Below are 72,089 nucleotides of genomic sequence, written 5' to 3'. Positions count from 1 at the left end.
TGTACTTAACAAATAACAGTTTCACTTGCTTAGTTTTAATTCAAATAAATTGACATATGATTGCATTCTAAGTTTGGTGTTGCTATGCAACAAAATTTGGTTCCAATTCTTACAAGATACTTGCATTAATTCCAAGTGAAAGTGTCACACTAAGTTTGGTGTGCCACTTATCTTTTATGCAATGTATTGTGCACACCTTCTTATATATGCAATCAATATGTCTCTGTCTCTTGTGCCTTGATTATTATCTTTAATTTTGCTTGCTTAGAACACATGTACTACTAACTTTTCATTGTGTGAGACATTCATGATCCATCTTAGCCCCATAGCCATTGTTCTAATTGTTGCTTGAGTATGAGCAAGCATTCTGAGTTTGGCAAGGGAAAGAGGAAGAATAGAGGAAAAAGGACAACAATAATGAAGATGAACTACAAGGTTGTAGAGTTCCTTTTCTTCTCATTTGTTTACAACACTTAAATTGCATGATTGTCTTCATCTTTTCTAATTACATGTGTGTATGAATAAAGCATAGCTTGAATCTTGATTTGTAACATGTTGCTGTGGCATTATGACTACCAACTTGAGTTTTGTAAAGCTTAAAGCAGTAAAGTATCATGATCATAAACAAACAAGGCATTAAAGAAGATTTTAGCATGTGCATAAAAGTTTTGGAAAGCTAGTATGATTAATTGTTGCTCAATTGTATTGGATTTTATTTAATTGAAGTCTTCATCTAGGACATTTTGTGAAATCTTTTGAAAATCATGAAAACCTTGAAAAAGCAAATACAATTAAAGCAAAAAAAAAGAAAAAGGGAAAGAATGAGAAAGCTGAAGGCTTTGAGTACCAAGGGAAATTTATTTGCTAAGTACTTGTGGTGTTTATGTATCAAGCCAAATGCTTGAAAACAAAACACTTAGAAGTCAAGGTTAGGCTCAAGTGCAAATGCACTCCCTCAAAGCTCAAGGCTCTGAGCATCAATGATTAGAGAGTCAAGAAAAGAAACAAATGAGCTTAATGAAGTCCTCTAATTAAATGCTTGTGGTGCTTATGTATCAAGTGGTAATACTTGAAAACAAAGCATTTAGAAGTCGTAGCTTTGTTATCAACTCATGGGGCAAAGCACCCAAAAGGAGAAGCTAATAAGAAAATCAAAAGCTTGTTTCAAGGAAGAAGTATAAGAGAAAGATTTCATAAATTGAGCTAGATAGAAGCATCAATCATTTACATCTCTTTTGTGATTGTAGCATGCTTAGAAAACTAGCTAACCATGAACATTGAGTTGCTATTCTTCTTACCTTGGATTGTCAATCTTTAATGCATGATTCTTTTCTTGTTTGGGGACAAGCAAGGTTTAAGTTTGGTGTTGTGATGACATGTCACCACGTCATATTTTTCTATGCTTTTTCATACAAGAAATAGATGATTTGTGCTTAAATATTGAATGCTTTTGTGCTTAAATGGTATATTTTCTTGATCTTTTAATTTTATAAATCTTGTAGGAAATAAGAAGAAAAAGAAGCAAAGAAGCACAAAATAAGCTAAAAAGGAGAAAAAAAGAGCTTTGGGGAACACTTTGAAGTTGGAGCACACTTTGGAGCCTTAGGCCACGCTTTTAAAAGCGTGGCCCATGACCAAATTAAAGGAGAATAGGCAATCAGCATGCAATGCTCCGCTCTTGCCAAGAGCTGAGCATTACCCTGACGCAAAGATGAGCTTAGAAGCAAAATTTTGGCTAAGTTAAAATCTGGGCGCTCACAGCATGACCATGCCTCCTTCAAAGGGCTATAACTTGAGCTACAGATGTCCGATTGATGTGCTTCTAGTTGCGTTGGAAAGCTGACATTCAGAGTTTTCCAATGATGTATGGCAATCTATATTTTGCATGAAATTGAGGTACGAACGAAATGCATCTTTAAGGGCTAAAAACAAGCAAAAATAGACCAAAGTGCAACCACCAAGATTCGAAGAGGGAGCCTCACTCCAAGGCAAAGAGGCGCTTCTAATAGTGCTCACTTGGAGAGCACAGCGCTCTCTTGGAGAGCATGGTCGTGCTCTCTTCATAAAAATTCAAGGAAAATCTTTTCTCCAAATGCTTTCACAAGGGTTTGAACTTGGGACCTCTCCTTGGAAGCTCCAATGCTCAGCTCACTTGGAGAGCTGAGCGCTACTCATGACCATGCTTGACACGGACCAAGGAAGAAGCGCGCAACATTTGACACGGCCAGGGAGTTGAGCGCACAAGACATGCACACAAGGCCCCAATGCTCAGCTCACCACTTGAGCTGAGCATTCCCCTGGTGCCTCTCCCAATCTTGGACGCAACAAGGGACCTCCAACATAAGCTCTAATGCTCTGCTCACTACTTGAGTTGAGCATCCTCCTGGGAGCAATTTTCACATGGGCCAAAAATTCAATAAAAATCTAATTTAATTCAATTCTTTACCAATTGAACCAAGGCCATCCAGATCCACTTCTCCTCAAATCCAAAGCAAGCTAAGCCCATTATCATCACTCAAAGACACAAGAATTAGTTAGCTTAGGAATTTATTTTAATTGTAATTTGTTTAGAATTTCAATTTCATTTTCACTTTGTAAAGCGTATATAAAGGCATCAATTCCATCTCATTAGGGGAGCTCCATTAGAAAGAATAGGGAGGCTAGCTCCACTAGGGAGTAGTAGGATTAGAAAACTCTCTCTTTAATTTTCATTTCTATTTTAAATCTTGGATTGAGAGTGGAAGGAATTCTGTTTTCATTCTCTATCTGCAACTTCTCTTTACTTCTTCGGCAATTTTTCTTTTAATTCTCTGCAACTTTTCTCTTGTTGGATCAAGGAAGGACTTGAGATCTAGACTTGTTTTCTAGTCTCCTCCACCCCTGAGATCTTCAACATCCTTTTAATTGCTGCAATTTAGCATCAGTCATTTTTTGTTTTTAATCTTTCAAGAATTTTTACTTTCTGTTTGATTCCTCTTCAATTTCCTCTCCTGCATTCTACAATTTCATATTTCTGTTCACATTTAGCTTGGTTTAATTTCCTGCACATTTACACTTTCTTGCAATTTAAATTTCCAGTTGCTTGATATATTGCTTTCTTTAATTTCCAGCACCCACTCCCCTTTACATTTAATGTAATTTACATTTTTTGTCATTTAAGTTTTTTTGCAATTTACTTTCTTGTTCTTTAAGCTACTTGAAATTTTACTTTCTGCACTTTATAATTCCTGCAAATTTACATTCTGTTGGCTTCAATTGTCACTCAAATCACTAAATGTTAGCTTGACTAAACTAATCACCCACTAAATTTGCTTGATCCATCAATCCCTGTGGGATCGACCTCACTCTAAGTGAGTTTTACTACTTGATGCGACCCGGTACACTTGCCGGTTAGTTTTGTGTGTTGGGAAATTCGTTTTTCCACAAAAACACCATCAGACGCTCTCCACGGAGGAAAAAGAGGCGAAAAGATTAAAAAGGGAGGCACAGTACTACACTATTATAAACAACATCCTGTACAAAAGAGGGATCTTAATACCACTACTTAAATGCGTGCCGACCAACAACACAAAGGAAGTGTTAGAAGAAATACACGGCGGCATGTGTGGCAATCATCTCGGAGCACGAGCTCTTGCCAAAAAAGTACTTCGAGCGGAATTTTATTGGCCAACCCTACAAAAGGAAGCTATAGAATTTGTAAAGACATGTCCACCATGTCAAAAACATGCCAACTTCCACATTGCCCCGCCAGAAGAGCTCATCAGTGTAACCTCGCCCTGGCCATTTGCAAAATGGGGACTTGATCTTCTCGGACCCTTTCCCCAGGGATCAGGACAAGTAAAATTCCTCATAGTCGGAGTAGACTATTTTACAAAATGGATTGAGGCAGAGCCCCTAGCCAGCGCCACCACTCAAAGAAGTCAGAAATTCCTATACAGGAACATTGTCACGAGGTTCGGGGCTCCATACTCGATAACCACAGATAATGGCACTCAATTCACAGACGCAGGCTTCAGGAAACTAGTAGCCGACTTGAATATAAAGCACCAGTTCACCTCCGTCGAACACCCTCAAGCCAATGGACAGGCCGAAGCTGCCAACAAAGTCATATTGGCAGGGCTAAAATGGAGACTACAAGATGCAAAGGGAGCTTGGGCCGAAGAACTTCCGCAAGTCCTATGGGCATATCGAACGACGCCACACTCTACAACAAATGAATCACCCTTTCGACTAGCATACGGAGTGGAGGCAATGATCCCAGTAGAAATCGAGGAAGGGTCACCCAGAGTAGTCCACTACAATGAAAAGGCCAACTCTCAACTTCAGAAGGAAGAACTCGACCTACTACCTGAAATTCAGGAAAGAGCTCGGATTAGGGAAGAAGCACTAAAACGTCGAATGGCTTCCAGATATAATCAAAAGGTAATGCCAAGAAGTTTCACGGAGAACGATCTCATCCTAATCCGAAATGATATTGGAACAACTCGACCAGGAGAAGGAAAGTTGGCAGCAAACTGGAAAGGACCCTATCGAGTTGTAAAAGTACTCGGAAAGGGCTACTACAGACTGTCCGAACTCGATGGACGAGAGCTCCCCAGATCATGGCACGCCTGCAACCTAAGAAGGTACTACAGCTAGAAAAGTAAAAGATCTCACCATTGGATGCACTCTTTTTCCTGAAAAGGTTTTTTAATGAGGCACCAAGTTGAGACTCAAACACTATTCGACATAAAGGGATGAAAAATTCCCACATGTATATATTTGCACTTTCCTTTGAATAAATATATATTAGATATTCTACAAGATTTCAAGACGCATTAATCTGAAGTATTCATCGTCCGATTATAAAGCAACAGATCGGCAGAAAGTGAAAAAAAATAATTTCACTGCACGATCACGATAAAGATAACCGTCTGATAAAGGGGAAAACGCGATTCACCCAAAGGACGATCTAGAGATGACAACCACTTTCTACAAATCGGCAAAGATGAACACAGAATAATGTAAGAAGTTATCGAAAGTGATCTAAAAAAGAACCTGACGAGGTCTTACGGATTGCTAAAATAATAACTTAAAAACTGGCCGACATTAAGAAGTCGGACCAAGGCAACCCAAGTTATAAGTAAACCCTGGAAAGAGGTCTGGCCAACCCTATTAAAGAGGATTACTTTAACTTAGAAGGGCCCGACATAACAAAGTCAGCCCAAAACTAAAAAGTTATACAAGTAGTCCATGAAAGAGACCTGACACAGGTCCAAAAAAGAGGACTACAAAAATAACTTAAAGGGGACCGACATAACGAAGTCGGACCCCTACTACTAAAAAGTTATTTGCAAAAATAACTTAAAGGGGACCGACATAACGAAGTTGGACCCCTACTACTAAAAAGTTATTTGCAAAAATAACTTAAAAGAGACCGATATAACGAAGTCGGACTCCTACTACTAAAAAGTTATTTACAAAAATAACTTAAAGGAGACCGACATAACGAAGTCGGACTCCTACTACTAAGAAGTTATAAAAGTAATCCCTGAAAGAGACCTGACGAAGGTCCAAAAAAGAGGACTACAAAAATAACTTAATGGAGACCGACATGACGAAGTCGGACTCCTCCTACTAAAAAGCTATAAAAGCAAATTCTGAAAGAGATCGGACAAAGATCCAAGAAAGAGGATTACAAAACAACTTGGAGGACCAACTTGAAGAAATCGGTTATAAATCGTCAGAAATACGAGCAACAGGGTTCCAACATCCTCAGAAAACAAAAAGATACCAAGTTAAGTGCAAAAGCATGATATAATCTACAAAGTTATAAAGCTTCAGAGGCCACCAAAATCCACCTCAAAAGCTGGAAAGTTACTTTTGTTGGTCAAAACAAAAAGTTGCTAGGCAAGAAACGAGAAAGTACCAGCAGTTAACAAAACATAAAGAGTTTAAAAAAGCCCACAAGCCGGGCCAACTACGTAAGTATCCAGAATAAATGGGCTAAGGGTCAGAAGACTTTCTAGCAGCATCAGTCTGAGGAGACGGAGGACGAGTCTGGAGAAGAACAGCATCTACAGTACCATCATCCCGATTTAAGATCTGACAGTCAGGATCGGAAGCGGGAGGGCCGACCTCGGCAGGAACAGCAGGAATTGACACCTTGGCAGAGGACACAGGGGGAGGTTCAACATCATCATCATACTCGTCATCAGGGACAATCTTGCCATCCCTGACGACGTTATCTAGGCTAAAGAGGGTCAGTCGGCCTCGGGAGCAATAACCCAAACTTGTTCCCTCAGGTTCTCATAGGCAGCAGTTACACTACCAACGAGATGACCTTGGAGTTCAGAGTAATTAGCTCGGGCATTCTCCAACTCCTCCCTCAGGCTTAACACCTCCTGGTAAGATGTCACATAACTATCCTTATGTCTCATAGCCGTGTCCTCGGCCAGCCTCACAGAAGCCGACATAGAGATGGAACTCGCCTTCTCATTCTCCAAATCTTTTTCCAACTTGGCCACCTTCACTTCAAGCTCCTCCTTCAAACCTTTCATCCAATCAAACTCCTGTTTGGCCTCCTCCATAAAAGCTTTAGTGGCGTGGAGAGGAAGACTTTGAGCAGTTCGATATAGGGCCGCTCCCATGTGGGCCATCTTGATACTACTCCGAGTTATATAATCAAAATGATGAAGAAGCGACACGTCGTCCATGGGGAGGACACCATAAGGGTCGATTTGTTGATCTACAAACTCGACCGCATCAAAGTTAGGAGCATCAAGGTTGAAAGGCTCAATTGTTTTTTGCTTCTTACTAGGAGGAGCACCAGAAGCTGCAGCAGAAGATTGTGGAGGATCGACCAGACGAACCTGAGGAATAGGAATTGCTTTCCTCGGTCCGGGAGAACTTAGCACAGGAGGCATCACTGGAACCTGAGAAGATTCCTCTCCGACCGCCTTGGCCGAGATGTTTAGAGCAGTAGTTGCCTTCTTTGCCTTCTTGTAGGCCTTCATAGAATCATTATTTTTCGACATCTCTGAAAATACAGAATCAACCACAAAAGACAAGTTACAACATAGGAGGAGAAAAGCTCAGAAGCAAGTATAAAAACAAGCCAGATAGTACCCAAAGCAGTTCAAACCAAAGATGGATCACTCAAGAATCTCTTCGTATTCAGATGGGGAGGTTTCCCCCACAGATCTTCAAGAACAACCACAAAGGCCCGCTCAACCTCACTAAGCATCTCCCATGTATAACGTGACACTCTCACATTCTTTTGCCACTCTAGAGGAAAAGCGGGCTCATCATTTTCATCAAGAAAAAAGGGGCGGACCCCCTCAACAGCACGAACTCGGAAGAAATAGTTCTTAAAATCTTTAAACGACTCATCATACATGGCAAAAACTTTATGCCCCTGGTCCGATCTGAAAGAGACCCAGGAAGCTTTCTTTTTGGAGGAACCTCCGAGCTTGGCCGAGATGAAAAGATAAAGGAAAAGAGTTTCAGAAGGTGTTATGCCTAACTCTTGGCAAAGCAGTTGAAATATTTTGATAAAACCCCAGGAATTCGGGTGAAGCTGGGACGGAGCAATGTTACATGACAACAACAGGTCGGTTTCAAAAGCAGTAAAAGGAAAAGTAACGTTTAATTGGCTAAAGAAGTATTTATAAGCATAGAAGAAGGGACGCTCCCCCTCGATGGAAGTCGGAAAACAAACTCTCTCATCAGAATCAGGGGCAACAAGCTCATAATCCCCCTCACGAGCACTGTTACCACAAATCCTATGGCGCTTCCTCAGCTCTGTGCAAAATTCAGCATCCACAACAGAAACACACAACAAGACAAGGGAGTCCAGCCAATCGGACATCCCCTCGGGAACTCTGGAAGACATATCTACAATGTTATTGCGAGAAGACATGAGGCCAACTAATCTTACAAGTAAGAAAAGAAGATGGGATTACTAAAAATATCTCGGACAAGGGAGAAAACAACTCAATATGATACAGGCGAACACACAGAAAAGGAAAACCCCAAGACGAGAAACCAAAGTCCTGGGGCATCCTTTGGAGGCAATAATAAAGCAAGGTTTCTAGTAAAAATCTACTTCTCACACCCCAGCATCTCTCAAAATAAGAAAAGAAGGCTTCAAACAGCAAGCATTTTCCATCAGAATAAAACACAAAAGTCTTCAAAAACATTGCTTTACAGAAACCATCCCCAAACATCAAGTACACCAAGAAGAAACCATCAAAAATGCAAACTTTTTGGAATCAGGCAAAGTAACCGTCAAATAAAGCAAGAAACAGATACGGATTCTTCTGGATAAACGGTATCAGAACAGAAAGATCCAAACTTTTCTCTAAAGGAGGATCAAAATAAAAACCTCATCACAAAAACAAAAGCAAAGCACGAAACGGGACTAACCTGGAGGCGAAGGAAGCTTCGAGAAGAAAAATGGAGGTGCAGAAACGAAAGCTGCCCAGAAAACCGCCGAGCGACGCCGCAACGCAAGAAAAGCAGAAATATGGGCGAAAGGCAGAGAGCGAGAGAACAAAGGAAGAAATTGCGGAGAAGTTACGAAAAGAGTGAAGGAGAGAAACCGTTTCTGGGTTTTCAAAAATCAAAATAAAGAGCCAAAGGGAAATGGGGCAATTAATGTTAAAATTAATGAAAACATTAAACCCTCGCATGTTCCCAAAGCGCCGATATAAAAGCGCGCGCTTTTAGAGGAAAAACGTTCTACATTCAAAAAGCTCTACAAAAGAAAGGAATCGACAAAAGTGCTTGAGTTCGGCTTCGCTATAAGGAGTTCGAAATCAAAAAACTCGACCTCAAAGCAGAAGACCGAGCTCAAGCAGGGGCACTGTTCATACCCTGGGTCGAGCTGTCTGACCCGGGATGTTTAGCGACATGGCGACCGACCTCTTCAGGTCCGACTAATCTGATCTCTTCTTAAAGAGATCGGCCAAATCAACAGGAAAGCCCAATAAAGGGCCCGGATAGAGGAACACGACCCAAATCCAAAGGCAATCCAAGCCTATAGAGATAAAGGTGGTTCCCTCGAAGATAAGCTGACTTCACTCAAAATAAGATAAGATAAGACCTGATAACTAACTTATCTTATCAGAAAGGTCAGCCCACACCACTATAAATACACTGGAGCACCCAGGTATAACATATACTCTGATTCTACTAAAAACCTGCTTAATACCCGTGCTAACTTAAGCATCAAAGGCTCTTACAGGTACCCCCACCCTCCGGTGACGAAGGAATAAGTAGTGCAGCCAGCCAACTAGTCGGACACCATCGCTCCGGCCGCCCCCGCCGGCCGGACACGTCGGCACCGACCAGTACAGAAGATCTCGACCGAGATCGACCTCCAGTTTCAGGTAACCCTCGGAACAGGTACCACCATCCTCCGGTGACGAAGGATCAGCACCACCACCAAGTCCAACAAGTCGACACGGCAGCTCTGGCCACCATCATCAAGTCGGGCACATCAGCTCTGACCAGTACAGAAGATCTCGTCCGAGATCGACCTACAGTTTCAGGTAACCCTTGGAACAGTCCCTATACTTTTTTCTTTTTAATTGAGTCCTTGCACCAATTTTTTTTAATTGGGTCCCTACACTTTTTTTCTTTTTATTTGGGTCCTTGCACCAATTTTTTGAGTTGGGTCCCTATAAAGTTAAGCCAATTTCTGTCAAGAGGGACCTAATTGAAAAAAAATTTTGTGTAAGGACCCAATTAAAAGGAAAAAAAGTATAGGGACCTAATTGAAAATTTCGCGAAACTATAAAGACCAGCAGAGTAATTAAACCTATTGTATTACCAAGAAAGAGATATCAAGAGAATAGCTTTGGGCACAGGGACATCTTTCAAAATTGATCTAGCTACAAAGGAAGCAGAAATAGGAAAGTTTGTACGAGCGTGTGTTCAGATCGACTTGGGTCTCCTGATGGTCTATGAAATCATCATTGATGGAGCCAAATTCACTGTTGAGTATGAAAACTTGGATCTTATTTATGAAAAATGCAATTGCTTGGCCATGTTAAAGAGGATTGTACCAAGGATCGTGGTGTAAAAGAGGATGTGGAGCCGACTATGAAGGCGCCGCTGCAACCTATATGATTGGCAGAGGGTAGAGAAAGTGAACTGGATCAAAACCGGAATCAAGGCATGTTTGAATTTGGTAAGAAAAATAACGGTAAGACAAATAATCAGGAATTGGAGGTATTGGAAGAGATTACGTTGCATGAAAATCCTCTTAAACCAAAGGAATTGGTTGAGGAGGGAGAGTGGGTTCAAGTTTCAAATAGAAAAGGCAAAAAGAAAGTGGACCCATCTGCTGGTGGTCTATCTTCTAAGGGAGGCAATGGGCCAAAAAGGGTGCACAAAGGCTTTCAAGTATCCAGAAGATCTATTGGGCCTGGCCCATATAGCAACAAATCAAAAAACAAGACTGGTGATATTAAACAAGGCTAGACCGAAAAGAAAAGTGGCGTTATACTTCATCAAAGGACAGAATTCTCAATTTTATTAGTTTTTTATCTTAGAAAAAGAAGAAGATCAGCGTCTTTGCAAGCTTCTCTGACAAAAGAAATAATTCTCACAAACAATACGCATGCAGCCGGACTGCCTGAAGTACCTTCTAGCTGCTGCAGCAAGGAGCAGCTTCACATGCCCATGGAATAATTTGTGGTTGGTTCCTCTTTATCTCTATTATTTATTTTATGGATTGTCTTGAATTAAATTTTCTAGTGTGGAATGTTAAAGGAGCTTCTAATAAAATGGCTCAGATTCATTGCAAAGAGTTTAATAGAAAATATAGTCTGGCTTTTTTTACTTTATTAGAAAATCATGATGTCTTTGATAGAGTTAGATCCTTTGGGTCTGGGCTTGGCTATTGTGTTATTGGTTGCTCAGAAGCTTCAGGTTAGAGTGGCGAAATTTGGGTCCTAACCATGTGATGCCAAGGAATCTTGGCTAGTTTTACTAGCCATTTTTAGTATCTTTTAGATTAGTTTCATACATTTCCTTAGACAATAAGCAAGTATTTGGTTGAAAATACATTCATACCTTGATTCAAGCAAGTATTGTGAATTTTAAACAATTTTATGAGAATAATACAAGAATTGAATGATAGAATAAATGATGCATCATCTCATGATTTAGAGTAAGACTTTTACGCACTTTGTTTGATTGATTTCAGGTAACAAGAAGCACAGAAGAGCCACATTAGTGGCACTAACGTGGCCATTAACATAGAGGAAGGGGCAGCTTGCAACATTAGTTGTGAAGTTAGCACCACTAACATGGACACTAACGTGGAACAAGGGAAAGATGCAACGTTAGTGGTGAAGTTAGCACCACTAACGTGAGGAACGGCCAAAGAAGCCCACGTTAGTGGCCACGTTAGTGCCACTAACGTGGGCATTAACGTGGAACAAAGGGGAGGTTTGCAACATTAGTGGTGAAGTTAGCACCACTAATGTGTTCGAGCCAAGGATTGCCCACGTTAATGGCCACGTTAGTGCCACTAACGTGGGCCATTAACGTGGAGAAAAGGGTGTTAACAACGTTAGTGGTGAAGTTAGCACCACTAACGTGCTCGAGTGTTAAGAAAGGCTACGTTAGTGGCCACGTTAGTGCCATTAACGGTGGGGTTAACATGACTCAAGAGGGTTGGAGGACGTTAGTGACCAAGTTAGTGTCACTAACGTCTTCGAACCAGGAATTCGCACTTAACGTTAACCACACTAATGGCCTGACTAACGTGAAAGCCACCCAATTCAAACTCTTCCAGCAAGCTGAGCAAAGGCCACTGAGATCGTAACTGCTTCAACTGAGCTCAAAGGCCCACATCTAGAGAGTTGCAGAGTTAACTGAAGATCAGAGAAGTAGTATATATAGGGGTAGTTTTGAATTAGAAAAGGGGATTAGGATCTGGGGATCCAGGATTGTAAACACTCTGTATTTTACTTTTCTCTGTAATCCAGTCTTTACTTTCAATGCACTTTACATTTCATATTTCCATTCCCAGAGCTATGAACAACTAAACCCACCTTCATTGGGTTAGGGAGCTTTGTTGTAATTCAATGGATCATTAATAGTTCTTATTCTTCTTCTTCTTTCCTTTCTTTTTGATTTACTTGAAAGCTTTCGATCTTCATCCAATTGAGTAACTGTCTCGGAAGAGAAGTTGCTCATACTTGGATTTCCTCTGAACCTTGGAAGAGGAATGAGGAAATCATACTAGAAATGCTTTCTCATGTTGGACCGGATTGGAGGTTGGATGGATATAGTAACATATAATCCTACTAATACTTTGATTTAGAAAAACATGTGGTATAATTTGTGATCGTACTTCATCTCTTCCCATGAGCAATTAGATCAAGGAATTGTACAATTGTTCAAGCTTAGAGAGATTGAATTTCCAAGGAATTGGGATTCAATCACCTAAGATTGCCAAGAGATCAATGAGTTACATGTATTGAGGAAGAGATGAGAATGAACTTGATCCGAAGAATACAATATCTCCTGAGCCCAATGAACCTCCCATTTCTGATCTCCCCATTCTTTATATTCTGCTGTTTACATTTATGTTTATCATCCCCATTCCCATTTAAGTTACTGCAATTTACTTTCTGCACTTTACATTCTACCATTTACTTTCCGTTATTTACATTCCTTGCTATTTATGTTTCCCGCCATTTAACTTTTTGCAAATCTCAATTCAAATCTGTTTAATTCAACTAGAACATTCCTCCGATTAAAGTTGCTCAACCAATCAATCTCTGTGGGATTCGACCTCACTCTACTGTGAGTTTTTTACTTGACGATAATTCGGTATACTTGCCGAAGAAAATTTGTAGAGATACAGATTTTCATGCATCAAGTTTATGGCGCCGTTGCCGGGGATTGATTTTGCATTGATAATGATTAAATCAGAGGACAACTAGATTGAACACTTTTCTTTTCTTTTGTTGATCAGTCTTTATTTCAGTTTTTACCTTTATTTTCAGTACTTCGATTTGTTTTCCTTGGTTTATTTACATTTTTACACACTAATCCACTAACTGTTTAATCAATTGCACCACTCACTCTAACAATAATTCTCAACAAGAGTGAATGCTTCACTTGCTTTTGCTTGTTTGTTTGCTGAGTGTATGACAGGTAGAAGAGGAGAAACTTCAACCTCTTTTGATAGTGAACCTGAGAAGACCTTTCTTAGACTAAGGAGGGAAGCAAGAGGTAAAGGAATAGTTAGTGAAGAAGGGTTGGAAGAAGATCTAGACGTTACTATAGAGGAAGAAGTTCATAGCCATGTTAGAGAGGGTGCTGGTAATCATGTTGGCAGGAGAGAAGAGTGCTAGGCTCTTATATCAATCCCAATCCTGGAAATTATGGAAGCAGCAACTTGAAACCCACTATACATGCCAACAATTTTGAGCTCAAACCACAGCTAATCACTCTTGTTCAGAACAACTGTTCATTTAGAGGAAATACTCAAGAAGATCCAAACCAACATCTAACCACATTCTTGAGAATTTGTGACATAATGAAGGCTAATGGTGTTCACTCAGACACCTATAAACTGCTTTTGTTTCTTTTTTCTCTCAGGGATAAAGCATCAAAGTGGTTAGAGTCCTTTCCAAAGGAGAGTTTGACAACTTGGGAAGAGGTGATGAATAAGTTCTTGGCAAGGTTTTACCCTCCCCAAAGAGTTAACAGGTTGAGGGCTGAGGTACAAACGTTTAGACAACAAGATGGGGAAACTCTCTATGAAGCATGGGAGAGATACAAGGAGTTGATAAGAAAGTGCCCTCCAGACATGTTCAATGAATGGGTACAGTTATAGATTTTCTATAAAGGATTGTCACAAGAATCAAAGAAGGCCTTAGATCATTCTTCAGGAGGCTCTCTCAATAAGAAGAAGACAATTGAAGAGGCCGTAGACATCATAGAAACTGTGGCCAACAATGAATACTTTTATGTCTCTGATAGAAACCCAAGAAAGGGAGTGATGGAGTTGAGTCATATGGATGCATTGCTAGCTCAAAACAAGTTGATTACCAAATAATTGGCCGACCTCACCAAGCAGATGGAGAGGAACCAAGTTGCAGCAGTCAATACTCAACCACCAGCTCAAGAAGGGGTGAATGCAGAGGAAGGAGGTGATTGGGAGCAAGCCAATTATGTTGGAAACTCATCAAGACAACCCTATGATCCACACTCCAAAACCTATAATCCTGGTTGGAAGAACCACCCAAACTTTGGGTGGGAAAACCAGCAAAAGCAAAGCCAAGATCATAGACCTCACAACTCCAACCATTACAACAATTCCACTTACCAACACTCCAACCAAAGACCATCTCAAATCCCATACAACAACTCTTCCCAGCCTCCATATCAAGCACAAAATAACCATCCTCAACCTCCAAATTCCAACCTACCATCACCATCCAAGGATAGAATCTCCCAGATTGAAGCCTTGCTTGAGAATCTTTGCAAGGAGTTTCAAGACAACAGAGCATTCAAAGAGGAAAAGGGGGTCTAACATGAAGAACCAAGGAGATGCCATCAAGAAGCTTGAATCCCAAGTAGGATTTCTTTCTCAACAAATATCTAAATCCACTGACAGTTTTTCAAGTGACACTGAGAAGAACCTGAGAGGAGAAATAAAGAATGTGAGATGGGAAGAATGCAAGGCAACTACTCTAAGAAATGAGGAGACTTTGGAGGGAGAAATCAGCAAGCCAATAGAGCACAACCAAGGGGTTCTAAAGGAGAAGTTGGAAGGGATAGAACAAGGAATTGACCCTGCACAAAGGAAGGAGCCAAAGGAGGAGGAAAACTTGAAATCTTATGTACCAAAAGTACCATTCCCTCAGAGACTCAGGGGTGGTGAGAAAGAGAAGACGTATTCCAGGTTCTTGGATATATTCAAGTCCCTTCATATCAATATTCCATTCATTGAAGCCCTCCAACAAATGCCTTCATATATCAAATGCATGAAGGAGTTGCTAATAGAGAAGAGTACCTTGAAGGGTGGGCAAACAGTAGTGATAACCAAAGAAAGCAGTTCTCTCATCCAGAAGGACTTGCCTACAAAGAAGAAGGATCCAGGAAGTTTTCACATCCCTTGTGCTATAGGGGATACCATGATTGACAAAGGGTTTTATGATCTTGGAGTGAGCATAAATCTAATGCATCTGTCTCTCATGAGGAAGCTGCAAATTAATGAGTTGAAATCCACAAATGTAATCCTTCAACTGGCTGACAAAACCCAGAAACAATCACTAGGAGTAGTTGAAAATGTGCTGGTGAAAGTAGGGAAATACTTCTTCCCTACAGACTCTGTTGTTCTTGAGATGGAAGAAAGCTATCTTCATCCAATCATTCTGGGGAGACCATTCTTGGCCACAGCCAGAGCACTCATAGATGTTGAGCAAGGGGAGTTGATATTGAGAATACATAATGAACAACTTACCTTTCATATCTTCAGGCCCTCACATGAATCTGAACAAGAGAAAAAAGACTTGAAGGATGATCACAAGGAAGCATTCTTGGAGGAAACAAGTAGTGAATCACAAACAGAGCCTCTGAAGACTTCCTTGATAGAAAAACAAGAAGTTCAAGTGATATAAAAATCCAAGAAGTCCAAGGAGGAGCTGAGACCTCAAGATTCAAAAGAGATAATTAACAAAGACCTTCCTGACACAAGAATCAATGAAGCACCACTGGAAGGAAAGAAGAGAATTGGGAAGAAGGTGCTAAATGGATGGAAAAATAAGAAAATTCCTATAGAGGATTTCTCTTGAGGGGAAAGAGTGATATCAACTCATCAGCCACTAATCCCACCTCATCTTCCTATAATTCCATCTTAGCTACCTCGAGTGTACAAAGTCAACAGAATTCTTTCCTTGGAGCATGTAGAGATTTTCAAGAAGCAAGTGGAGATAGATTCACTGTGAGAGGAGAAGATCTGAAATATTACCAACTACCCTGACAAAGGCCAACCATCAAGCTAATGACGATAAAGAAGTGCTTCATGGGAGGCAACCCATGTTTTATATCCTTTTAGTTTATGTTTTGATAATAGTCAATAAAGTAGACTCATGAAATTCAATTCAAGTTTGACAAGCACTCAATTGAATACTTGTGTGCAACACATAGTGAGCAACAAGTTTGGTGTGCAAGGCACACTAAGAAGACACATGAGAATCACATCATGTACATCTTAGTAGCTTTGATCACATTTTCCTTGCACCACATGATCACAAACTAAACACTAATGTTGTACGCATAACTTACAGGAAGTCAAATTGATTCAAATTCATGAGTGACACTTAGTTAGTTAATGAAAATTCAAAAAGTAGTTAGATACATATCCATTCCCGCCATCAATTGAATTTAACTTTTGTCCTTTTGCATAGGTAAATAAAGGAGGGAAATGAAGGAAGAATTGGATGGAAATGACAAGACAATGAAGGAGGGAGGTTCGGCCACTTCATGGAAGGCTAGGCACATGTCTTTGAATGGTGTTCCTTGGAAAATGTTACCATGCAAGCATTGGAGGGATCAATGTGTCGTAACCCCTCATCCTTGAAGACTGAACCCAACCACCTCATAAAGTGGTGATCCTTGTACTCATAACTACTTCACATATACACCATCCATTCTCACCATACAAGATCAATTTCTACCCTTCATTTACCCACCATTTTGCAAATAAATAGGCCTTGCTCTATGTAACCGAAACCATTGCCTACTTCCACATTTCACTTCTTATTTCATTACAAGCTACCTACATTTTGATACCGTTAGTTACCTTCTATCTTTGAGTCTCCACTCCCTTCCCTTATAGTTAGCATCTTGATCACTCATCTCTTTCCTTCTTCAAACCATACTCACCTCACTTACCCGACTCACCACCCACCTCTATAGCCTTATATTTGGTTCCTCACCTATGGCATCATCAAGCTCCAAGAGAAGGAAGGGGAAGGAACCCATGGAGCAACATCCCTTTGATGAAAGGAAATTCAGAACCTTGCACCATGCACTACAATTTGCATGGATGGCAGACAAAGAGATAGTACATGAGCTAGCCTTTCAATTCAGGGAGAATGAATGCCCAAAAATTAGGGAGAAAATTGGAAGGAGAAGGTGGGAACTCCTTTGTGATTCAATCACAAAGGTGAGTGCAACTCTGGTCAGAGAATTCTATGCAAATACAGTTCGACAAGACAAGAATGATGACTCCTACAAGAGTTATGTAAGGGGAGTGGTGGTGGATTTTAGTCCAATGTCCATTATGAGAGTACTCAACTACGAGCTGTACCATTTGAGGAAGAAAGTTACCAATCAAGGATGAGTGGTGATCCTAACCATGATGAAATTGTAAATGATATTTGTATGATAGGGGCCGATTGGGTGAGGGACTCCAATGGAGCATCCAAGTTTATTAAGAGAGGAGACCTCATCCCAGAGGCCAAGGGATGGTTCGAAATAGTAAAGAGGTCCATTCTTGCTAGTTCGAACAACTCAGAGGTTAATATCAATAGAGCAACTTTGGTGCATTGCATCATGAAAGGAGGAGAAATCAAGGTTCATGAACTCTTAGCACAAGGTATTCAAAAAATGGCCGAGAAAAATGATTCTAAAGCTCGGCTTGGCTACCCTAGCACAATCTTTTGCTTGTGTGAGAAAGCTAAGGTGGTATTTGAGGACGATGACACTGAGTGGGTAACAGTTGGTAAACCAATTACTCCTAGAAGAATGAATTATGTTGCACCCACTCAAGCTCAACGAAGACCCCAAAGAAATAAAAGAGTAGTGCCACAAGCATCGGAAGGACAAACTTCAGGAGGACAAGTCCCAATCACCTTAGACATGATCCAAGTCCAAGAGGCCATTGATAGCTTATCAAGGCAATACCTAGAGAGCCAAGAGCAGCAGAGAAACCTCCAAATGCAATTGATGCACCAACAAGAGAACTTCCAATCCCAAATGATGGATCACCAAAGAGAGTAGCAGAAGCAATTCATGGAGCAACAAATCGAGCAAGGAAAACAATTTGGTGAATCTATCAACATGGTAGACCAAAGAAAAGCTCAACAATAAGAGGCCATCCAAAAATTAATCCACATGCAAGCTCACCAAGATGCACACATCCATGAAATGCATCGAAGGAAACAAGAGTATATGGATGCATTTGATGAGTACAGGGCATTTCAAGATGGAGTTTATCAAAGTAGAGTTGGGTATGATATAAATACTCAAGCTAGGCTTGGTTACTTGGTTGGCAGCTACCCGTGCTTAACCCAGGAATCAGAAGATATGAAGAGGTCCATGATGAATTGGCACGGGTAGAGAAAGAAAGAGTAGAGCAGAACCATGAATCAGTAAGAAAAGTACTAGAGGATTGGAAGAAGGCTAGAATGGCACGAATACAAGGAGAAACAAGCAGACAAAAAGAAGGAAGCCAAGAAGAGGAGAGGAACATGAAGGGAAAGCACACCAAAGAGTGAAAGGTAGTGGAGTTTCTTTAAAGCTTTAAATAAGGAAAATCATGTATGAAATAGAACATGCTTCTATAGTTGATTTAGGAATTTTAATTTAGTTTTGCATTTAGTTTCTTTGAGTTTATCTTTAAATTTGCTAGTTTAATTGACAAGTCATTTGCATTTGCATTTAGCTTATTTAGTTTCTTTAGTTTATCTTGTGCTTGTTAGCTTAGTGCTTAGGCCATTACACTAATGCTTATAATTGTATGCATTGTTCTTGAAGTTCAATAAAGAAATGAAAGAAAATGGTTTGAAAAACAAGAGTGAAATCCAATATTGTAGAATAAAGTCCTAGTGTTTGTGGTGGTGTTTGCTAGCTAAGTTGGTTCATCAATAAGGTACAAAGCTAAGATTCTCTTGAACTATGAGCTTGAAGTGCATTCTATGAAACTTAGATAAATAATAAGATCCAAAAAAAAGAGAAAAGGAGAATGAAAAAGAAATAAAAGAGCAAGAAATAAAGCTAGGCACCAATAGTTTGAACCTTGAGGCATGTGTCTGTGTTGTTTTTGTATAAGGATATGCTTGGATGAGTAAGTTCTGAGAAGTGCTTCATCACTTGATAACTTGGGTTTACTAACCCGGGATTGTCAACTGAAAATCCACTATCAAGAGTAACCTTGTTACAAAATATTTAGCAACCCAAAGAGGTGCTGGACACTAAGGTCTCAGGAATAAAATAACAAACAATGTGCCTGTGGTGTGTATGTGCTGAGGAGAGACTTGGGTGATTGAGTCCTTAGGAGTATTTCAACACCTAGCACCTTGAACCAACTGGTTCAGGAGTGTTGGCTGAAAGCCTATCTTAAAGAGTTGTCTCAACACAGAACACTTAGCTACAGAAAGTAATAAGCTCTAAAGAAGGAAAGAAAACAAAAACAGAGCTAAGTCAAGGATCAAGAATAAGAGTCTCATAGAAGGCAATAGAGTGAGAATTCAAGAGCATATGAAAGCCTAGAAACCAGCAAGAACATGAACCTAAATTGTCATGCATGAAACCCCATGAACCAAGGATTTGAATTCTCTGAATAAGGACTTGTATCTCTTATTTTCTCATTCATTCTTATTATGATTTTATCACTTGCTTGAGGACAAGCAAGATTTAAGTTTGGTGTTGTGAAGCCAGGACATCTTTATTTTTAGTATGTTTTAGGTTATTTTCATGCATTTCCTTAGACAATAAGCAAGTATTTGGTTGAAGATACATTCATACCTTGATTCAAGCAAGCATTGTGAATTTTAAACAATAACCAATAATAAATTATACCTCCCTGCAATTCCTTGAGGGACGACCCGAGGTTTAAATACTTCGGTTATTAATTTTATTGGGTTTGCTTTAGTGACAAACAAGTTTTTGTACGAAAGGATTATTGTTGGTTTAGAAGCTATACTTACAACATGATTACTTTTGTGAAATTCTTTACTAGCAAAAATCCGTTCGTCAAAATGGCACCGTTGCCGGGGAATTACAAATGTGTGCCTTATTATTGGTTATTGTAAATATTTGTTTTTTTTGCTTGTTTGCTAGTTTTGTTAGTTTAGGACTTAGTTGTTTATTTTTACTAGTTTTTGTTTTTTTTTTTTTTGATACTATGAACTCTCACCCCTCTGGCTACGAGTTTGGTTCGAATTATGTTGTAGGGAATGGAAGCTGTAATGGGAACATGCATCAAGGTTGGAACAATCAAAGATGGGAGGAGCCACAAGGGTTTGATCAACCCTTTCGGCAACAACCCCCTCCAATGTGCTATAGGCAACGACCGTTCTACGAGGCATCCCAAGGCAATAGTTATGGTGGACCCTTTCGTGACAACCAACCTCCACCAATTTACTATGACCAAGAGCCATTCCAAGAAGCATACCAAAATAACGGCTATGGTGAGCACTCTTTTGATTATCAACAACCACCACCATGTGCCTATGAACCTCAACATAATTTTGAACCATCATACTCACAAGCACCTTACCACCAAACACCCCCATATGACCCTAATCCTTACCCACCATACCAAGAGCCTTATGAGCCATACATAGAACCACCCCAATTCCAAAACAATTGCCCCCCTTCCTCTTCCTATGTCGAGATGCTTCAATCTCTTGCACAAGGACAAAAGACCTTGGAGAGCACACGTACTGGTCTAACTTCTGCTATACACACTCTTGTCTCCCAGCTTGGATCATCGAATACCTCCAAAAATCAACCCTCAAGATCCAGTGCACCTCCTTTTCAATCCCATAATGATCTTTCCATCCCATCACCACCCTCCATGAAAGAGCAACCACATCCATCAATTCAAGAGCAACATGATCCCAACGATGCTACTGACCCGGAACAAGAGCGAAGAGATCGTCTTAAGGATGTAATGGATCGGTTGTACGCACATATACTTCAAGAGAAGCAAGAGGCCCAAAAGGTAGAGGTAGGAGAGACCCTTGAAGATGAGGTAGTTGCCGAATTAGTGAAGGTTGAACAAGAGGGAAGAGCCATCATTGAAGACAACTCTACACTGAGTGACATCAAGGAGGAGGGTGTACAACCTCCGAGGCATATCATGGTTGAAGACTTTGTAGAGGTTGATCAAGAGATGGAGATTAAAGAAGAAGAAGCACAACCTCCCATACCATTGGTAAGTAATGAAGAAGAGATTGAATTGGAAGAAAGCTACCAAGAGGAATAGGTTGAAATTGAAGAAGCTTGCAAAGAGGTGGAAGTTATCAAGGAAGAGCTCAAGGGAATGGAGCTGGAAATCACCTTGCCAAGGTTGTTGGAGACCTCTCCCCCAAAGCCATCACCATCCATTCCTTCATTCAAGCGGGTAAATCTCTCATCTCTAAGCTTAATTAGCCCACTTGAATATGCTTTTCTTGAGACGGATGGGCAACTTAGAGCTCTTTGTGGCTATAAGAGTAAGAGGGAGATGGTTAGTGGTAAGAGTTGTCATGCAATGTTCAATACGGTTGCATACTCAAAGTTGAAGTGCAAGGATTGGTGTAGAGCTCGATTGAATGGGTCTAGGAGGCTGTTTGGATGTTTTAGTGGGAATTCCAATTGCTCACCACCCAAGTGGAAAATGATGATCAACAAGAAGACGGGTGCAAAAGCAAGGTTTGAGACCCCGGAATTTTTTCTAGTAATCAACACTCATGGGATCTTATCACTTGCTTTAACTTGCTCGAAGGCTTTATGTGCCTAGTTTGGGATCCAGAGGCTATTGGAATTGTAAACATTGGTGGGGATTCCAGGATGAGTTCAAGCACAAGCCACCATGACAGGGAACTCACCAAATGTCCAACTTAAGGACTTTAACTAAAAATACTAGGTGGGAGACAACCCACCATGGTATGATCGTTCTTTTTTTTTTCAGTCTTAGTTTTATTTTATTTTGTTTTATTCTTAGTTTTATTTTATTCTATTTTTCTCAGTGTTCACTCATAATGTCTGCATCAACATCTATATCTTGCATTCTGCATACTGCATATGAAAAAAAACAAAATTTTGGTGCACACGACACGCAAGCGTCGCTGATGCGTACGCGTCATATGTGTGTGCGTGAAAAATAAAAATTGAATAGAGAGTTGGGCAGGAGTGGTGCTGGTGGCGTGCCTTGCGCACAAGCAAGTCCACGCGTACGCGTCCCTTACGCGTACGCGTTGCTTGCGTTTTCACCAGTCCATGCGCACGCGTCCCCCACGCATACGCGTGACCCTACAAATCGGCGCAAAATAGGTATATGGCCAGAGAGTTATGATGGTGTGGGGCTGGAACTGTGCTGGGAGCACAAGCCCTATCATGCGTACGCGTCCTTGACGCGTACGCGTCGTTTTCCCACCAAGGCCATCGGCGCGTACGCGTCCCTGACGCGCGCGCGTCGTATACAATTTTGGCACATGTGCGCATCAAACAGAGAGTTGTGCGCGCGCGAGGCTGCCTTCGCGCCAATTGCACAAGCCATATCACGCGTACGCGTCGCCTGAACTTAGCTCAATCCACGCGTACACGTGATGCGCGCGTACGTGTCGCATGCGACGCAAAATTAAACCACCTCAGCGCATGATTTCAAATCACCCCCCCCATCCTAATTCTTTTCAATCCTAAATATTTCTTCCTTTTGCTTTCTTTCTTCTTCCTTATTCTTTCTTACCTTCTATTACTTTCGTCTTTCCTTTTTCATCTTCCTCACCAGGTTTCTTTTTTTCTTCTCTCTCCTTTACTCTCTTATTCTTCATTTAATTATTGCATTTAATTATTTTTCTTTCTTCTCAATTTTATCTTAGCTTAATTTCTTTTGGTTTCTTTTTCATTCTTTTTTCATGCATTTTTTAGTTTTTGTTGGTGTTGGAACTTTATTTGAGTCTTATATTATTATACTCAAGCTTGTGGATATATTAGGGAGTGATTTGACAATTAATATTAATTTTTGGGTTGCATGCATGTTTGGAGTTCTCACTTTTCCTAACATATTGTACATGCATACCAAGTGTTTGTGAAAAGTCCGTATGGCATTGTGAATTTTTAATTATTCTATTCTTCTACACTACTGCCTGCTTTTCACAAAACCCTTGCAATCTTTTATTGATTAAATATAATTGTCAACAAAAACGTGGTTGTTAGTTTGTTACATTTGATAATCAAATTGAGCTATTAGTGCTTGATCTATGCTACTAATGCCCTTGCCGGCATGCTGATAAATATCTTGCATCTAATTGCCTTAATATATCATGCTATATTTCCATTGATGTCCTAATTACATGGAGTTGCGACCATGTGTTTACGATATTCTTCTTTACCTTGGCATTGATTATCACTTGTATTTTCCTCCTCCCGGTTCTAGCTATTTGATTTCATGCCCCTTTCTTTTCTCCCTTTTCAGGATGGCCACCAGGAAGGGTACAGAGAAAGCCTCTAACAAGCCACTGGCGAGGAGAGAAACGAAAAGAGCACTGGCTGCTACCAGCCCCCCTTTGTTCCTAACTGATGGCACCGAGGACGGCGCCAAGCTTTAAGTGTGGGGAGATCGGTCAGTACTTGACTCCCAGAGGTAATTGCTTTTTCTTAACACCAATAGGTTATTTTTTTCCTTTTGTTAGATATGATAGATTTCATAATAATAAATGTTTGCATGTATGTTCTACTCGATTGAAAAATAATAAGTTTCTTTTCAAGATCCTATTTTTGAAAATTTCACTAATTCAAATTAAAATTCTATGTTAAACTTGTATGAAGATTGTAACTTGGAACATGGTTTAGAGCTAGAACACACAACCTAGGGAGATTTTGAGCCTAATTATATGGTTACATGATTTAACCATTATTTTTATTCTTGTGTGTTTTCTCTCCTCTATGATTGCAATCTATGGTTTGTTCCGTTCTATATATCCATTGTTTAATGTATTCATGCATATGTATGATTGAGGCCATCATTTGTTATTAGCTCACCATCCCAAATTACCTACCATTCTAATTACCTTTGTTCGCCACTTTGAGCCTTCTCTATCCCCTTTTGTTCTTTATGTTACCACATCACTAGCCTTAAGCAAAAAAATAATGAACTACCCCAATTGAATCTTTGGCTAGCTTAAGATAGAGATTGTGTGTCAAATTAAGTGTGAAAAACTATGGAAACTCTGGTTAATAAGAATGTGTATTGCTTAATTGATGAATATTAAGAATTTGAATGCTACTCATATGAAATTATGAAAACCAAATGCATTGATGTTGTAATGCTTTCAACATAAAAAAAATGGTAAAAATAAACAACTAAGTCCTAAACTAACAAAACTAGCAAACAAGCAAAAAAGCAAATATTTACAATAACCAATAATAAGGCACACGTTTGCAATTCCCCGGCAACGGTGCCATTTTGACAAAACGGATTTTTGCTAGTAAAGAATTTCACAAAAGTAATCATGTTGTAAGTATAGTTTCTAAACCAACAATAATCCTTTCGTACAAAAACTTGTTTGTCACTAAAGCAAACCCAATAAAATTAATAACTGAAGTATTTAAACCTCGGGTCACCCGCGTGACAGGCGGGAATACTCACCACTATACTACAACGACCATTTTGACGAACGGATTTTTGCTAGTAAAGAATTTCACAAAAGTAATCACGTTGTAAGTATAGTTTCTAAACCAACAATAATCCTTTCGTACAAAAACTTGTTTGTCACTAAAGCAAACCCAATAAAATTAATAACCGAAGTATTTAAACCTCGGGTCGTCTCTCAAGGAATTGCAGGGAGGTGTAATTTATTATTGGTTATGGAAAAGTATATTTTTGGGGTTTTTGAATATTGAACAAGGAATGTAAATGATAATAAAATAAACTAATAATTAAGTGAACTCTTGGCAAGGTATGAGAATCAGACATCCTATCCTAGTTATCCTTATCAATTGTGATGAGAATTGTTCGTTGCTCCCACTTAGTTAATCCTTACTAAATAAAGGAAAGTCAAGTGGACTAATCAATTTGATTCCTCAAGTCCTAGTCAACTCCTGAGGAAAGACTAGCTTTAGAGAGATCCAAATCAACCAGCAAATTTCAATTATCAGTCAACAAAGGAGTTTGATAACTAAAGCGTCTCCAATTACTCAACCAAAGCTAAGAATATAAAAAGCTAAATTAAAATCATAAATATGAAATACCTCAAATTGCATTATTAAAGAAATCAAATCTAACATGTAGTTCATAAACCAAATTGGAAAAATAAATAAACTAGAATGCTAAAATAAATAAACGTAGAAGAGAAACTAAATTAAAGGAACATTGAACCTGGAATTGAAAAGAAATAAACCTAAAACTAAGAGAAATCCTAAAACCTAGAGAGAGGAAAGAGCATTTCTCTCTAGAAAACTACATCTCAAACCTAAATTGTTGTGAATTGATGAATGTTTTATGAGTTTTCCTCTATGTTTCTCCCATTCTGCAGCTCTTATTCTGTGTTTTTCAGGCTTGGAACTGGGCCAAAAGGAGCCCAGAAATCGCCCCCAGCGCTTTCTGCAACTTTCTGCACGTGGCGCATGTCACGCGTACGTGTAGGTCACGCGTGCGCGTCGTTTGTCGAAATTCCTTGTCACGCGTACGCGTCAGTCACGCGTACGCGTCAGTCACGCGTACGCGTCGCTTGTCTTCTATGCTAGGCACGCGTACGCGTCGTCCACGCGTGCGCGTCACTGCAAGCTTCTCTAAACTTCATTTTCACACGTTCATTCTACTTTTGCATGTTTTCTTTCCATCCTTTGAGCCATTCCTACCCTATACAGACTGAAAATACTCAACACACGGATCACGGCATCGAATGGTAATAAAGGATAATTAAAATTGACAGTTTAAAGGCCTAGGAAACATGTTTTCAACTATATCACAAAATCAGGAAGGAATTGTAAAACCATGCAAATTATATGAATAAGTGAGTAAAGAATTGATAAAAACCACTCAATTGAGCACAAGATAAACCATAAAATAGTGGTTTATCAATCTCCCCACACTTAAATATTAGCATGTCCTCATGCTAAGCTCAAGGAGATATATAGAATGAATAGGGGAAAGTAAGACTCATGAGATGCAACCTATGAATGCGAATGCAACTATATGCTAAGATAATTCTGTCTACTTAGTTAAAAGTAAATAAGTTCCTTCAAGACAAAAATAAACCAGATTCCACTACTTCAAATCATACAATAAAAGACAAATAAACTTGTAAGAAGATAGCTCATGAAAGCAGGGAATATAGAATCAAGCATTGAACCCTCACTGGTAGTGTATATGCACTCTAATCGCTCAAGTGTATAGGGTAATCCACTCTAGTCTCCTCTATTCATGCGTTCTAAAATTTATTCTTCATCTAACCAATCAACAAATATTTAGTGCACACATGCAAACATCATGAGGTCTTTTTCAAGATTGTAATGGGGATTAGGTAAGGGTGAGGATGCATGTATGGCCAAGTGAGCTAAGAATTGAATCCTTGATTAACCTAAGTTCTCACCTAACACACACACATTCCCTATGCTTCTAAAATCATGCCTAACTACCCATAGTCTCACTTTTTGTGCTTTTCACCTACTCATATATTTAAATGTTCTTCTATTTTATCTCACATGCATTGATCTTTTTATTGAACTTAACATTGAGGTGCTTTCATTCCCCTAAATTTGGAATTTTTTTTTGTAGGAAAGGATTATTGTTGGTTTAGAAACTATACTTACAACGTGATTACTTTTGTGAAATTCTTTACTAGCAAAAATCCGTTCGTCAGGCACTAACATGGAACAAGGGAAAGATGCAACGTTAGTGGTGAAGTTAGCACCACTAACGTGAGGAATGGCCAAAGAAGCCCAAGTTAGTGACCACGTTAGTGCCGCTAACGTGGGCATTAACGTGGAACAAAGGGGAGGTTTACAACGTTAGTGGTGAAGTTTGCACCACTAACGTGTTCGAGCCAAGGATTGCCGATGTTAATGGCCATGTTAGTGCCACTAACGTAGGCCATTAACGTGGAGGAAGGGGTGTTAACAATGTTAGTGGTGAAGTTAGCACCACTAATGTGCTCGAGTGTTAGGAAAGGCTACGTTAGTGGCCACGTTAGTGCCACTAACGGTGGGATTAACGTGACTCAAGAGGGTTGGAGGACGTTAGTGACCAAGTTAATGTCAATAACGTCTTCGAACTAGGAATTTGCACTTAACGTTAACCACACTAACGGCCTGACTAACGTGAAAGCTACCCAATTCAAACTCTCCCAGCAAGCTGAGCAAAGCCCACTGAGATCGTAATTGCTTCAACTGAGCTCAAAGGCCCACATCCAGAGACTTGCAGAGTTAACTGAAGATCAGAGAAATAGTATATATAAGGGTAGTTTTGAACTAGAAAAGGGGATTAGGATCTGGGGATCCAGGATTGTAAACACTATGTATGTTACTTTTCTCTGTAATTCAGTCTTTACTTTCAATGCACCTTACATTTCATATTTCCATTCCCAGAGCTATAAATAACTAAACCCACCTTCATTGGGTTAGGGAGCTCTGTTGTAATTCAATGGATCATTAATAGTTCTTATTCTTCTTCTTCTTTCCTTTCTCTTTGATTTACTTGAAAACTTTCGATCTTCATCTAATTGAGTAATTGTCTCGGAAGAGAAGTTGCTCATACTTAGACTTCCTCTGAACCTTGGAAGATGAATGAGGAAATCATGCTAGAAATGCTTTCTCATGTTGGACCGGATTGGGGGTTGGATGGATATAGTGACATATAATCAAACCAATACTTTGATTTGGAAAAACATGTGGTATATATAATTAGTGATCGTACTTCATCTCTTTCCATGAGCAATTAGATCAAGGAATTAGGAAATTGTTCAAGGTTAGAGAGATTGAATTACCAAGAAATTGGGATTCAATCACCTAAGATTGCCAAGAGATCAATGAGTTACATGGATTGAGGAAGAGATGAGAATGAACTTGATCCAGAGAATACAATATCTCCTGAGCCCAATGAACCTCCCATTTCTAATCTTCCCATTCTTTATATTCTGTTGTTTACATTTATGTTTATCATCCCCATTTCCATTTAAGTGACTGTAATTTACTTTCTGCACTTTACATTTTGCCATTTACTTTCCGTTATTTACATTCCTTGCTATTTACGTTTCCTGCCATTTAACTTTCTGCAAATCTCAATTTAAATCTGTTTAGTTCAACTAGAATATTCCTCTGATTAAAGTTGCTCAACCAATCAATCCATGTGGGATTCGATCTCACTCTACTGTGAGTTTTTACTTGACGACAATTCGGTATACTTGCCGAAAGAAATTTCTAGAGATACAGATTTTCGTGCATTACCAAATTCTCAGTTAATCAGCGTTGTGTTCGAAGTATTCATAAGGGTTAAGTACGATTTTGGTCCCTAAAGTATAGGCTGAAAATATTTTTCGTCCCTAACCTTTTCTTCGCATACGAAATAATCTCTAAGGTTCAACGTAGTTTTAAAATCGTCCTTTGGACCAAAATACCCTTTTCTTCTTCTTTTTCTTCTTCTTTATCACAACATCTCTTATTCTTCTTCATTACAGCGGTGACAAGCGTAGAACAGGTTCTCCATAGGCTCAGGTTATCTGCGGCGCCGAGCCTGAATCCACCATCGGGACTCCACAATCGCCGTTGCCGCCATCGTCTACCTCTTCCATCTCCTCCTCCCTTTCCGCCAGCATCGCGTCAGTCCTAGACCAGCTGCCTTCTTCAGATTTCTCGTCCCCAAAGGCTGTAGTGGGTAGGTCTAAGAAATCTGCATGGAACAAGCTTTCAAATGGCGTCGTATCTGGGGCTGGTCCTGTGATGGGAGGGTCGTGGCCTGCATTGTATGAATCCACCAAGGGAACTCCCAAATTGGCTGTTGAATCATCCTCCAAGTCTGCCTTAGATGCATTGCTCTGCATATCCCAAGTTTGATTTCAATGTTGTTGTTGAAATTGAAATATTAGATTGCAATGAATGATGTTGTTGTTCTTGAATTTGAATACTGTGTTGTTATTGAATATTGTGTGTTGTTGTTAGTCCACTATTAATGGCTTCTTTGTGGTTCTTTTTCCTCCATTAATAGCTTCTCTATTTTTTTATTATTTTATATTTTTTTGTTAGGGATAATTTAGTCCAAAATTTTAAGATTTAGGTCAAAAGGATGATTTTGAAATTACGTTGAACCTTAGAGATGATTTTGTATGCAAAAAAAGGTTGGGGACAAAAAAAAATTTCGGCCTATACCTTAGGGACCAAAATTGTACTTAACTCTATTCATAATCAATGTGTTACCATTGAAATTCATTGGGGTTGCAGTAGTTGGTGTTTCAGCGCTGTTTATGGCAACCCTATTATTGGCAACAGGACAAAGCTGTGGAGCTTTCTCAAATCTTTAGCTGACAACATTTTCTATCCTTGGCTTGTTGTAGAAGATTTTAATGATATTATACTTCCAAATGAGGTCAAGGGGGGAATTTCATACCCAAAGAGCTACTCTCTTTCCAAAACAATGGATTATTGTGACTTAATGGACCTAGGTGCTATTGGGAGATCTTCTACCTGGTATAGAAGGGTGCATGGTGGCATGGATATTGCTAAAAAAAATAGATCGTGCTTTAACCAACCTAGAATGGTGTAATTTTTTTCAGAAACTTATGTGGAGGTGCCTAATGGATTGTATTTGGATCATTGTGCCATTTTCATTCGAAGTCAGAGAATTGCAAAAAGTTGTTTGAACTAAGACCTTTTAGATTTTAAGCTGCTTGGACAATCCATCTCAAGTTTCCTGGTAGTGTAAAGAATGCTTGGAAGAAAGGCTCTCCGTTGGTGACCTCTAGCCTTTGGGAGGTTCAACAGGAAGTGACCAAGTTAATAAGCAAATTTTTGGCAATATTTTTGTCAGAAAGAGAAAATCGAAAGACAAGATTAAGCATGTTCAGTTTCTGTTAGAGAATTCTTCCTCTTTAGCGCTCTGGGAAGAGGAAAGAAGTTTGAATGAGGAATATAACATAGTTTTTCTCCAACAAGAGATTCTTTGGTACTAGAAATCCAAGGAGCAGTGGGTAAAATTCGGTGATAGAAATACCAATTTTTTTCATTTGTAAACTTTCATCAGGAGAAAACAAAGTAGGATCAATGGTATTTTTCTGGATGATGGAACTTGGGTCATTAAGAATGATATAGTCAAAGCCGAAGCAAATAAGTTCTTCCAAGATTTTTTTTTGTTCTCGAGAACAACTTGATATTGATGCTCTAAAGGACATTCCTCTCCCTCAATTGAGCTATAATGCTTGCAATCGGCTGACTAAAGTCATTTCCTTTAGCTTGTCGAAGTGAAGAATGTTGTGATGGGAATGAATTTTTATAAAGCTTCTGGGCGTTCCAAACTTTCATTTTTAAGGAATATTGAGATCTTATTGCTCACAATATTTGGCATATTGTTTAGAGAGTCTTCTCTGAAAAGCTTATTGATCTATCTGTGTTGGAGACACTGATTGTTTTAATTCCCAAGACTGAGAATCCTAATCACATGAAGGATTTTCAGCCTATTAGTTTGTGTAATGTCTATAAAATTATCAAAAAGGTGCTTGTTAATAGATTTCGTCTGTTTCTCGAAAAGGTGATAGGCCTTTTATACTTGGGAGAGGAACTACAGACAATATCAACATTGAACAAGAAATTTTGCAGATTATGAAAAGAACTAAATCCAAGAAAGGTGCTTTGATTTTCAATATTGATTTGAAAAATGCTTATGAGACAAGGTAAATTGGCATTCTTGAGCATTCTCTAAGTAGTTTTGGTTTCCCCTAAAGCACTGTCAAACTTATTATGAACTGTGTTTGCTCGTTATCTCTCTCTCTTCTTTGGAATGGCAGTAGACTTTCTAATTTTTGCCCTAAGCGTAGTTTATGGTAAAGAGACCCCATGCCTCCTTACCTTTTTCTGCTTTGCATAGAGTGGTTAGCTTGCTTAATTGCTCATAAAATTTCAAATGGATTTTGGTCTCCGATAGCTGTTTTTCGAGGGGGCTGTCTATCTCTCACCTTATGTTTGCTGATGACTTCCTCCTTTTTTTCAAGGCCACAAAGTCCCAATTTGAATTGATTGTGAATGTTCTTAATACTTTCTGCAAGGTTTCCGACATGAAGGTTAACCTCCACAAATCAAAATCTCTCTGTTCAAAGAATGTCTCATATGTTCGCAAACACATGTTTACTGGCATCTCTAACATCAAATTTACTCAAAATTTGAAAAAAATATCTTAGAGTTGATCTTAATCATTCTCGTGTCTCTAGAAGAAGGGCATATGATGTTGTTAAAAAGATCCAAAGTAGACTTACTAGTTGGAAGTAAATAAAGTTGGTAGAATTTATTTAATTAAATCTAGTATTACTTCTATTACAGATGCAAGTAGCCCTCTTCCCTCCTTATGCTTGCGAGAAAATTAATTCTATAACTCGAAATTTTTTGTGGAAGGGTCAGAGCAATGGTAAGGGACTTCCCTTAGTTAAATGAGAAACTATTATTGCTCCCAAGAAAACTGGTGGCCTTGGTTTAAGGGATGCTTACTATGTGAACTTGGCTTTATTAGGCAAGCTGGTCTAGCAAGTTCTTTCCTATAAGGATAAATTATGGGTCAAACTCCTATCAGAAAAATAACTAGCGCGTTGTTATAACTTGGATTTTAAGATTTCCAAAAATGCTTCTAACTATTGGCGTAGTATTGCTTTAGCGCTTAATTTTTTGAAGAATGATTTTTCTTGGTGTATAGGCTCCCTTCATCAATCTATTTGGCATGATTCTTGGAGTCCTCTTGGTTATATTGGAGAACTTCTCCCTTATGTCCACATTTCAGATATTCACAGTAAGCTAGAGGATATTTATTTTAATTCTGTTTGGCATTTGGATTCATTGGCCACTCCTCTTTTCCTAGATATTAAAAATTTCATTCTTGGTATGACTCCTCACATTGGTGATAACCCTGAATGGTGGTGGTCTTCATCCTCCACCAAAACCTACTCAACATAAGAGCGATATATTTGGCTATTGTAAAGGAGATATCATTGGGATACCCACATCAATTGAAACTGGTTGTGGCACTCAAAAATTTCAGAAAAGTTGAAGGTTCTTGTTTGGCTTTGCATCCAGAAAGCCTTGCCAATAGCAGCTTTCTGATTTCAATGCGGGATGGCAATGTTGGATCTCTGCCCTCGCTACAATGGTTAGAAAGAGTCGGCTTTTCACTGCTTTTTTGAGTGTTATCGAGTTCGAAATATGTGATTCATTCTGGGTGTGTCCTTGTTTAGCATTGGCAGATCTATGATTGGTTTAATTTAGTGAACCCTTTGGATATTTTTCGGCGCCAGATAGTGCAAAGTGATTTCACTTTGTGATTTCACTTTCTTTGTAGGCATACAGTGGATTTGGCATCATAGAAATCAACAAATTTTTAAACCCGAAGAGGATTGGTCTGATCATAATTAAGGTTGCCTTCTTTGTTAGGAGACTTGCTCATGAGAAGAAAAATTTTAGCCACTCAAACCGCCTCCTTCATGAGGATAGTGTGCTTTGGTCTTCTCCTCCAAAAGATATGGTAAAATAAATTGTGAATGAGCACAATCTTGCGGGATTTGGTTGTGTTCTTCGAGATGAAAATGGAACTTGGAGAAAAATTTGCTCAGGATGTGAATTTTTTGCTCTTTGGAGGAGTTTTGTTCTTACTTGGGAGTGTGGGTGCAAGTTAGTCATAATTGAAACTGACTCAATGGAGGTTTATCTAAGAGTTCAATTTGATTCTTATCAGTAGGGGTGTTCATAAAAAACCAAAATGTGGTTAACCGATTAAAAAACCATAATCACATTTTGGTTAACCGGTTTAATAAAACAATTTTAAAAATCATATCCATATTTTTTAGAATTGGTTAACCAAAACCAAATTAAAAAAAGCCGATTTTTAACCAGTTAACCAAAATCAAAACCAAATTAAATTCTTCCTTTTCTCTCTCTCGTTTCTCTCTCTCCTTCTCTCTCTTTTTTTCCCCTCTTTCTCTCCCCTCTTCCTTTCTCTCCCCCTTGCTTCCCCTTTCTCTTCTCTCTCTCTCTCTCTCTCTCTCTCTCTACTTCTCTCTCTCCTTTCCCTCTATCTCTACTTCTCTATCTCTCTCTCCCTCCCTTCCTCCCTTCCCTCCTCTTTTCTTTTCTCTCTCTCTCCTCTTTCTCCACCTCCCATTTCTTTCTCTTTCCCCTGTCTCTCTATCCTTCTTTCCCTCTCTCTCCCCATGCTCTCTCTCTCCCGTTTCCCTCTTTCTCTCTCTCCTTTGCTCTCCCCCCTCTCTCTTTCTCTCCTTCTCTCCCCTTTGTCTCTTTCTCTCTCTCTCTCTCTCTCATTGTCCTCTTTCTCCCTTTCCTTTCTCTCTCTTTCTCTCTCTCATCCCCTTCCTCTCTTTACTCATCTCTCCCCTTTCCTCTCTCCCTTCCTCTATCTCCTCCTCCTCTCCTCTCTCTCTCTCTCTCTCCTCTCTTTTCCTCTCTCTTATCTCTCTCCTTTCTCCTCTCTTTTTTTCTTCTCTCTCTCTCTTTCTCTCTCTCCCCTTTCCCTCTCTTCTCTCCCCCTCCCCTCTCTTTCTATCTCTTTCTCTCTTTTTTTTCTTTTCTCTTTTTCTCTCTCTCTCTTGCTCCTCTCTCTTTCCTTTCCTTCTTTATCTTTCTCGCTCCTCTTTCTTTCCTTTCCTTCTTTCTCTCTCTCCCCTTCCCTCTCTCTCCTCTTATTCCTCTCTCTCTTCTCTCTTATTCTCCTCTTTCTTCTCCTACTCTCTCTTTTCTCTTTCTCTTTCAGCCTTTTCTCACTCTCTATCTCTCTCCTATTCTCTCCAAAGTGAGAAAGAGAGGAGAGAGAAAAGAAAGAGAGGAGGAGAGGAGAGAGAGAAAAAAGAGAGAGAGATAAGAAGAAGTGAAAGAGAGAGAATATGAGAGAGAAAAAGGGGGAGAAAGACGGCAAGAAGAGAGAGAGGAAGAGAGAGGAGAGAGATATAAAAAGAGAGAGAGAGAGAGAGATAGAGAGAAAGAGAGAAAGTGAGGAGGGGAGAGGGAAAGAGAGAGGGAGAAGAGGGGAGAGAGAAAGAGGGGAGGCGATAGAGAGAGGGAGAAGAGGGAAGAGAGAAAGAGGGGAAGGGATAGAGAGAGAGCATGGGGAGAGAGAGGGAGAGAAGGATAGATAGAAAGAAAGGGAAGGGGGAGAAAGAGGGGAATGAGAGAGAGAGAGAGAGAGAGAGAGAAGAGTGGGAGAAAGAGAAAAGGAAGAGAGGAGGAGAGAGAGAATGGGGAGAGAGAAAAATGGGAGAGAGAGAGAGAGAGAAGAGTGGGAGAAAGAGAAAAGGAAGAGAGGAGGATAGAGAGAATGGGGAGAGAGAAAAATGGGAGAGAGAGAGAGAGAGAGAGAAAAGAAGAGAGGATAAGAGAGAGAGGAGGGGGATAGAAAGGGAGAGAGAGAGAGAGAGAGAGGAAGACAAAGAGAAGGGAGGGGTAGAAAGAGGGTAAGGGGAGAGAGAGAGAAGGAAGAGAGGAGAGAAGGGGGAGAGAAAAGGAGAGAGATGGAGAGAAGGAGATAAGAAAAAGTTACTCATATCATTTAGAAAGAAAATTATTTACATTAGAAAAAATTATTTATAGAAAATGCTAAAAAGAAATAAGAAAGAAAAAGGAACGAAGCAATGAAAGGGATTTCATTGTTTACAAATGTTACTCGTATCATTTAGAAAGAAAAAAAATAATTTTTAGAATAAAAAAATTCAATTTAAAAAAAAGGATTAAAAATTTGGATTTTTGTATGTAAAAAAAATAATTTGTGTGTAAAAATCAGTTTTTAATTGTAAAAACCAATTTTTTAGTGTAAAACTTAGTTTTTAATGAAAATCGATTTTTTAAATATAAAAACCGATTTTTTTTATATATAAAACCAATTATTTTTTTAAAATTGATTTTTATTTTAATAATCAGTTAAAAATTGGTTTTAAATTTTACTAACCGATTAATAACCAATTTTATAATGTAAAACCAATTTGATTAATAACTAAAATTATATTTTTAGTTAATCAAAAAACTGGTTTAATTTTTAAACTAACCAAACCATAAACACCCTACTTATCGGCCGACTAACACTGATAGTGATCTAGTGTTAAAAGTTGTTGGCTTTGAATTAGAAAATTATTTTAGTCTGGTGAGAAGGAAAACAAATTCAGCTGCTCACCTACTAACTAAGAGAGGGGCTTGAGACGGGATTGCTTTGGTGAAATGGCTGGAACCTTGACATTAGTTGCGAGACGTTCTCCGTAGAAACTTACTAATACCTATTTATTTCTTATTTTGTGTTTTCTTTTGGCTCCTGTGTTCTAGTTTCTTTCAAGAACACAAAAAAAAAAAAATGTTCTTTATATATTGTACTATTAAACTTACATAACATATAACATATAACGTAGTCATATCTACTATATATTACAGAACTGGAAAGTTTTTTTCCACAAATTTTTGTTTCTAAAATATTCTTTATCATATATATTTCAATTTCTAAAATTCAAATCCAAAAACTCTTAATTAAAATATAAGGTATTTATCATCTTACTTAGCTTAATAACTTCTTTTATATTTATTTTTATATAATTTTAATAAATAAAAGAGTAAATTAATATAATAGACACATTAATACTTGTTAATATATTATTAAATATATTTCATGTACATATATTTTAACATAAAATATCATCTAAATATATTAGATTTTTTCAACATTATTTGTAACTAGCTAGCCCCTCGCTGCTTAACAAACTAGAAATTGAAGTGTCCATCACCACATCAGCATCACTTCTCCTACTGCAGAGATCAGATTTTATTTAATTTCTACTATTTTGCAATAGGGTCTCATTTAGAAAAGTCTTGGATTTTGGAAGAAAAAATACTGATAAGATTTATTAATTAATGAACTTAACTAACATTATTTTAGAACACATATATTAATATTATTTTTTATTTTTTAATAAATATATTAAAAAATTTAAATTTTATAAAAAAATTTATTTTTTTCAAAGTTAAACTTATTATTATTATTATTATTATTATTATTATTATTATTATTATTATGAAAGCTAAAGAACTCAACACACTAGGTGGAGCAATCAGGTCAAACAACAGAAAAAGAAGAACAACTCCAAAAGGTATCAACAACTAACAGGAATGAGATCCACGGGTCATCTCCGACATAGCTATCAACAACGCTAGAACGGGGCACCACTCTATTCGTCACAGCTAAGCTTGGTTATGTGGATAATGTCTTCTACGCTTTTGGTTTGATTCTGAAATATTCTCCTATTCCTCTCCAACCAGATGTGCCAGATGATCGCACAGAAGCATCTCAGACGCTGCTTTTGAGCCTCTTTTCCATGCGGCTCCTCTGTCCAACTTAAAAAATGGTCCTTCATCACCTTCGGAAAAGACCAGAGCCGACCAAAGACAGCTACCCAAGCACTCCACACCTGCCAAGCAAATTCACAGCCAAGGAACAAGTGATCAACCTGCTCGACCTCCTTAGTACAGAAAATACAACTCGTATCGTCCTGGCTAATAATCCCGAACTGACTCAGCCGTTCCTTGGTGTTCACCCTGCCTACCAGGACAAACCAAGCAAACAGCTCTACTCTTGGTGGAACCAGACCTTTCCAGATGGTCTTTGTGAAGCTGTAGCTGGTAACATCCTCTGAAAGCATTCATTCTTGTAGCATATGCACAAAGAAGTTAGTCGAAAAAAAACCAAGTCTATCAAATTTCCACACAATCCTATCCTCTCTATTATTTACTAGCCGGACAGGTCTCAGAGTCTCATGTAGCTGACCCAGAAGGTCTAACTCCCACTGGAACAGCTCTCTCCTCCATTGAAAGTTCCAAATTCACTCTAACCCATCCCAAAACCTGCAATCCCTAATGACCAGTCACATTAATTTGAAATAGAGAAGAGCCTGAAAAACCGCTCTTTCAAGGATTCACACTGTACCCATACATCCTTCCAAAATCGAGTCCGTCGTCCATCACCAATTTCCATTGCCAGGCCTGTGATCATCTTCTCCCTGAGATGTTGCTCCTTAATTTGCATATGGCAAATATCCTTTTATGGGTCTCCTTAATTTGCATATGGCAATTATTATTATTATTATTATTATTATTATTATTATTATTATTATTATTATTATTATTACAGAATTGATAATAAGAAAGTTGATAATACTGTAGTATCTATCAGTAAGAGTAATGAAGAACATTATTACCACCGTAACAGGCATGCAGAATAGCTCTGAGTCGGTCATCAAATTTTGCAGTAAATTATTTTTGTAATTTGTAAGTATTCGTTTATTAATTGACTCCATCTAACCTTTTCTTCAACTAATAAATTACTGTCGGCTCGCTCTGAACTATTTCCTTCATTCATAAATAACCTTTTTTCTAAATATATATAGCATCCATATTAAAAAAGGTAAAGATTTTAGGTAATCAATACTAGTATTACCCCAATCAATAACTATTGCAATTCTGCAAAATGATTGCAAAAACATATATTTAAATTTAAATTTAAAAATAATATTCTTAAAATAGTATGTATTATTATAGTTTAAAATTTAAAAATAATTTATTTTTATTTTTATTTTCATTTTCATTTTGTTTCTTCAAATTCTTCTTCTTTTCATGTTTTTCTGCTGTGTTGTTTCTTTTTTCTTCTTTGTTTCACTTTTTTTTCCTTCTTGTAATTGCAAAATCTAAAAGAAGAAGGAAATCGAAGAAGGGAGAAAAAAAATTTAAAGAAAAAGATAAAAAAATAGAAAAAATAAAAAAAAAATGAAAGAAAAAAAAGAGGAAAAAAATACATAAATTTCAGTAGAAAAAAATACAAAAATATATGAAATTAAATACAAAAATTTTAAAATTTGTGCATAAATAATTATATATATATATATATATATATATACAAAATTAAAAAACACATAAACTTCTAGCCACAAATGTAACGACCCAATTTCTGGTACGTCATGATCATACTAGAAACTGAGCGCTACTAACTTGTCTTTCTAATTATTATCTATTATTTATTGGAGAGTGCTAGGGGGACAATGAAAATTTTGAACAACATGAACAACCACCAATCAAATGAAAATACACTATATATCCTAATTTAATGCTACTAATTAAATTTACTCTTTTAACCTTATTAATTCACATTGTTTACACATTGTTCAAAAATTTTGTTGGTTACCTATACTTTTCCTTATTTATTATATGAGCCTGATTCGTTGTTAAAGGCGTAGTTATTTTTCGAAGTACTTTTTTTTGAAAACGTTTGGATTAATAAACAGAATCATTCATAATCAGTTCACAAATAATAATAGATAAAACAGTTATAAACAACCACACATAAATATATTTCAAGCAATTGACAATATTCGGTGATCCAACTTTTATTAGAATAAAGATCTCGTGTACTCTAAAAACGGGTTGTTACATTCTATCCTTCTAAAAAAAAATTTTGCCCTCAAAATTTCAGCCACGTGCAGAATCCATCTTCAGGCAGTCTATTTCCTTCAAGCCATCCTGACGAAGATATCAGTTCGTTCCTTACAGCATCTAAATATCACATAGCCATAGCCATGGAGATCATGACAGCTATAAGAATAGTTATGCCTCGCACGAATTCGTCGTTCGGAACTCGATTAAACCATGCCTATTCACAGTCATTGAGGTCTTATCCGCACCAAACAATCAATATTAAGGTGATCAGTCTTAATATCTCAAGTTAGGCACGAACATTTTCAAAATGAGCACTTATAGACATTCATGCCAAATGTATCTTGAAGATACCCTAACAGCATGAGACACACAAGCAGAGTATGCAATGAAGCATAATTAGTCCACTCCCCAGGCTCTACTGGAACGAACTGCTCTGATACCAAATTGTAACAACTCAATTTCTAGTACGTCATGATCATACTAGAAACTGAGCGCTACCAACTTGTCTTCCTAATTATTATCTATTATTTATTATATGAGCTTGATTCGTTGTTAAAGGCGTAGTTATTTTTCGAAGTACTTTTTTTTTTTGAAAACGTTTGGATTAATAAACAGAATCATTTATAATCAGTTCACAAATAATAACAGATAAAACAGTTATAAACAACCACACATAAATATATCTCAAGTAATTGACAATATTCGATAATCCAGCTTTTATTAGAATAAAGTCTCGTGTACTCTAAAAACGGGATTGTTACAACAAAATAAAATACAAAAAATTTGCTACACAAAGTCACAAATAACAAAAAATTTGTAAAAGAAATAACTCAACCTAATATATATTCCAAAAAATAAATACATAATTATATTTTAATAAACACCAAAATATAAAAAGTAACATATTTTTTTCCTATGTGTTCCTTTAATTTGTGGTTCTCTTTCAATATTTATGTGTTTATCATAATTAAAAAAGGAGAAAAAATATGACACATAAATTATGTGTTTTTTCATCTACAGTTTTTTGTGTTTTTCTTCAAAAAATTTTACATTTTCTTTAAATGTTTCTTGTCAGAAATTTTTTCCTTAAGATTTAAAAAAAATGAAAAATATACAAATTTTAGTAACAAAAATTAGAAAAATTTCATTAACATGAAATACATAAATTATTAACTACTACAAAATAAAAACTGTTATTATAAAAACAAAGAAATTTCGTAAAAAAAGAAACTTAACCTGATATAATATATCCTACCAAAACTAAACATAAAATTATATTTTAATAAATACATAAATCCAATTTTTTTGTGTATTTTTATAATATTTCTCTTCCAAATTAAAATTTCTGTGTTCAATATAAAAAGTTTGTGTTTATTGTCAAAGAGAAAAAACAAAAGAAAAATGATAAATATCAGATAATTTCTGTGTTTTTGTTTCTTCTAGAAATTTATTTTTTTTAGTTAAAAATTTATGTATTTTTTTAAAAACAATTTGTTATAAGAAAATTTGTCTTTAAAATTTTGAAATTTATGCATTTTCTTTATGAAGATTTGGATGTGCTGCAAAATATATATATTACGTAAGTTATAAATATAAAGGCATGAAATATTCTTAATCACTGCAAGTTTACAAGAGATCAGATGACCATATAAGAAAATAAATAACATGAACAATGAAAATGCATGGATGAAAATTTTTCAAAAGATTAATGATATGATTGAATGGTGACATAGGAAAAAGAAAGGAGAACGAGGAAATTGTGTGACAATTGGATTAATTGTAGTTATCATGGGATTTGATATTATTAGCTAAAAATATTATAAAAGAAAATAAAAATTTCAAAATATTTAAATGGGATCAATTGCATATTGTTATTTAAAAATGTGAAAGGTGGATATAAAATAATTAAGATATATTATATAATTGAAATATATTCAAAAATAAAACTTACATATGAATTATGTATTATATTGATTGGGTTATGTTACATATATAATTTAATATTCATATATTAGTGTGTAAAATAATTTTATACAAACAACTAGTTATACGATATCCGTATTAGTAAAGTTATTAATTTTAAAATTTATTACTTAAAAATTATTTAAATATATAAATTTAATTAAATAATTATAAAAATTCTTTACACTATTAATATATCAAAGTTATATATATATATATAGTTTAGATGCTCTATTATTATTATTATTACTATTATAGATCGATTCCAAATATTGAAAACAGAAAATATTGTTATCTAATAATTCTAAAAACACGTATAAAAGAAGAATAAAAACGACTGCACCTGAGATGAATAAGATAACTGTATAAACGGACGGTAAGTAATTAATTAATGTCTCACATTTATCCTACCAATCTCATTAATAATAGTTGGACAAGGAATTATTAAATAAGAAAGATAAAAGATGAGAGAGAATATTTGACACTAGATACAAGACAATAGTCTTAATTTTATTAGAATTTAATTAATTTATGCTCTATATGCACATTTTAAAAATATAATAATAATTTTTTTTTTAAATATTTTGAATGTATTAAATATATTAAAAGTATAAAAAAATAAATTTTTATAATAATTTTTATAAAATATTTTTTTATAATATATTTATTCTTATTATGTATTTTAAAGGTATAAATTAATAAAAATTATTTTATTATACTAATGACTAATGGCAATTTTAGTATACACATAATATTTTTTTTTTTTTTACGAAGAAAACTAAAAACTTCAACTAATGACAAAACTGATAACCGAAACAAAACAAAACAAAAAGTTAAACCTATACTGAATGGCGAAATTTAGGGTTCAGACTAAACGTAACGACAGCTAGCACTGACAAAATATAATCACCAAACATTAATTTCATAAGTTAGCTAGATGTGCTTAGTGGCATACATACATACTACATACAGAGAAATTAAAGTATCACAGCATATATTACATGCATGAATGTAACATACAAACTTGTGGCTACGTATACTCTACTAATTAATGATACATACTGGCTAACCTTGAATCCAAAAGGTAAAAATAATACAGAGAGTAGAGAGAACAATGGGAACCAAATTAAAGCAAATTAAAAAAGATTACTTTTATTTGAACGCATCAACACTGGTATTACTTTCATCCATCCAGAATGCCGCAAGAAGATCCTCCTCATCATGAGGATGATGATTATGAATCTCAGGGCACTGAAACACACTTCCTTCTTCCATCAAATGACCATTGTCAACCATATTAGTACTACTAAAGTTATTATTCTTATTATTAAAATCACCATCAAAATCAGTTTGCATGGGAAAATGACCAAAAAGGACACCCGAGTTATTATAATTACCGTTCCTCATAATCTCGTGAGAGAACACTGTCTCTGTTAATCTGCAGTTATTGTTGTTGTTGCTGCTGCTTATTCCGTTCAGCAACAACTGATCGTAGAGTTGCTGAGCGGAAAAGACCAAAGAGGGGTTGGAGGAGGAGTTGATGAAGTCCAGAAGAAATCGGAGAAGAAGTATGTTGGAGGAGGAAGAAAAAGACAAAAAAGGGTTAGGGTTTTCGAGGTCGTTGTTGTTATTAGTAGGGTAATCGAGGAAATTGGTCCAGGCCTTATGGCCGCGAAGGGCTCGGGCGGCGGCATCGTAGGCACGAGCAGCTTCCTCCGGTGTGGTGTAGGTGCCGAGCCACCGCTGCTTCTTGGACTGAGGGTCTCTTATCTCCGCCGTGTAACGGCCTGACTGCCTCTGCCTCACGCCACGGTACTTTGTTCGGTTGCCATTGTTATTCACTCCTTCTTGCTTGTGGTGGTTGGCGGTGGTGGAGGAGTTATTTTTCAAGTGGCTGGACTGATTCTCCGGTGGCTTCTCCATGTGTCTCTGTCATATTATTATAACATATGAATTATTGAAATTGACTTAGAAAAATGAAGAGACAAGAATCGAATGAATGAATGAATAATAATAAATTTCTTATTATATCATATGTGTATATTTAGATAGATATTATTTTCACGTATGTATATAAAAAGTGAAAGCTTAGTGATAGAGAGGAATTGTAACAGACAAACCAGAGAATAAGTTATTTACGATGGTGATGTCTTTACCCTACCTTCAACAAACTCAAGGTACCGGCACTATCTTTTTATGTTATGTCTGTTTATTTATACGGTGAATTTTAATATGATTCTATGGTGACTATAATAATGATGTAAGTATTGTTAAAATTAAAGTAATATTTTTTATATTTTAATAATATTTTTTTAAGTAATACCTTTTAAAAAATGTTATTTAATAATAAAAAAAAGCATTATTTTAATTTTAATCATATTTTTTAAAACATTATAATTATAATAGTCATCATAATATAATCATACATTAATATACTAGAATGATTATATTTATATAGTGATGAATAATGCATGAGAATTAGAAGAATAGTAATTTTTTTTATTAGAAAGAAGAGTAGTATTATTGTTGCTATGATTTTAATATTTTAGATCCCTACAGACATGTATATGTATATATAATTTTTTTATTTGTTTTATTTATCAACATATATAATTTTGGGACAATTTTACGAGGTTTAGTAACGTAGATAAAGAGAAAATTAAAAAATTAATTACAGAAATGACAAATTTCAAGAAGTATTACAATAATATAATGATTGGGATATGCATCATAAAAAAGTACAAAGAAAGCGATAAAAAGTATGTAACTCTAATTTATAAAAATTTATGATATATGGACACCAATAGATATGGGACACGATACGAATGGAACGTATCGATATACAAATTTTAAAATTTTATATAATACAGCAATATGCATATATATAAAATATAAAGTATTTTTTTTTAAAATTGTACTGATATTTTAATATTAAAGTATAAATTAATTTTTTATTATTTTAAATACTTTATTTTAATTATATAAAATATTTAAGATATTTTTTATTTTAATAAAAAATAATATTTACTATTTTGGTATTTATGTGTGTCTAAATATGTTTGGAAAAATTTTTTTTTTATTTTTTTTAAGATACAGTTAAACACTACAGACACGTGTGTTGGACGAGTGTCGATAAGTGTCGTATCCAAAATGTGTTTGACATGCGAATACGACACTCAACGGAGTGTTCGTGCTTCATAGATAAAAATTGATAAAGGAACATGACACCTAGTGTTTCATTCATGAAAAAATATTAATTAAATAAATAATATTAAAATTAATAAAATACCATCTTATTTGAATAATAATAATATTTGGAAATAATAAAATTTTAAATAAAAATATTTAGATATATTTTTAAGCCAATATTTAGAAAGAAAATTTTTTTAATCTTAAAGAAAATAATTAATTTTGGCATTAAGTAGTAATAATAATAATAAATTATAAAGCATTTAAAATAAAAAAGAGGAAACTCATAGGGTGTGACAACTTTTTTTAAAAGAAAGCGACATGAATAGTGTAGCTTTCTTTTCAATTCTTAATGCATTGTGTTGCATTTAGTATGGTTTAAGTTTTGACATGTCACATTTTAATAATCTAATTTATATCATTATATATTTGAAATTTAGCTTTATTTTTAGGGATAAATACTATTTTAGTTCTAAAGTTTAATCCAAAAATTAAATCCGTCCCTAATCTTCTTTTTGCATTTAAATTTATCCTTAACGTCTATTTTGATTTTAAAATCGTCTTTCGGACGATTATACACTCAGTATCATCATCTCCATGATAATATCGTTGTGTTCTTCTTCTCACTGGCACTTTTAGAAGAGAGAGAAATAGACACTTAAAGAGAGAGAAGCAAGGCTTCTTCTTCTCACTCACACCAGAGAGAGAGAGAGAGAGAGAGAGAGAGAGAGAGAGAGAGAGAGAGAGAGAGAGAGAGAGAGAGAGAGAGAGAGAGAGAGAGAGAGAGAGAGAGAGAGAGAGAGAGAGAGAGAGAGAGAGAGAGAGAGAGAGAGAGAGAGAGAGAGAGAGAGAGAGAGAGAGAGAGAGAGAAGCCTCACCCTTGCCCTTGCAACGCCGTGACTCGCCCTCGCCTCACCGCACCTGGCCCTTGCCTTCACCTTGTGTTCCTCGTCATCGTCAGGGAGGTGGTGGTGGTGGTAATGTTCCTCGCGTTTCCAACATCATCACCCCACCTCCCATTTCCTTCCCTCTCTGCCTTCTGCCATCTAGACTCACTGTTACTGCCACTACGCAATTCCACCATCACTGCCATTACAGGCAAGTGAATATTCAAATTCATCACAATTTCTGATTCCCGAGTTCATCACAAATCCTACGGCTGAGCTAACGGAGAATCTCGTAGAATATGGGTGGTGATGTTCTTGTTCTTGTTTCTAGATTGTTGTTGCTTTTCTTGGTTCTTTCGTTTTGGTAGAAAATTGGAGAAAATTAAGAACAAGATGTTTGTTGTTCTTGTTAATGTCTAATTTTCTCATTAATGTTTGTTTTGATGATGATGATGATGATTTTTTTTTTGTTTGTTGGAGTGGAGTTGTTGAATTGTTATTTTAGTTTTGATTTATTTGAGGTTGTTGTTGAAGGTTGGATTTTCTTGTTAGATTCATGAACAGATGGTTATAAGGTGGTAGTGGGTAGGGTGGTGGTGGTGGTGGTGAGAAGAGAGAAACTGGTGTTTAATGCGTGGTGGTGGTAATGGTAATGTGAAGAGTAGATAATGGTGGTGAAAAGCGAGAGAAATGGGATATTTTTATTATTTAGAAAGTTAATATGTCTAAAATAAAGGACAATTTTAATACCAAATGAAATGTTGGAAACGATTTTAAATAAAAAATAAGGTGGGATGATTTTGATTTTGACCTTAAACCTTAGGAATTAAAGCAGTACTTATCCCTTATTTTTATTATATTGATGAAAATGTTTGCACCCATCAAGATAGGAATGACAATAGGGTAGGGTGGGCCGAGCACAGGGATGTTACTCTGCTCTCCATTTTCAATCTCTGCCATGGAAAAATATTTTTTCATTTCCATTCTCAGTGGGGCCTCATTCCTCATCTCCCTGTTTGATAATTTATATTAAAATTTTAATAAAAAATTTTAAAAAATTTTAAAAATTACAAAATATTAGTATTGTCTAAGATTAAAAGTCTAAAAATATAAAATAACACAACATAGTCGTAATTCATAAAACAAAGTCTTAAAATATAACTTTTAATCTAAAAAAAGCAATAATATAAAGTTTTCAACATTAAATATTATTCCTTTGTCGAAGTACAACTTCCAACAAACAACTCTATGTCCTCTGTTAAAATAACACAATACATAAATTTGTTAATATACATCATAAATAAAAATACCATATATTAAATAAAAATTTGACATAATAAAAAGATAATTACATAAACTCCTAAATCTCCCATATCCATCTTATAGTTCAAAAGATTTGAAATTTTTCACCCTAATTTACCTATATTATATCAATAAACAATTCATAAGAGAGTTAAATTTGACATGAAATTGAACTTTGATATCAAATAAAAACTAGAGTTATTAATACTTTTATTTGAAGAGCGCATTCAATGCTGATTGCAAATTAACGCCTCAACAAGTTCATAATGCAACATATTGCGCGATGTGAATGTACAATTCGACCACCGGTACTAAAAACAGACTTTGAGGCAACAGTAGTAACGGGAATGGCTAAAAAATCTCTTATAATTTTTTGTAAGGTTGGATATTTCACTCCAATATTTTTTTAGTAGCCCAAAATATCAAAATTTTCAAGATTTGTTTTATCTACTATAACTCTCTCTTCCAAATATATAGTAATCTAATTCAATTTTCGCAATAGAATCTTCATATGTATCTTCTACAAACTGCAAATAGATAGAACTAAACTTTTTTGCTTTTTTTAAAGGCAATTCATCATGTCCAACATTTAAAGTAGAAGTTGAACTATCAACATCATTTGGAACTCTTCTTCTAACCCTAGTCTTAAGTTAATATTCGCATACTAATTCTTCCATCATTTTTTTGACCTTGCTCAACTGATTCTTATTTTGAGATCCATATATTTTAGAAAAAAAATTCAATAATTTCATCTTATATATAAGTCTAAAATAACTCCCAGAGCCATGACCAGGGACGAATGTAGTCTTCAGCGAGTGGGAGAAAGTGCCCTCAGTGAAATTTTAAAAAGTAGTGAGTAGTTCTTAGTGATATACCTTATTTGTTCCCACTACCTAATTAATTTTGACCCCACCCTCAAAATTCCTAACCCTTCTCTTTCTCCCCTTTTCAAATTTTTTGCCTCTGCTACAGCCTCTGCCCTCCAAAACTACTGCCACCAGTGTCGGTACTCCACCAGTGTCACTGGCTCATTGTCGCCGACGGCATTGCTCCCCATTCAGCGTTTCTCTTGCGTGGCTCCGTCACTGTTAATTCTCTTTGCATTGTCGCGTCTAAATTTGTCTTCTTCTTTTGCGTCACTAGCTGTGTGGTTCTGCCGTTACTGTCTTTTTATGTTATGTCTGTTTATTTATACGGTGAATTTTAGTATGATTTTATGGTGATTATAATAATGATGTAAGTATGGTTAAAATTAAAGTCATATTTTTTATATTTTAATAATATTTTTTAAGTAACACCTTTTAAAAAATATTATTTAATAATTAAAAACGTTATTTTAATTTTAACCATATTTTTTAAAATACTATAATCATAATAGTCACCATAATATAATCATACACTAATATACTAGAATGATTCTATTTATATAGTGATGAATAATGCATGAGAATTGAGAAGAATAGTAGTTTTTTTTATTAGAAAGAAGAGTAGTATTATTGTTGCTGTGATTTTAATATTTTAGATCCTCACACACATGTATATGTATATATAATTTATTTATTTATTTTATTTATCAACATATATAATTTTGGGACAATTTTAAGAGGTTTAGTAACGTAGATAAAGAGAAAATAAAAAAATTAATTACGAAAATGACAAATTTTAAGAAGTATTACAATAATATAATGATTGGATATGCATCATTAAAAAGTACAAAAAAAACGATAAAGGGTATGTAACGCTCTAATTTATAAAAATTTATGATGTATGGACATTGATATAGATATGGGATATGACATCAATGAAATTTATCGATATACGAGTTTTAAAATTTTATATGACATAGGGACATGCATATATATATATATATATATAAAGTATTTTTTAGAAAAATCGTATTGATATTTTGATATTAAAATATAAATTAATTTTTTATTATTTTTAATATCTTATTTTAATTATATAAAATATTTAAGATACTTTTTGTTTTAATAAAAAATAATATTTACTATTTCAGTATTTACGTGTGTCTAAACATGTTCGGAGAGAAATTTTTTATTTTTTATTAAGACACGGTTGAACATAGCAAACACGCGTGTTGGACTAGTGTCGATAAGTGTCGTATCCAAAATGTGTTTGACATGCGGATACGACACTCAACGAAGTGTCCGTGCTTCATAGATAAAAATTAATAAAGGAACATGACACCTAGTGTTTCATTCATGAAAAAATATTAATTAAATAAATAATATTAAAATTAATAGAATACCATCTTATTTGAATAATAATAATATTTGGAAATAATAAAATTTTAAATAAAAATAGTTAGAAAGAAATTTTTTTTAATCTTAAAGAAAATAATTAATTTTGGCATTAAGTAGTAATAATAATAATAAATTATAAAGCATTTGAAATAAAAAAGAGGAAACTCTTTGCAATAGGGTGTGACAACTTTTTTTAAAAGAAAGCGACATGAATAGTGTAGCTTTCTTTTCAATTCTTAATGCATTGTGTTGCATTTAGTATGGGTTAAGTTTTGACACGTCACATTTTAATAACCTAATTTATATCATCATATATTTAAAATCTAGCTTTATTTTTAGGGATAAATACTATTTTGGTTCTAAAGTTTAACCCAAAAATTAAATTCGTCTCTAATCTGCTTTTTGCATTCAAATTCATCCCTAACATCTGTTTTGGTTTTAAAATCGTCCTTCGAACAATTATACACTCAGTATCATCATCTCCATCATAATATCGTTGTATTCTTCTTCTCGCTGACACTTTCAGGAGAGAGAGAGAGAGAGAGAGAGAGAGAGAGAGAGAGAGAGAGAGAGAGAGAGAGAGAGAGAGAGAAGCCTCACCCTTGCCCTTGCAACGCCGTGACTCGCCCTCGCCTCACCGCACCTGACCCTTGCCTTCACCTTGTGTTCCTCGTCATCGTCAGGGAGGTGGTGGTGGTGGTAATGTTCCTCGCGTTTCCAACATCATCACCCCACCTCCCATTTCCTTCCCTCTCTGCCTTCTGCCATCTAGACTCACTGTTACTGCCACTACGCAATTCCACCATCACTGCCATTACAGGCAAGTGAATATTCAAATTCATCACAATTTCTGATTCCCGAGTTCATCACAAATCCTACGGCTGAGCTAACGGAGAATCTCGTAGAATATGGGTGGTGGTGTTCTTGTTCTTGTTTCTAGATTGTTGTTGCTTTTCTTGGTTCTTTCGTTTTGGTAGAAAATTGGAGAAAATTAAGAACAAGATGTTTGTTGTTCTTGTTAATGTCTAATTTTCTCATTAATGTTTGTTTTGATGATGATGATGATGATTTTTTTTTTGTTTGTTGGAGTGGAGTTGTTGAATTGTTATTTTAGTTTTGATTTATTTGAGGTTGTTGTTGAAGGTTGAATTTTCTTGTTAGATTCATGAACAGATGGTTATAAGGTGGTAGTGGGTAGGGTGGTGGTGGTGGTGGTGAGAAGAGAGAAACTGGTGTTTAATGCGTGGTGGTGGTAATGGTAATGTGAAGAGTAGATAATGGTGGTGAAAAGCGAGAGAAATGGGATATTTTTATTATTTAGAAAGTTAATATGTCTAAAATAAAGGACAATTTTAATACCAAATGAAATGTTGGAAACGATTTTAAATAAAAAATAAGGTGGGATGATTTTGATTTTGACCTTAAACCTTAGGAATTAAAGCAGTACTTATCCCTTATTTTTATTATATTGATGAAAATGTTTGCACCCATCAAGATAGGAATGACAATAGGGTAGGGTGGGCCGAGCACAGGGATGTTACTCTGCTCTCCATTTTCAATCTCTGCCATGGAAAAATATTTTTTCATTTCCATTCTCAGTGGGGCCTCATTCCTCATCTCCCTGTTTGATAATTTATATTAAAATTTTAATAAAAAATTTTAAAAAATTTTAAAAATTACAAAATATTAGTATTGTCTAAGATTAAAAGTCTAAAAATATAAAATAACACAACATAGTCGTAATTCATAAAACAAAGTCTTAAAATATAACTTTTAATCTAAAAAAAGCAATAATATAAAGTTTTCAACATTAAATATTATTCCTTTGTCGAAGTACAACTTCCAACAAACAACTCTATGTCCTCTGTTAAAATAACACAATACATAAATTTGTTAATATACATCATAAATAAGAATACCATATATTAAATAAAAATTTGACATAATAAAAAGATAATTACATAAACTCCTAAATCTCCCATATCCATCTTATAGTTCAAAAGATTTGAAATTTTTCACCCTAATTTACCTATATTATATCAATAAACAATTCATAAGAGAGTTAAATTTGACATGAAATTGAACTTTGATATCAAATAAAAACTAGAGTTATTAATACTTTTATTTGAAGAGCGCATTCAATGCTGATTGCAAATTAACGCCTCAACAAGTTCATAATGCAACATATTGCGCGATGTGAATGTACAATTCGACCACCGGTACTAAAAACAGACTTTGAGGCAACAGTAGTAACGGGAATGGCTAAAAAATCTCTTATAATTTTTTGTAAGGTTGGATATTTCACTCCAATATTTTTTTAGTAGCCCAAAATATCAAAATTTTCAAGATTTGTTTTATCTACTATAACTCTCTCTTCCAAATATATAGTAATCTAATTCAATTTTCGCAATAGAATCTTCATATGTATCTTCTACAAACTGCAAATAGATAGAACTAAACTTTTTTGCTTTTTTTAAAGGCAATTCATCATGTCCAACATTCAAAGTAGAAGTTGAACTATCAACATCATTTGGAACTCTTCTTCTAACCCTAGTCTTAAGTTAATATTCGCATACTAATTCTTCCATCATTTTTTTGACCTTGCTCAACTGATTCTTATTTTGAGATCCATATATTTTAGAAAAAAAATTCAATAATTTCATCTTATATATAAGTCTAAAATAACTCCCAGAGCCATGACCAGGGACGAATGTAGTCTTCAGCGAGTGGGAGAAAGTGCCCTTAGTGAAATTTTAAAAAGTAGTGAGTAGTTCTTAGTGATATACCTTATTTGTTCCCACTACCTAATTAATTTTGACCCCACCCTCAAAATTCCTAACCCTTCTCTTTCTCCCCTTTTCAAATTTTTTGCCTCTGCTACAGCCTCTGCCCTCCAAAACTACTGCCACCAGTGTCGGTACTCCACCAGTGTCACTGGCTCATTGTCGCCGACGGCATTGCTCCCCATTCAGCGTTTCTCTTGCGTGGCTCCGTCACTGTTAATTCTCTTTGCATTGCCGCGTCTAAATTTGTCTTTTTCTTTTGCGTCACTAGCTGTGTGGTTCTGCCGTTACTGTCTTTTTATGTTATGTCTGTTTATTTATACGGTGAATTTTAGTATGATTTTATGGTGATTATAATAATGATGTAAGTATGGTTAAAATTAAAGTCATATTTTTTTATATTTTAATAATATTTTTTAAGTAACACCTTTTAAAAAATATTATTTAATAATTAAAAACGTTATTTTAATTTTAACCATATTTTTTAAAATACTATAATCATAATAGTCACCATAATATAATCATACACTAATATACTAGAATGATTCTATTTATATAGTGATGAATAATGCATGAGAATTGAGAAGAATAGTAGTTTTTTTTATTAGAAAGAAGAGTAGTATTATTGTTGCTGTGATTTTAATATTTTAGATCCTCACACACATGTATATGTATATATAATTTATTTATTTATTTTATTTATCAACATATATAATTTTGGAACAATTTTAAGAGGTTTAGTAATGTAGATAAAGAGAAAATAAAAAAATTAATTACGAAAATGACAAATTTTAAGAAGTATTACAATAATATAATGATTGGATATGCATCATAAAAAAGTACAAAGAAAGCGATAAAAGGTATGTAACGCTCTAATTTATAAAAATTTATGATGTATGGACATTGATATAGATATGGGATATGACATCAATAGAATTTATCGATATACGAGTTTTAAAATTTTATATGACATAGGAACATGCATATATATATATATATATATAAAGTATTTTTTAGAAAAATCGTATTGATATTTTGATATTAAAATATAAATTAATTTTTTATTATTTTTAATATCTTATTTTAATTATATAAAATATTTAAGATACTTTTTGTTTTAATAAAAAATAATATTTACTATTTCAGAATTTACGTGTGTCTAAACATGTCCGGAGAGAAATTTTTTATTTTTTATCAAGACACGGTTGAACATAGCAAACACGCGTGTTGGACTAGTGTCGATAAGTGTCGTATCCAAAATGTGTTTGACATGCGGATACGACACTCAACGAAGTGTCCGTACTTCATAGATAAAAATTAATAAAGGAACATGACACCTAGTGTTTCATTCATGAAAAAATATTAATTAAATAAATAATATTAAAATTAATAGAATACCATCTTATTTGAATAATAATAATATTTGGAAATAATAAAATTTTAAATAAAAATAGTTAGAAAGAAATTTTTTTTAATCTTAAAGAAAATAATTAATTTTGGCATTAAGTAGTAATAATAATAATAAATTATAAAGCATTTGAAATAAAAAAGAGGAAACTCTTTGCAATAGGGTGTGACAACTTTTTTTAAAAGAAAGCGACATGAATAGTGTAGCTTTCTTTTCAATTCTTAATGCATTGTGTTGCATTTAGTATGGTTTAAGTTTTGACACGTCACATTTTAATAACCTAATTTATATCATCATATATTTAAAATCTAGCTTTATTTTTAGGGATAAATACTATTTTGGTTCTAAAGTTTAACCCAAAAATTAAATTCGTCTCTAATCTGCTTTTTGCATTCAAATTCATCCCTAACATCTGTTTTGGTTTTAAAATCGTCCTTCGAACAATTATACACTCAGTATCATCATCTCCATCATAATATCGTTATATTCTTCTTCTCGCTGACACTTTCAGGAGAGAGAGAGAGAGAGAGAGAGAGAGAGAGAGAGAGAGAGAGAGAGAGAGAGAGAGAGAGAGAGAGAGAGAGAGAGAGAGAGAGAGAGAGAGAGAGAGAGAGAGAAGCCTCACCCTTGCCCTTGCAACACCGTGACTCGCCCTCACCTCACCGCACCTGGCGCTTGCCTTCACCTTGTGTTTCTCGTCATCGCCAGGGAGGTGGTGGTGGTGGTAATGTTCCTCGCGTTTCCAGCATCATCACCCCGCCTCCCTTTTCCTTCCCTCTCTGTCTTTTGCCATCTAGACTCACTGTCACTACCACTACGCAACTCCACCATCACTGCCATTACAGTCAAGTGAATATTCAAATTCCTAATTCTTGTTCATCACAATTTCTAATTTTCGAGTTCATCACAAATCTTACGGCTGAGTTAACGGAGAATCTCGTAGAACATGGGTGGTGGTGTTCTTGTTCTTGTTTCTACATTGTTGTTGCTTTTCTTGGTTCTTTCGTTTTGATAGAAAATTGGAGAAAACTAAGAACAAGATGTTTGTTGTTCTTGTTAATGTCTAATTTTCTCATTAATGTTTGTTTTGATGATGATGATGATGATTTTTTTGGTTTGTTGGAGTGGTGTTGTTGAATTGTTATTTTAGTTTTGATTTATTTGAGGTTGTTGTTGAAGGATGGATTTTCTTGTTAGATTCATGAACAGATGGTTATAGGGTGGTAGTGAGTAGGGTGGTTGTGGTGGTGGTGAGAAGAGAGAAATTGGTGTTTAGTTCGTGGTGGTGGTAATGGTAATGTGAAGAGTAGATAATGGTGGTGAAAAGCGAGAGAAATATGATATTTTTATTATGTAAAAAGTTAATATGTCTAAAATAAAGGACAATTTTAATACCAAATGAAATGTTGGAAATGATTTTAAATAAAAAATAAGGTGGGATGATTTTGATTTTGACCTTAAACCTTAGGAATTAAAGCAGTACTTATCCCTTATTTTTATTATATTGTTGAAAATGTTTGCATCCATCAAGATAGGAATGACAATAGGGTAGGGTGGGCCGAGGGCAGGGATATCACTCTGCTCACCCTAATTTACCTATATTATATCAATTAACAATTCATAAGAGAGTTAAATTTGACATGAAATTGAACTTTGATATCAAATAAAAACTAGAGTTATTAATACTTTTATTTGAAGAGCGCATTCAATGCTGATTGCAAATTAATGCCTCAACAAGTTCATAATGCAACATATTGCGCGATGTGGATGTACAATTTGACCACCGGTACTAAAAACGGACTTTGAAGCAACAGTAGTAACGAAAATGGCTAAAAAATCTCTCATAATTTTTTGTAAAGTTGGATATTTCGCTCCAATATTTTTTTAGTAGCCTAAAATATCAAAATTTTCAAGATTTGTTTTATTTATTATAACTCTTTCTTCCAAATATATAGTAATCTAATTCAATTTTCGCAACAGAATCTTCATATGTATCTTCTACAAACTGCAAATAGATAGAACTAAACTTTTTTGCTTTTTTTAAAGGCAATTCATCATGTCCAACATTTAAAGTAGAAGTTGAACTATCAACATCATTTGGAACTCTTCTTCTAACCCTAGTCTTAAGTTAATATTCGCATACTAATTCTTCCATCATTTTTTTGACCTTGCTCAACTGATTCTTATTTTGAGATCCATATATTTTAGAAAAAAATTCAATAATTTCATCTTATATCTAGGTCTAAAATAACTCCCAGAGCCATGACTAGGACGGATGTACTCTTCAGCTAGTGGGAGAAAGTGCCCTCAGTGAAATTTTAAAAGTTAGTGAGTAGTTCTTAGTGATATACCTTATTTGTCCCCACTACCTAATTAATTTTGACCCCACCCTCAAAATCTCTAACCGTTCTCTTTCTCCCCTTTTCCAATTTTCTACCTCTGCTCTAGCCTCTGCCCTCCAAAGCTACTGCCACCAGTGTCGGTACTCCACCGGTGTCACTGGCTCATTGCTGCCGATGGCATTGCTCCCCATTCAGCGTTTCTCCCGCGTGGCTCCGTCACTGTTAATTCTCCTTGCATTGTCGCGTCTAAATTTGCCTTTTTCTTTTGCGTCACTAGCTGTGTGGTTTTGCCGTTGCGTTCCTTCGATGTTTGGTTCTACCTTCTTCTTCAGCGTTTGTCACTGCCTCACTAGTTGTTTGGTACTCCGGTTCTGTCTTCTTCTTTTGTGTTCCTCTTCATCTCTTTCGGTTCTGCTTTCTTCTTCAGCGATCCATCCTTGATCTTTAGTCTTTAGTAGTTCAGCCTTTGTCTTGCAGTCCTACTGCCGCTGGGCCAGGGCGCTGCACCGCTGCTGTGTTCTGCCTCATGGAGTTTAACAGTTCAGCTCAATGAATTAATAAAGCAATACTGAAATTCTAAAATACTAAAAGTCTTTCTCCTTGGACTCTTGGTACATTCATAATTCACTGAAAATCTGAAATACTGAATCAATGATTTGCTTGCTTCATTAATTATTTGCTTCATTATTTGATAATTACATTAGTTGGTTTGTTAATTGTGATTGAATTTGTTCTGTCTATGTAATTGATAATTTGGTTCACTAATCTGTTTGTTAATTATTTTTATGTATTGCCTTATTTTGAATTAGGAATTTAGGTATTATTAGTTTTTGTTGTTGGAAATTAATTTGAATGGCATATGTTTGTCAATTTTGTATTAATAATTTTATACTGTACTTTTAAATTTGTGTAGAATTGTGAATTTTTTATATTAATTAATCAATTAACTTATATTTATAATTTTATCATATTAGTAATGGAGAAATATTTCAAAAGAACGTCATCATCGGAGATTGGATCCCAAAATAATTCATCGACCTCTTCTAACAAAAGGAAGTTTTTAAAATTTGAAGTAGAATCCTATAGCAGATCTAGGATAACGATCAAAGATTTCAAGTTATCATGCTCCTCAGTGATCACATGACTGATTGCGGTGTTATGATGCTGCCGTTGCTGCCGTTGTTGGAAATGGGAGGAGTACTCATACTTTTTATAGCACACATCTTCTGTGTAGCCTTATTTGTTCTAATGAGAGCATACCATTGTAGCTCCACAACCTCTAATATCTAGATTTTTTCTAGGGTGGAAAAAATAAGGGTTTGATTAATCTTGAATCGAACTTATGTTGCTTTTCGAAATTTGAGATTGAAGATTCGTGAGTTGATAGAGGAGATTAACATTATTCTGGTTGTCAAAACCACTACTCGAGGATCTGTTTATTATGTTCGCCATTTTGAGAAATCATCAATGAATCACAGAGTAATAAGGATTCAGATCTTCTTTCTTCTAACTCGTTGATCGGAACAACTATATTCACCAAGAAAGAATCTTGCGAAATAGCCTCTCATCAAACTCTATTGGATGAATTTGAAGAAAGAGGTAAGAAAGGGGAAAAGAAAATGTCGAAAGAAGAATAAGGGAAAGAAAAAAAAGGCGTCATTAGTAACTATTGGCAATTTATAACTTTTTAATTCGATTCACAACTTGGTTGCTCTCCACGCTCAATGCACCATGAAGAAAATTTCATGTTTTAAGCTATTCAAGTTGTGATGTTAATGGTTTGACAAACCAGAAAAGAGAGAGAAAGAGTGAAACTTGAGAGATGGAGAAAAATTGATTCTTCTCATTTTGATAATTTTAAATAAATGAAAAAACAAAAAAAATAAAAAACTTATATACTTCTTATATATTTTTATTATAATTAATTATCATTAACATTAAACTAATAAAAAAAATAATCTAAGTGACTGTAGATCAGAAAATCACACTATATGCCAATAATTTAGTTACATTATTAGGTTATTATTTTTTACGTTTTAGTTATCATATTTTTAACTCTATGTATAATAATAGTGTTTGTTTAGCTTTTCTTGTTTATATATATATATATATATATATATCGCTAGCAATGAAAAGTAGAATAGTTTTTGGGAACCATTTGTTTGATGGTAAAATAAAGATGTACTGTTTTGGTACAACATACATTTAAATTTGCAAGTGGCTAAAGTAGATTAAATATTTTTGTCATTCTTTGTACCAAACATACTGTTTTTCTTGCAGTTTTGTTGTGCCGTATACGCAATCAGAAATCACAATAACTCTCCGCACAGTCTCATTTCCATCTAAAATCGGGTCTTCATAGGCCATGGAATATTCTCCAGAAATAATTCTAAAGTAGGAAAGATAGAAATAATTAATCATTCAGAAAATGGAACCGAATTTGGGTTATTGAATTCGACAGCCTTATTACTCATAGTCTTCTCTAAAGTGATTATAATTTGAACCCTACGTTTATAATTTTTAAGTTGTAAAAGTTTTATCTATTTTTATTTTTATTTTGTTGTTTGAACTCCCATTGTGTTGACTGTCGAGACCCCACAGCCCCTTTCCTTTTTAGTTAGAGCAATGTCATCATACCGGTCATTCTAATATAATTATATATAGTAGGGTGATCATAATAATATGATATTTAAAAAAATATAATTTTAATTTTAACAATATTTATATAATTATTATAGATAACATAGTATAATAATCATACTAAAATTCACTTATTATATATAGAGAGAGAAAGAAGAGGTAGAATTTATTATTTTTTATCAATATTTTTAGCTACTAGTCTAATTCGTTTAATCTAATAATTCAACAACATATTTTTATTCGATACTTTTAAATATTGTTAACTAATTATTGGCTAGAAATAATAAATTTTATTTGTTCATTAGCACTTTTCATATATATATATATATATATATATAATTTTTTGAGAAAATTACACTCCCCTCCCCGGAGAGATGCTAAAATGACACTCTCCTCCCCTCTATTTTATAAATATGCATTCCCCTCTCTTCTAACTTTTAAAAAACCTCTTCTTTAATTCATTTTAAACTTTTTGTGCTAACTAATGTTAACTTTATCCATTTTAAAAAAAATAATAAATTATTTTTTAAAAAAATACCCATTAGTAAAATTTTATTTTTTATCATTAAATTTTGCTTACCAAAATATTCTTTAATAAATTATTCTTTTATTGATTAAATTGTATTTTTTAAAAAATTTAATAATTATATAATTTTTTTTCTAAAATACTCTTCAATAATTTGTTAATTATTAAATTAGAATTTTACTAAAATTTTCGTTAACAATTTTTTTATATTTTACTATTAATTTTTTTATATCTATATATATTTTTTTAACAATAAATAAAAAATTTTAGTAAAATTATTTTTCAATATTATTAACAGTGATAAAATTTTTTATTTAATGTTAAAATAATATATATTGATATCAAAAAATTAATAGTAAAATATAAAAATAATTGTTAACAAAAATTTTGGTAAAATCACAATTTAATAATTAAAAAATTATTGAAAAGTAAATATTTTAGAAAAAATAATTTAATTATTAATTTTTTTAAATTAGTTTAATAAAAATACAATTTAAGCAATAAAAAAATAATTTATTAAAAGGGTATTTTAGTAAGAAAAAATTAATAATAAAAAATAAAATTTTTGTTAATGGATATTTTTTCAAAAAATAATTTATTTTTTCTTAAAAAATAGATAAAATTAATATTAGTTAACACAAAAAATTTAAAATAGATTAAAAATGGAGGTTTTTTAAAAGTTAGAAGGGAGGAGAATATACATTTATAAAATAGAGGAGAGGAGAGTGTCATTTTAGCATCTCGCAAGGAAGGGTAGTGGAATTTTCTCTAATTTTTTTCGTACCATAAAAAAGTATACAAGAGAAGTATAAAAAGTAGTGTAAGTATCAATTTTGTTTCGTATACTAATATATTTATATAAAGAAACAATGTATATTTTTGCTCTTATGTCTTCTGCTCCTTGGATTAATCTTGCTTGCTTCCTTATTGGAATATTGGTACTCTTATCAATTTCTTTAGTATAAAAAAGCAGCCCACATATTGATGCATATATATTATGGAAAAAGGATTATTATGGACTCTAAGTATTTGAAAAGTCTTAATCTTTGTTTTGGAGTTATTTGTTCTTAACCCATGCTAGCTGGATATATATTTGAAATCATGGGAAGTGACTGAGGATGAGATACTGGCTATTGGTGGCTTGAATGTGGTGGTTTTTGTTAGAATATTTGTGTGTAGGTTTAGAATTCGTCTAATTCATTTGTAACCTTTCTCTTTTATTTTATTAAGAGGAATGTTAGGGCCAACAACTTTTGTGATTTGTAACCATCAAATAGCCATCAATGATGGTTTTAATGGTGAGATTGGTGTGAGATTTCATCCAAGCTCACTTTTCTTTGCTGGTTACATGCTGGCCAGAATTTAACAAAGTTGTTGGCCTGCTAGACTTTTCCTTTTATTAATTTGGTTTCAGAAGTAAATCGAAAGGGTTTAATTAAGAAGTCAATTGTTTTAGGTTAATATCAGTTAACTTTTTTAATTATAAATTTTAAATTTTAAATTTTTCGAAAAATAATAGTTGAAAAAATAGTTTTATAATAAAAAATTAATTAATATTAACTAATTAAAAGTTAATTCTGTATACTTATTTAAATTAAAATAAGTTGTTTTATGAATATATTTTAAAACTTGAAAATGAATTTTCTTACACAGTACATGTGGGTAAGTTTTAGCTCGAATAAAAAATAGGTTGCATACAGGAGAATCAATCCAATGGGATTAAAAAGAAAAAAAAGTAGAAAATAGAAAAACTTTTATAATTTAATAAATTCAGACATAAAAATTACAGTTATTTTATAAAGAGGTTTTGGTAGACTTTCTTTGAAAAGAGCTACCAAATTCAAAACGCTCAATGTACACCCCAAGAAGGAAGATTCTTGATGTAGACTAAAGACAACTAATAAAATTTTGATAAAATGTGGGGGGTTATTAGCAACTTTTTCCTTTTCATTTGTACCATTGCAAATTTGCAAGTGAAGTGAGACTGAGAGAAGAAAAAAAAATTTGAGAGAAAAATCACTAATTATTGATTGTTAATTCTAATGAGACGATAAAATTTAAAATTCACGTACCAAGACAAATAAAATTAAAGGTAAAATACTATCGTAGTCTCTAATGTTTAGATTAAATTCTAATTTAGTTTCTAACTTTTTAAACGTCTTATTTCTGTTCCAGAAATTTTTAAACAAATTCAATATTGTCCTATCGTTAAATTTGATACTGTTTTACTTGATTTTTGGTAATCTCAACAGAATATCGAATTAAACTTGTATTAAGATCTCAATTCAGAAAGTAGATACGACTCTTCTTAAAAGAGAAAATTCGAGCCAAAATTTACTAAGTATTTGTGTCAAAAAATCAATTGTATAGGCAAGATATAAAATGTTACTGATATTGAATTATAGCAAATAATATAAATAATTACAACACATGACAATATATAAATTAAGTGAAAACTTTGAATAGCTAGGAAAGTAAAATTGGAAAAGAAAGCAAAATGTTCGAACAAAAGAAACAAAATGAATAAACAGTCAAATAAATCCCTGAAAGATCATTTATTCTCTAAATTAATCATTAAAAGATTTTTTTAATTGAATTCATCTTTCAAAGATTTTAAATTAGTCATTTTAATCCTTTCGTCATTTTCATTACTAACGACGCCAAAATTTATTGATGTGATATGTTAAGTGACACCACAACACACACCTAGTAGTCTTAATTGATGACGACTAACACAATAAGTTTATGAAATTAGACCAAATCAACTTCGAAATGAGAGATTCGAATGCCTAAGTTCTCCCCTAATTTAGGTTTTGATTTGTTCTAATTTCATAAACTTATCATGCTAATAGTCAATTAAGACTACTATATTTGTGTTACAGTATCAGTTAACGTGCCACATTAACAAATTTTGACGCCGTCAACAAAGAAAATACCAGAATAACTAACATGACTAATTTAAAATCTTTGAAAGATGAATTTGATTAAAAAAATTTTTTTGGGGACTAATTTAAAAAATGAGTGATCTTTCAAGGACAAATTTGATTATTTATCCAAAATAAAATATTTGAAGAAATGAAAACAAATTGAAAATTGACTCCAGACTCACATGCACTTGCACTCTATGGTTCTCCTTGTCATCAGTATAACTTAAAATTTGCAGAACTTTAGTGTACTTATGATATTCAAATTGAAGTCCCTATCTCTTCTAAGCTTCTACTATTTATAGATCACAATGATGGATTGCGGAATGCTTCTCTTTTCATGATTTAGCTTTCCCCTTTTTCTTCTAGCTTCACAATCCCACGACCTGGCCTTAACTATGAAGGACCTTGTTCTCTAAGTTGTGTAACACTCTTACTATCAGAATGTCACGCTTCTGGGTGTGCCACTCTGATAGCATGGGTATTACGACAATCCTCGTATATTTAATAATAAGGTACGAGCCTCTACGCGTAAATCTATCGATGGTTTCACTAAACACTTAAATTTTTTTTAACAAGAACAAATAACACATTTTCACATACTTAATGTTAATAATACATGATAGTAACACATACAAAATCCATTACAAAACCTACCCCTCTAAATAAAACTCTAATTAACAAGGCGAGGGGAAAATAAATTCTAACAACTCAACTTGTAAACATATTCTTCTATACTCCTGTAGCTCCGCACTAAACCTTCGCACCTGTAGCTGAAAGGAGTAGAAATAGGGGTAAGAACTAGAGATTTCTTAGTAGGGTCGAAGTGTATAGTTATGTTCAGTTTATTACCATAGCCAACAGCAATGAGCAAAAGAATACATTTAGACTTAACAAATAAAGAACACAGAAATCAAACAATCATATAGTACACCACAATCACAGAAAACGCACTCACAAATAAGTATGATGCATGTCTGTCTTATGGCTAATGAGCTCATTTGTTGGTTATATAGCCAAACCCGACATGTCCAGTAGCTAATCCGGACACTGTCTCTCTGTTGCGCATTAATACCATTAGAGGGAATACGTGCCTTATCACCATTAGAGGGATTATATGCCTTGTCGCCATTAGAGGGATTATGTGCCCTGTCACCATTAAAGGGAATAGGTGCCCTGTCACCCTTACAACCAGAGAAAAAATACAGACATACTTGTTATCAATCAACCTCAACCATGTCTCATTTATCATATTCATTCAATTTCATAATCAAACTCAGTTTTCATCATTCTTCTTCCTCATCTCTTTTCCGGAGCAAGTGGACAACACCATTGCCTCATACCCGAAGTCTCAACTATTAATCAAATTCAATTTTATTTTTAAATCCATTTTTCAATATCATTCTCGTATTCCTCGAGCTAACTTCAAAACCGTTTTCGAATTTAAACTCTTTTCAAAAGACAAAGAAAAATCATTTATTAGTTAAATTCCCCGGCAAGACCTCTAGACTTTATGGAAGCAACAACCAATCTCGTTTCAAAACCAAATTATTTAAACTCAAACATAATTCATTCTTTTCTTAAATAAATCAAAATCAATTAAAATAATTCTTCAATCCAAATTAACTAAAAATAAAACTTCTCAAAATTCTTCTACACATTTCGGCAGCACCTCCCCTAAAACTCGGACCTTGCCACCCTTCTCGGGTCCCATCCAGACCATTTCCAACAGCAAAATCATTTTCAATAAATCAAAACGATTTTTAATATCAAAATATTTATAAAATCAAACCAATTAAAAATCAAACTGCTTACAAAGTCAAACCATTTTCATATCTCAAATCATATCTGATTGTTAGAATCATTTCCGATAAATCAAACAAACCAATTCCAATATTCTCAAGTCATCTTATCATAATCCAAAAACCAAATTCAAGAAACCAGAACAACAACGACCAACTCAACAAACTAAAACAACAAATCAAAATAACCAGCTTCCTCAATAATTCAATAAACCAATCAGATAAATGGTAGAAAATTCCCACACTTTTGTACTGTTGTACCAGCAAGTGCACTGGATCGTCCAAGTAATACCTGATCAAGTCAGGGTCAATCCCACGAGGATTGTGGTTTGAAGCAAGCTATGGTTATCTTGCAGGTCTTAGTCAGGTAGATCAGAGGGTTGTTGGATTGATGCAAGGGCAACTCATGAAAGGAATATATTGTATATATTAAAATCAGTAATAGGAATGTAGTTGAGGCTTGGAGTTGCTTTGTCTTTCTGAATTAACTCTGATAATACTATTTTCTCTGCTTGTGAGTGATCTTCTTCTATGGCAGGCTGTATGTGATCAACGCCATGGGCCGTGGTCATTGATCTCCTCTGCTACAGATTGAACGCCATTGGCCGTGGTCATCCAATCTAACGAAGGGTGAAGCACTAGCAAGCCATTCTCATGACGATCCTACTCAAAATGCCACAGACAAGGTCGAATATTCCGGATCATAGAACACTGCTTCTTTGGATTCTAGCCTATACCATGGAGACCCTAATCTCCATGGAAATCGGCTGAACTGGTGTCTCGAGAAGTTCCCAACGAAGTCGTGGATTAACCGTCTGAGAGATGTATAAACATAGCTGTTGGCTCGTGCTTTCCAGTCACGTATTCACACGAACCCAAGTAGACGCGGGTGTTTGTCTGGCATGTTCGTCTTAGTGTGATAAACAGAGCTAATTTGTCACATCATGCTATTCACCATGATGAAGACCGGATATACATCTTAGAAATAAATCAAACACGGATCGGAGAAGAAACAGTAATACTTCTATTAATTCATAGGACTCAGCAGGGCTCCTCTCCTCAACCTAGGAGGTTTAGAAACTCATACTGAAGTAAAATACAATAGAAAAACAAAATCGTGTGTAAAGGGTTTGTGTTGTCTCATGATTATGTAAAAAATAACTTTAAATACTAAACAGATGATTAGTAAGGGTAAAATAGTCTATTCAGTGCTAAAATACACTTCTAGGGCCCACTTGGTCAGTGTTTGGGCTGAGCTTTATGAGATCCACATGCTATGAGGTCACTTGGGCATGGAACGCCAGCTAGGGGGTCCTCTTTGGGCGTTTGGACAATGGTCTCTACTCTTTAGGCGCTGGATGCCTGGAAGGGGGCAGGAAGCTGGCGTTGGACGCCAGTTTTGGGCTTTCTAATCCGAAGCAAAGTATTGACTATTATATATTGCGAGAAATCTCTGGAAGTCAGCTTTCCATAGCCATTGAGAGCACTCCATTTGAAATTATGTAGCTCCAAAAAAGCTCTTTCGAATGCAGGCAGGTCAGATCCAGACAGCATCTGTAGTGCTTTCTTTGTCTCTGAATCAGACTTCTGCTCCAACTCCTCAATTTCAGCCAAAAAATACCTGAAATAATCGAAAATCATAAAAACTCATAGTAGAATCCAAAAATGTGAATTTAACAGTAAAACCTATAAAAACTCAATAAAAACTAAACAAAAACTACTAAAAACTATATGAAAATGATGCCAAAAAGTGTATAAAATATCCGCTCATCACAACACCAAACTTAAACTGTTGCTTGTCCCCAAGCAACTAAAAACACAGTAGGATAAAAAGAAAATTAAGGTACAATAAATTTCTAAGTTTCAAGTGAAGCTTAGTTAAAATTATATGAGTGGGACTTAGTAGCTTTTTGCTTCTGAATAGTTTTGGCATCTCATTATCCATTGAAACTCAGAATGATTGGCATCTTTAGGAACTTAGAATCCAGATGATATTATTGTCTCTCCTAGTTAAGCTTATTTTGATTCTTGAACACAACTTTTTAGAGTCTTGGCCGTGACCCTAAGCACCTTGTTTTCCAGTATTACCACCAGATACAATAATGCCACAGACACTTTAACTGGGTGAACCTTTTCAGATTGTGACTCAGCTTTGCTAGAGTCCCTAGATAGAGGTGTCCAGAGTTCTTAAGCACACTCTTTTTGCTTTGGACCACGGCTTTAACCGCTCAGTCTCAAGATTTTCACTTGACACATTCACGCCATAAGCACATGGTTAGGGACAGCTTGGTTGAGCCGCTTAGGCCAGGATTTTATTCCTTTGGGCCCTCCTATCCATTAATGCTCAAAACCTTGGGTCCTTTTACCCTTGCCTTTTGGTTTAAAGGGTTATTGGCTTTTTCAATCTGCCCTCCTTTTCCTGCATTTTTGGGTAGTAATGGATTTTTCTGCTTTTTATTTTTTTCTTTTTCTTTTCGCCATTTTTCTTTCTTTTTCGCATGCATTTATTTTTTTTCTTTTGCAACATGCTTTTTATTTTTCTTTTTTTGCTGCTTTTTCTTGCTTTAAGAATCAATTTTTAGATTATCAATAATCTTTTTCCTTTTTCCTTATTCTTTCAAGAGCCAACATTCTAAAATCTCGACTTCAAATATGCATTGTTTGAATCATAGATTTAGAAAACAAAAGCAATGACACCACATCAACATAATTAAACTATTGTTATTTTAAACTTGAAATTCATGTATCTCTCAATTCTTTTCAATAAAAATTTTTATTTTAAGCAAGGTGAGAGATATATTGGAACATTTTATAACTTTAAGACATCAATGCAAATGATCATGCAACTAGAACAAGAGAAAAAATAAAATATAACAAAAAAAAAAAAAAAACAAAAAAGGAAAGGAAGTAAAAGAGAACGAGTCCACCTTTAATGGTGGTGCCTAGTGCTCCTCCTTGAGGATCCAATGTGATGCTTGATCTCTTCTATGTCATTCCTTTTCCTTTGTTGCTCTTCCCTCATAGCCCTTTGGTCTTTCCTTATGGCTCTTTGGTCTTCTCTTATTTCATTGAGGGTGGTACCATGCCCTTGATACTCCATCCTCAATTGCTCTATGTTTGTGCTCAATTCTCCAAGAGAAGTTTGCCATTGATCCCAATAGCTTTGGAGAGGAAAATACATCCCTTGAGGCATCTCAGATTTCATAATGAGGTAGATGCACATGCTCTTATGCATGCTCTCTAGTTTGCTCCATCCTCTTCTTAGTGATGGGCTTATCCTTGGGAATCCCTTTTCTACTGTGCTCCTTCCACACAGATATCAGAGAGCACTTGATCCAATCCCTGATCAAAGCTAACTCTTCTAGTGTAAGGATGAGGATCTCCTTGCATTAGAGGCAAGTTGAATGCCAACCTCACACTTTTCAGGCTGAAATCTAAGATTCTTCCTCGGACCATGGTGATCCAATTCCTTGGATTTGGGTTCACACTAGTGTCATAGTTTTTGGTAACCCATGCATTAGCATAGAACTCTTGCACCATGAGAATTCCAACATCCTGAATGGGATTGGTTAGGACTTCCCAACCTTTTCTCCGGATCTCTCTTCAGATTTCCGGATACTCATTCTTTTTGAGCATGAAAGGGACCCCAGGGATCACTTTCTTCTCAGCCACTACTTTATAGAAGTGGTCTTGGTGGGCTTTGGTGATGATCTCTCCATCTCCCAAGATTCAGAGGAATTGGCTGCTGCCTTTCCTTTCCTCTTCCTAGAGGAGTCTCCAACCTTGGGTGCCATGAATGGTAATAGAAAGAAAAAAAGCTATGCTTTTCCAACACCAAACTTAAAACTTTGCTCGTCCTCGAGCAAAATTAAAGAAAGGAAAAGAATAGAGTAGAAGAAGAAGAAAATAGAAGGAGGGAGAGGAGAGAGAGGGCTCGGCCTTGCGGGGTGTATTAGGGTATGAGAGGTGTGTGTATGAAGGGTGATGGAGTGGGGTTTTTATAGGAAGGGGGTAGGTTAGGTTTTGACCATAGGGTGGGTTTTGGGTGGGAAATTCAATTTTGAAGTGGGTGGGGGTAGGTGGGAGTTTTGATGGGTGTGGGGAAGTGGTATGGATGTGATTGGACTAAGGTTTTTAGGAAAGTGTGTATGGAGAAGTGTGAAAGTAGGTGGAAATAAGTGGGGGTAGGTGAAAGATGCTGTGGGACCCACAAGTCCTGAGAGGCTAGGGAATCCAGATTCCCTGCTTTTCTGCACTGGCGTTTGAACGCCTAGGGGCTGCTCCCTAGCTGGCGTTCAACGCCAACAATGCTGCCCATGAGGGGCGTTGAACGCCCAGCAGGGATACCCTGGTTGGCGTTCAACTTTAACACTCCATCCAGAGAATTCTGTTTTCACTGCTGTGAAATCTTGTCTCTGTTCTGACTGCTGCATATGATCATGACTCTAAAAGAAAAACAAAACAAAATAAAAGGAAATAATTAATTAAGGTTGGGTTGCCTCCCAACAAGCGCTCTTTTAACGTCACTAGCTTGACGTTTAGCTCCTTACAGAGGTGAGTATGTGCTCAGATTTTTGCCCCTGACAGTGAACTTTCTTCCTGTCCTCTCATTAATGAGCTCCACATGCTCTAGAGCCAGGACACGACTCATTGTATGTGGTAAGACTGGATTCTTGGTGAAGACAAATCTCATGCCAGGTGAGAGGCCTTCAGTAGGAACTTTCTTGTCCCTCCAGCCTTTAAGTACTTTCTTTTTAGTACCATTGTGCTTAGAGCTTGTTGATGACTGCTCAGCACCAAACTTAGAATTGATGTCTAGGGGCTCTGTAAAGCTCTGCCAGAAAGAGAGGGTTGGCACACTAGGTGTTGCATAGTTATCTCTCTTTTAGAGGGAGAATTAAGATGAGGCATCTTGAATAAGATGTGATCCTCCCCTAATTGTAGGGTCAGTTCTCCCTTAGCCACATCAATGATAGCATTGGCTATGGCTAGGAAAGGTCTTCCAAGGATGACACAGTCATCCTCATCCTCTCATATTTCCAAGATAATGAAGTTTGAAGGGATGTAGTGGTTTTAAAATTTAACCAAGACATCCTCCACCAAGCCATATGGCTTCTTCATGGTCTTGTCTTACATTTCTAAGGAGATGTGTGCAGCTTGTACCTCAAGGATTCCCAACTTCTCCATTACAGAGAGTTGCATGAGGTTAATGCTTGACCTAGGTCACACAGAGCCTTTTCAAAGGTCATAGTGCCTATGGTGCAAGGAATCAGAAAGCATCCAGGATGTGGAAGCTTCTGAGGTAACTCCTGCTGAACCAAAGCATGGAGTTCTTTGGTGAGTAGTGGAGGTTCTTCCTTTAGAGGCTTTGTACCAAATAACTTGGCATTCAGCTTCATAAGTGCTCCTAGGTACCGAGCAACTTGCTCTTCCCTAGTGTCTTTATCCTCATCTAAGGATGAGTAGTCATCAGAACTCATACATTGGAGAAGTGCATTCAAAGGAACCTCTATGGTCTTTATGGTTTCCTTTGGTTCTGAGATAAAGGGTTCTTGAGTGGGCTTTAAGCACACAAAGGGTGTGCTTTCATTGGCGTTCAACGCTAGCTCTGTTAGCTTATTAGGCGTTGAACGCCCTTGCTGTCTACCCTGACTAGCGTTAAACGCCAGTCCCTCTAGCATTCTGGGTGTTGAACGCCCAACAGGGATGTCCTTGCTGGTGTTCAATGCCAGCTTCCTTGGGTGAGTGGGCGTTGACACCCAGTGAGGGGTTCCTCATTGGCGTTTAGTGCCAGAAAGCCTGCCTGGCATTCAATGCCAGCTTTTCTTCCAGGATGGCCGTTAAACGCCCAGTGAGGGGTTCCTCACTGGCATTTAATGTCAGGCTTGCTGCCATTGTGGGCGTTGAACGCCCAGTGAAGGCTTCTTCACTGGAGTTCAATGCCTTCCCAATCTCCTCTAATTCGGTCTCTACCTCCATGGTTATGGCCTTGCACTCTTCTCTTGGATTCTGTAACACCATAACTATCAAAATGTCACGCTTCCGGCTGCGCCACTCTGATAGCTCGGGTATTACGACGACTCTTATAATATTTAATACTAGAATATGAGCCTGTTTAAAACTTGAACCGAATTTTTCAAAAGACAAACATCTAGACTTACAATATAAGTTACAATACTCATATATATATATATATATATATAATTTACAAACATCTCATCATGATCCTATCCCTCTTACAAGACTTGCAAAATTAAAGGCGAGGGGAAACATAAATACTAAAGCAATACAGAATTATTGTCTAACAGAAAAGAAATAAGCTCTCCCGAACTTCATCGTCCGTAACCTGAAAAGAGAAAAGACCTGTAGGGGAGTGAGAATATCATCCTCGCAAGGGTTCTCACTATAGGGTTGCAGAATTACTATAATAGGATATGCGAGATAAAATTGTTACAGTGATTAATAACCACCTTATGTGTCTGTGCAAAACAAAGGTTTACTATAAAAGAAATATCTGAAACCTTTTTTGAAAGAGGAAACTGATCATTTCTTAAAAATTCAAAAGCCTTTCAAAAGGTTTACCTATGCTGAACCAGATTAGTTTTTCATACTTTTCTAAACCAGAAATATTAACCAAACGTGGCCTTCGGCCCACCTCATGATTAACCACAGCACTAGGCCCAAACAATCCAAACAACAATCAGTCACCACAGTCTAACAGAATCCCAGTCGCAAACACAAGTAGGAATGTTCAAGCACAAACAAACAATTACTTCAAGTAGAACAGTTAGCAGTTAACCACAATTAATCACAAAGGCAAACCAAGTACAATATGCACACCCAAACAATGTCACATAGATGCATATGATAAAATGCCTGTCCTAGTAGCTGATGATATCATCTGTCGGTTATAAAGCCAACCCGACAAGTCCTGGTAGCTAACCATTGGATTGTCCCTCTGTCGTGCATCCTCAACTCGAGTTATTCACAATCATAATCATAATTCACATCCAACACCCTCATTGGTGTATATTCACGGGGGCGAGCTCATCCGGAACTTTCACAGTGTCTGACCATACTTACGACATAGGGTCAGCAGAGTATCGAGTCTCAACCTGGAGCCCATGGTGGCTAGCCACTGCTTCTACCCATGAAAACTCGTATCTCAGATAATTGGAAGTGCAACAATCACAATATCAATAACTCAACATATATGCATTTATTCTCAACCATAAATTAACATTCATCTCAGCCATCAGGCTTAAATTCATAAATCATAGTCAGCCATCTGGCTCATAACATATTCCGCAATCAGCCATAATTCATTATCATACACAGCCATTCTGGCTCATAACAAAATAGCACTTCCACCATCCAACATCATCAAATTCATAAAGTCATCATTCAAGCCATAAATCACTTTTTCTCAATTCACTTCACTTTGAAATCAAATTTTAACTCTTTTCAGCCTTGGCTTTAAAGTTCCCATCCCTCAAATCATCTCAGGCTCATAAGCCACTTTCAATTCGTAATGCTCTCTTCCTTCCTATCCTTACTCAAGTAAGTTCCCTTTTTAAAACCAAGCCACCCTCGGCATCCTCTTTTCAAAACTTCCAAAACCATGGCAAATTAAAGATTTATTTTGAAATATTCAAAATCATACATCCAACAACGGGATTTTATAACAAAAGTCCCTCGGCAAAGTCTCAAGTCTTTAGGGGAGAATAACATAACTCATTTCCTCAAATTCACTTAAAATCTTTAAAACCTTGGCTTCCTGATTTGAGTAATAAAAATAGGATATAAGCCAAACCGAGTCATGTAATCAATTACTCCGTTCAAAGCCATTTCCTTTACTTAAACAAAATCAGCTTCAACCCCATGATAATTTCTAAAGCATTTCAAACTGCTCAAAAATTGTTTTAGTCTCACAAAATTTCAGAATTCAAAGAGTCCTTAAAACTTCTCCCAAAACATTTTAAAATGAAACTTGTCAATAAACGTTCAGGTTATTTCAAAGTCACTGAAACTCCTCCAATTGAAACCCCCAAGTCAAATTCAAAGACATAACCCTTTTCACTTTTAAAACAACCTTAAAACATAAGTTTCATCTAAATAACTTGCTCCTAAAAGAGATACAATACTTTTCTTAAGGAACAAGACTAAATTACAATTTCCTTTTTAATATTTCATTTTAAAAGCATAAGTCATCCCTTTATTAATAATTCAAATAAAATAGTAGAAGTCTTTAACTCATAATTTTTCAAATAACATTTCAATAAAGTCCCGGATTCTATCAAAATTTTGGCAGCACCTCCCCTAAAACTTGGACTCTGCCACCCTTTCCGGGTCCCATCCAAACCGATCCACAATCCTTTTCAACGGTTCAAAACCAAAAATCATTTCAAAAGCAAACTGAATCCAACATTCACCTCATTTTCATATCTCAAGGAAATCGTCTCAAGATCAAATCATTATCAACCGATTAAAATCATTTCCAAAACTTTAAAGAAACAGTTCAGCGACAACCCATTTATCAAAACCAAACAATAATCAGAAGTCGTCTCAAGATCAATCTTTATCATCTGATTAAACTCATTTTCAAAACTTTAAAGAGACAATTCGGCAATAATCCATTTATCAAAACCAAACAATAACCCAATCAATCATATAATCATATTCATCCAAAACAGCCAGGCAATACATAAGATTTATACAATCACTGAAAAGCATATAATTATCACATCAGTATCCATTTATACAATTCCAAATTATAAAATCGAGATTTTAGAAAAACCCCTACCTCGACACGTTGAAACCACAACCCAAACTCGTTAACCGACTCCTTTCGTCTCGACCCGAATCGACTGCAACCAACACCTCAGCTCCACTTGCTTTCTCAACAACCACAACGACTCTAATCGCAACATATAATAATCAAGACTCGACCCCACGTTACCAAAACTCATATTCATTAACCAAACACAATAGAATACTAATGCGAGGCTTTTCGAAACATACTTAGTTACTGAAATAACAAAATGAGGCAACTGCGATTCCGAACCAACCTGGCAACAGTTCCGGTAGCGGCCAGAAGCTCCGATGGATCAACTATAATAACCACGCAGCATCAAAACCTTCTCGAAATCCAAAAAGACAGAAACCTCAATTAAAACCCTTACCGGCAGAGTTTTCCGACAACGGCATTGGGGTTTTGGGCGGCAGAAGCGGCGGTGGCTGGCACAGGTCTCCTCTCTCTCTCCTCTGCTCCCGAGCTTTCTCTCTCTCTCTCTTATGATGCGCGACTGGACGGCCTCCTTCTCGATGGCACGGAGGCGGCAGGGACGGCTGGGAGATGCGACAGCGCCTTTTCCTCACCAGAGGCCAACCCTCAGTGGCGATAATGGCGAGGCGGCTGAGCTTGTGAACAACAGCGGCGCAGAGGCAGTTTCT

General features: G+C 35.6%; 1 protein-coding gene and 1 non-coding gene across 2 annotated transcripts; both read right to left on the bottom strand.

Moving 5' to 3' along the window:
• Positions 1–13,714: 13,714 nt before the first annotated feature.
• LOC112725403 (small nucleolar RNA R71) lies at positions 13,715–13,818 on the bottom strand. The gene has a single exon (XR_003164514.1). It is a non-coding gene; the product is annotated as a small nucleolar RNA R71 (small nucleolar RNA).
• A 27,903-nt stretch (positions 13,819–41,721) lies between these two features.
• LOC112721783 (uncharacterized) lies at positions 41,722–42,492 on the bottom strand. Its single transcript, XM_025772813.1, has one exon. The coding sequence runs from the start codon at positions 42,490–42,492 to the stop codon at positions 41,722–41,724; it is 771 nt and encodes a 256-aa protein (XP_025628598.1).
• Between the last annotated feature and the right edge of the window lie 29,597 nt (positions 42,493–72,089).

This window comes from Arachis hypogaea, chromosome 11 (genome assembly GCF_003086295.3).
Source record: "Arachis hypogaea cultivar Tifrunner chromosome 11, arahy.Tifrunner.gnm2.J5K5, whole genome shotgun sequence".
Taxonomy (NCBI): domain Eukaryota; kingdom Viridiplantae; phylum Streptophyta; class Magnoliopsida; order Fabales; family Fabaceae; genus Arachis; species Arachis hypogaea.
Note: the sequence above shows the minus strand (reverse complement) of the source record. Positions and strands in the feature narration are given on the sequence as shown.

Excerpts from the sequence above, each read along its gene's own strand:
- LOC112721783 (XM_025772813.1), bottom strand. The coding sequence starts at position 42,492 with ATGGAGAAGCCACCGGAGAATCAGTCCAGCCACTTGAAAAATAACTCC.